The sequence below is a fragment of the Melopsittacus undulatus genome, chromosome 5, assembly GCF_012275295.1.
Source record: "Melopsittacus undulatus isolate bMelUnd1 chromosome 5, bMelUnd1.mat.Z, whole genome shotgun sequence".
NCBI lineage: Eukaryota > Metazoa > Chordata > Aves > Psittaciformes > Psittaculidae > Melopsittacus > Melopsittacus undulatus.
Window position 1 is genome coordinate 23,076,171 of NC_047531.1, and position 72,089 is coordinate 23,148,259.

Here is a 72,089-nt window from a genome sequence, read left to right on the forward strand (position 1 = left end):
AATCTTTCAATACAAATTAGTGCAAAATTAAGTATTTCAGTGCTTGTCACCTGAGCAGTCACACGGCTCACTGGGGGGACATTTTATTGGTAAAAAGTAACGAGGTACCTGACCACTGTCACTGTGAGCCTCAGGAGGAAGCCACTGCCTGGGAGTACCTGGGGGCAGGGAGTACTGTGATCACACATGACTGCATGCTTAGTTAAAGAGGAAAGAGAGGATTTTAGATATAAGCAGAGGAAGAGAAGGTCACACCAAGAGCAATCAGCAGCACTCTTGGCCACTTTCTGTCCTGTTTAATAGACATCCACCTTGCAAGTCCTGCAGCTCGGTGTAGATCCATGCAGAGCCTACTGCTGCAGACAAGGCAGGCCCTGCGGGATGCAGGAAGGCATGGCAGGGGAGCCAGCAGCACATCACGAGGCTCCTTGCTCTATTTCCTCTGGCAGATCTGGAAGAAATTCAGGCTGGGATGAGCATGGCTGAGCTATAAATAAGAGGAGTGTGTTTGTTTCTGCCTGGAAGGTTTTCTGTGTATGAGACAGTCCCACGTGAAGCACGGTGCTTCTTGAGGACCACCCTGTCTTGTTTTGCACAGCGTTTACAAAACCGGAGTGTGACGGTAGTAAACAAAGAGAAGGCTGTGGCTGTGTCAGGAAAGCCGGCTGCTCCCAGCCAGGAGAAGGTCTGGCTAGTTGGCCCCGTGCTTATTTTGTGTTCTTACATTGCCACCCTCTGACAACCCAGTGGATTAAAATACTGCTGTGTGATGGACAGCTAAAGGTTGAGCAAGGCATGTTGGTGGAGACTGAATAAAAGTTACATTGTTATTGCCACGGTTTGGCTTGAATATCGTTCAGGTTTTGTAAGTCTTCCTGGATATTTATTTTCTATTGCTGTACCAGAAAGATTTGTTTAAAAGCTGATTTGGGAATGTATAGCAGAGAGAGATAATTCAGCTCAGTGCAAAAACCTAAATCAATCTCTATGAGTGTTCCCTCAGCCCCCAGAGAAATTAGAGATAAGAAGTAGTTTTATCCAGGGTATGCTGATGAAACAAAATCATTGGCTATACAGAGTAAGAACAAGGAGTATTTATTGAGAATTCATGAAAGCAAGAATACCAAAACTTTAAGACCAAACACCCAAGTGCATTGTAAACAGACATTGTGAGTACTAATCTATGTACAAGAATAGCAGCCACTGCTGCATCATCATGTTGAAACTGGCTGTTTCTAACATAGTGGGGGATATATCCTGTCTTACTGGCTGTTGTGGTTTAAGCCCAGCTGGTAACTCAGCACCATGCAGACACTTGCTTACTTCCTCTTCTTTCTCCTCTCCTATCTGCCCCACCCCACTCCCGGCGGGGTGGGGAGGAGAATCTAAAGAATGTAACTCCCATGGGTTGAGATAAGAGCAGTCCAGTAACTAAGGTATAACACAAACCCAGTACTGCTACCATTTATACTGCATAATACTGCATGCTATTAAGGGAAATAACCATGGGAGAGAATATAAAACAAAAAAGGGTAGGGAAAAAAACCCAATAAACATAAGTGATGCACAATACAATTGCTCACCACCCACCGACGGATACCCAGTCCCAATCCGAGCAGAGATTGGGGTCTTCCAGGAAACTCTCCGCAGTTTCTATCCTCATCATGACGTGTTGTGGTATGGAATACCCCTTTGGCTAGTTTGGGTCAAGTGTCCTGTCTCTGCTTCGTCCTAGCTTTTTGTGTCCCTCCTCACTGGCAGAGTACGAGACTGAAAAGTTCTTGCTTGGGGCAAGCATTACTTAGCAACAACTAAAACATCAGCATGTTTTCAGTGTTGTTCTCAGACTAAAGCTGAAAACAGCCCTGCACCAGCTACTAAGAAGGAGAAAAATAACTGTTACAGCTGAACCCAGGATACTGGCCTACCTTCCCTTCAAGAGCTTGCCCATGAAAATAAAAAATTTGTATCTGTGTTAATGTCACATTATACACCTAAAGGGCAAAAAATGCAGGTGACAACACAAACACTTATGTCTTATATAAAATGTGAAGGGTAATAATGATTACCTGCAGCCTCTTGTATCTGAGAGAGTAGCTCGTGAAGAATAACTGAAAAGTAAAAAGCTACTTATATGTTTCTGGAATAGTGGAGATTATGTATGCTATGTGTGGCATTGTACTTGATACCTTCTTAACAGCATCTTATTAGCAGAAGAGATGTGCAAACTGAGAAAAGTACAGTAAAGGTTTACAAAGACAGTTATGGGAACAATTTTGATGTTAGCCCTTCTGTCTTTCAAAGTTAGACCAGACAACCTCCAGAGGTCCTTGCCAGAATATGTTTTTTCTGTGTCTATGACATACTTTCATGGGCACATGGACAGTGTTGGCCCACCTTATGCATGTCAGGTTTGCTCTGCTGCTTATATCCTTTCTCCTCTCAGACAAGGGTGGTGCTACCAGGTAGGTCCCTGTGTCAGCACCACAGACCAAGAGGAGCCAAAAACCTTTCCAAAAAGATCCGCTATGAAAATGGAGTATTGGTCATAGAATAGATGGGTCCTTGCTACTTTGTTTTGTCAGTTTGTACAAAATGAAAAGTTTAAAGTGTCAAATGTCCTTCAAAATAGAAATGACAAGTTATGCAGCCCAGTGGTCACAGGAAAAACCTGGAGAAAAAACTCTCTTCAAAAGTGACATTTTAAACAATTAAGATAGGGAGCTAGGACACACAAAATATTACATATTACAACTTTCACTTTCATCATTGATTGGGTAAATGTGGTTACCCATAGTGGGTACAACTCAGAAATAAACATTCTCCCAGATATCTGGTGGGGCACTGGGTTCTGTTGCTTGTTTAGATGATTTGTTTGTTGGTTTTATTATTGCTGTTCTGTGACTATATTATGCTTTTTGAAAGAACATCTGAAGCATCAAAAAAGCATTCCTGGACACAGTTTGAATGAATCCTGAATATGAATGAATGGAGACCCCTTAAAAAAAACAACAAAAAAAAACCCCATAGATTTTGATTGTGAAGCTCAAATTCTATGAAGTGGCACAGTCCACTAGGAAGTCCAGTAGTAAAAAATAAATGTGACTGCTAAAAATAGCTTGATTTTTTTACACTATGTTTATCACCATAGTATTCAAATTGAGCTGAGAAAATTTAAAATTCCATTTACATGCCTATATAACATTACACTTATTTCTGAAAAATTTTTGTATATCTGAAAGGTTTTTAAGTATATTGCCAGGAAAATAAAAAAAGAAAAAGGCAGATGTCGAGGAAACTGAAATTAAAATCAGTTCTTTAGTTAATAAGAAAGATTTTGATTGAAATGGGAAATACATTTTACAGCTTGAGATACCTAGAAAAAGAATAAAATGACCCTTCCAATTAAGAAAGATCAATGAATGGGAAAATTACAGTAATAAAATAAGGGTAAATATATGCAACATTTTACGAACAATTTTAAAGCAAAATGAAAAGTGCATTTATTGAAAATTATTTAGAATTAGAAAACACTAGTACTACTGTTCTTAGTGGCTGTCTCAAGCATTAGAATACAAAATATTTACTTATCTTCAGAGTTGGCTTTGTTTATAGCTAAAACTCAGCATTTGATTTTCTGTCATCTGTAACTGTAAGTTGACATCCTCTGCTGTTTCCAAATTTTTAAAAAATCCAGATTTATGAGATGGAACATATTCATTAAAAGAAAAGACTATGTATATATGGTACCTCTGATGTGGTAAATGTGGCTGATGCAAACAAATTAGAGGGCATTATAGCATCATAGAATTAACTAGATTGGAATAGACCTTTATCATCAAGTCCAACCATTACCTAAGATTGCCAAGAGCACCACTAAACTGTCACTGAGGACCTCATCTACACAATTTTTAACACTTCCAGGGACGGTGTTTCCACCACTTCCCTGGGTAGCCTGTTCCAATGCCTGAGCACCCTCTCTGTAAAGATAAATGCTAGATAAATAGTTGTAAAGTAAGACCTTTCTCTCCCTTGGATTGTCTACAGCTGACAAACACAAGACAATAGAAGACAGTAAGAGATCTGATTTTTTATTCTTTAAGAGAAATCAAGAACAAAGGAATGAAGATGAGCCTGGGAAAATGGGGGGAGTGGGAGGAAGGTGTTGGTTTACTCTTTGTTCCTGACTATTCAAGCTTATTTTAATTGGGAATAAATTAAATTAATTTTTCCCAGGCTGAGTTTGTTTTGCCCATGTTCGTAATTGCCAACTGATGTTCCATTCCCTACCATGAGCCATGAGCTTTTCAACTTACTTTCTCGTCTTTTTCTGTTACAGAGGGGGAGTAAGAGAGTGGCTGGGTAGGTGTCTGGCCACTAGCCAAGGTCAACCCACTGCAATCACAGAGGATGGTAACATCATACAAGAATATTAAGGAATAAAATATACTGGCCTAATCAGGACTAAGAAGCCTCTGACACGTGCCCCAAATATTGTTTTCTGAGATTAGTCTTCAGTGATAAAGGAATTACTTTTAAATATAATAAATATAATATTCTGGACACATGTAGAGAAAGCAAAAAGGTCTCCAGATAAACAGCAAAATGGTACTCATAACCAGAATAAGAAAAGAAAAAGGTGAATGTCCAACATGATAATTGAAATAACTGTTTTCTGGTATCCTGTGATTTCAAGTACATAGATTTAATCCACACCACTTTATCATGGAGAAAAAAAATATTTATTTGACTTTGCAAGTTGTCTAAGTTTGTTGCCTTTCCCAAGAAAAACTCTAGTCCTGAAAGGACTCATCATAGCAAAAATCGGTCCAAATTTCTCTTGCTTTGGAAAGCTCTGAGCACGAGAAAGCAGGAGGTCATAGTGGAAACTGTTTTGCAACTGCAATTATAGTGGCCTAAATGAATGCTTGTTCTTGTGTGCAAAGATGTCCCAGGTGAATATTTTTACTTCAGAAAGTAACATTGTGCTCAAATCCTAAGCAGCTGAACAAAATGCCCTTGGTGTTCTCGCAGCAGACAGTGCATAGTCACAGTATGTTGTTCTGAAATGGAAGAAAGTAGGTGTGCACCAGGATGTTCACATGATTTCCTGTTTGGGGGGTATTTGTCTGATCTTCAGTTTAATATTCTACTTTAGGGTAATTTTTCTTCTAAATTCTCCAAAGCACATACTCAAGGAAGAGGGTTAAATGGGTGATTTAATTAAGTTAAAAGCTCTATCAATCTAAAGCGTGTGCCAGCTACCAAAAAACATTTGGAAAAGCTTTATCCTTTACTTTCTGGAGTGGGCATTCTTCCAGCCATTGAATCAAGAGGCAGAAAAACTTGCTTAGAAAACCTTATCAAGTCAATACACATTCTTCTTTGCCCACATCAATGCCTCCCAGATGCCTTGAAGCACAAGCTTTAGCAGCATCCTACCTAGCCCCCAAAACTGGTAGTCTTTTGAAGATATTAGTAGGAGGAGCACTGTAACAATATCTATAGCATACTAGTTAGGGATAGTGGATCCCACCACATTATGCCCTACACAAACACAAGAAGAAGGTCTTGTTCGACAAGAACTATAATCTAAGAAGGACAAGAGCAATACACTTTATCTCAAAGGGCTTAACTGAAGCAGCAAATTTAAAGAATAGGAAGGACAGATACATATTTTCTATTTCTATGGTTTTTATCACCTTGGGAAACCGTACACAACTTTCTCCTCTAATGAAAAAGGCTCACAGCCTACAGCCTCTACCATGTGCCTGTGCCTTGTAGGTACATGTACATTTGGCTCCATCCTGTTTTTTCCCCCCATTACCAATTGTATAGCATCTCAACGAAGCCCTTGTCCCACCTGGGACAGTATGTATTCACAGCCAGGTGCAACTTGCAAATGGCACAACTAAATGAGGACATTCAGCATTCTGGGCAGGGCACTTCATGAGCAGGAATGGCAGTACTAACCTCACGTAACCTGAGCAGACCTTCACTTCTCTTGTGCTCTGCTTGGATGACTCAGTGTGGCACTGGCATCAGCCATCACTGTTAACCAATGGCACATGTGGGAGGAGAGGGAGGATTCAGAAGTAAACAAGTACATAGGCAACAGAGCTTTTTCAAGACGGTTTGCTCATACAGTGTCCCAGTGGGAAAGCAGGACTCAGCTGAGAAGTGAGATGTGAGGGAGATTGGACAGATAAAAGTTGAAATAGGAATAGGAAAAGTGTCAAATTCAAGCAAATAGGACTAAGCAACTGTTGGACAGAAATGGAGGACCAGCAATTAACAGCTTCAAAAAAGACAAATGGGTAGTCAAAAAACAAGAAACAAGAAAACAAGTATTCACACAGGTAGACCGAGTTCACCTCCCACTCCTTTCTCCAATTCTGGTGTCCTTATTAGTGGGATGATTACAAATTAAACCAGTGTTCTGAGGAACCCAGCGAGCAGTGTTGGGTCTCAGCTCCCTCAGGATGGAAACTTGCTTCATGTGGGTTGGATCACAAGGCTTATTCCAAGGCAGGGAGTGTGCAAACTGATTTCCCACGAAAATATGGAAACTCCACTCTGTGTGAAAATACTGGGAATCTATTTGAATACACAAGTCTCTCTCCTCCAACGTATTTTTCCATAAGAGAGAGTAATCCAGCTCTACATTTTTTAACAGTATACCCTGCAAGTTCTTCCTATGGATACGCAAACTTTGAGGATCAAAGATAGAATGTGAGAGAAAATACGTTTATTTCACTTACAACGGCAAATATAATTCCTCTGGCCTGTTCAAGTTTCAAACAGTAATTTGTGTGAGCTACATCTTACATCTGTTTTGGGCCCCAAACAGATATTTTTAACCTTGGAAACCTTTAGCTAAAAGATTTATGTTTCAGCACCAGCTGGAACAATAGCAAGTTCAAATACAACTTACAGTTCAGTCTGGAAATTAAATGACTGATACAGGTCACAAGATTGATGGAGAGTAATGAACATGTGCCCACTCATATTAGAATTTCCTATAACAGAAGAATTACAAAGCAATGATAATATTAATTTTCCTACTAGTTGTTCTATGTTGCAAAAAGTTCTAGAAAAAAGGTTTTTCTCCAGAATATTGTCTGAAAACCAACTTCTTTTTAGGTTGCATGCATATCCTCCTTAACACAATCTTTACTAGTGAAATTAGAATTATGGAGGAAATCTGTTATACTCCCTTCCAATATGGGGAGAAGAAGATAAGTTAGTGGAACAAGCAGCTTCCAGCCAGGCCTCTCCTAGCAGGCTGTAGAACCATTATTTTGCAGGACAAGTTTCACTGCTCTTCAGATGAGAAGTCAGACCTGACACAGTAGGCTTTGCTGGCATGACCAAAGGGAAGGTGCATATGGTACTTGCGCTGTTCGTAAAGTGGTTGCATAGCAATTCATTTTATAATTGGGGTGATGATGTTGCTTAGAAACAGCAGAATGAACTTTTTGCCAGGAAATCAGTATCCGATCCAAAATGCAGCTAATGGCTTATGGTACTTCCACCTCTAAGTGTACTTCTTTTTTTTCCACCTTTTACTTTTTTTTTTTTAGATACTTTTTGTCACCCCAAAACTTTTCTGGAGGGTCAGGGAGAAAAACACCATTCAAAGTGAGTGAGTTTCAGTCCTGAGTTGCCAAACTCTCCTGAATAAAAAAAAAAAAGGAAAGGGACTGAGTCAGTCATTCTTAATAGAAAAGCTGGCACAAACCTGCCATGGTGGTGCGTTCAATTTGTAAGGTTTCTACAAACATTTAAACAGTGCTCTTGTGAACTCCTAGTTAGAAACTTGAATAACTGCCTTATAGCAGCAATACAGCAATTGACATTTTCCTGTGTTTAAACAGTGGGACCACTGTGGTCTAAGCCAACCGAGTTTATTGGGAACAAAAGGAAAACACAATAACAGAGCAGTTCGGGGAAAGAACTAAACGATAGCATGCAGGATTACCATTTTCTGTCCTGATTTCCCAGTCCTCTCTGCACAGCTGAGGTAGCTCACAGCTATCTTCCCCTTGTCATTGCATTCACACTTAGTTCATTGCCTAGGGTGGCAGGATCCCCCGTGGTATGATTAATCTTGCTGGGCCCCACGTGTAATTTCAGCTGAAGTGATCCAAATTCAGTGACACGTGTCGGTACTGTGGCAGCCGCTGCAGCCCCTCTGCTCAGGACTTTTGGTGCTCTCGTCTGTAGGTAACTGCTCAGCCCCTGAGTTGGTCACATCTCCCACTCAATCCTCCAAGGTTTCAGGTGTTGTTCAGGGTGGAATTAGAGGCCATCAGTAAGCCCTCTGCCTACAAGAGAAGCAATACCCCAATAAAATGTAATTTTATTCCCCATTTTTATCTTTTCATTTCCTCCTTGCTTTTCCCAGAAGCCATCTGGAGTGGGCAGGGGGACTCCCCCAGCCCGCGCACGTTCGCCTGTTTGCTTTCAAACATGAATGCCAACATTATATTCACTTCAACAGTAAAACTTCACAGCTTATTTTTAAACAGAAAATTCATAAACTGTAACATAACTGACATGCAACAGAAGCCTGGCCCATACAATTAATTCCCCTTTCTCAAGTGCAGATGCAGGCAGAGCATTCACCACCTTGGCAGGAGCGTCCTGGGCTGCTTTTCTCTTACTTCAGTGTTGGATATTAAGAGTAAGCTCATCCTCTTTCATGGCTTCAGACCACCAGGTTTACAGCAGTTTTTAACATCTTTAGTATATCCAAGATAAGCAGATTATAGGTAGTAACATACACAAGTGATTCCATGCATTCCCATGTGCTCTATAAGTGACAGTGATAAAAGCTGCCCAGAAGCAGAAGAAATATATGGATGAAAGCCTCACTCCCACACAGCAACAAACCAGGCTGAAGCAATCTACCATGTCCCCATAAAGTAGTTCTTAATATGAGAAAAAAATCGCTCAGTTCCGGCAACGATTAGTAGTTCTTAACCTCCTTTACATGGTGAGGGCAAAAATTAAGAGGGCTTTGAAGTACTAAAGTAGTAAACAGTCCCATACCCCTCAGCCTGAAGCAGAGTGAATAAGGGGATTACAAAGGAAAAGCAGAAAGTCCAGGTCTCCCTGGGCAGCTTACTTAACAGTTGTCTACATGATTGTGGTTTCCAATACAGAATCAAAACAGTTTCTAGTAGCAACTGGTTGTAAACATTTGGGTTCTGAAGGTAATGAACTCACTCCCAAGCTAACAAACAATAGAGTCATCAAGTACCACAGTTTTGTTCCCATAAATAAAACACCCGTGAATATCGGTGAGCTGCTTCAATCCAAGCACCTCACACTGGGGTAATGCTTTTCTTCAGAAAACAAACAAACACAGATGGGATTTGTTGTCAGAATAGGATCCGGACTGTAAATGAATGAGGTCATTCACAATAATGCTGCTGCTGTAGGAGCAGGTCGTTGCTAGTTGCTGGGAAGAGCATGTTGTTTTTTATCAGGTAAACACATAATGTTAGTCTTCTTCTGTTTACAAGGAAACCAAGCCATTTAGTGAAAGAGTCATTTGGATTACTCTTAAAACCTGTAAGGGAAATGTCACTTTTTACTATGAATTTGCGTAACAAGGGTAATTCTATTGCCAGTGAGTGGTGAATATGAATCTGTTGTTACACTGGACTTGTACATCTATTCAACTCATAATAATCTTCTCAGCAAATTGAGCCTTGTTACACCTAGAAGTGTAGCACAGTGAAGCACATCAAGGCAAAGTGACCTCCCAAAGAAATGCATTTGGCAACATCAGTGGCAAAAGCAGACTCCCAGATCTCCAGAGTTCTGAGGCATTGCTCCATTCATCACATTACAGTGTGGAAATCTCTTGGTAAGTTACAGTTAAAGATGCTGGGAAGAAGCAAGAATACCCATTGCTGGAAGTCTTTTTCTTAGTTAATGGTATAAAAAAGAAAAAAAAAGTTTTTTTTTTCTTTTTTGATGGAAATATGAAGGCAGAAAAACGTGCTGTAGAAAAGACCCTAACTAGATCTACAACCAGCTTGAGAAGGTTCTGCAAGCCCTGCAGAGTATCTACTTCAGGCTTATATCTTCATCCTCCTCACTTTACCAGTTTTTCCTAGTTTCTTAAATATGTTCAAGAACCAAAAAAATCTTTTTTTCAAACAAAAGGATTAAACTGAAAGCCAAGCAAGTTTGGTATCTTTTGTAAAAAGAAAAAAAATACCTGTATGAATGTGGGATACAAAAGTCTCTGTCCTAGAGAGCATGATCAGCTCATGATTCTTGCTCAGATCTATATTCTGTATGATCAGCTACCTAGAGAGATGCCATATGACATACCTATCTGGCAGCTACCTGCTTTGAAAATTAGCCCAATTATATCTGGATTCACCTTACCAGGTGTAATGGATGAGTCAATGGATATCCAGGTGATATAAACAAACACTTCGCTTTGGAGCAGAGTGCCTCTCTTACCACCAGTTATTGAGGAGCCCAGGTGACCCTGCTTCTAACTTTGATGTCCCATATCGTACTTAGCTGTAGGTACAGCATGGGACATCAAAGTTGGGCCCATATGTCCAAATTACACAGGCCTGACTCTAACCAGGTAACTTTAACACAGTTAGTTTTGTGCAAACAAGTGTACGTCAAGATTTTAAGGGTGTTCAATGTGTTTAAGTTCACTGGGGACATGAGCTGTAGCTGAGATTTTGCATGAACAGGATCTTTCTGGATAATCAATTCCTTTCTCACAGTCTGCCTGGAGATTCAGCTATGATAAAAGGATTTATTGGCTAGTAGCATCATGCACATCAAATGGTCTAAGCTGGGAATGCCTGTTTGTGAAAGCTAGATTGTCTGAGCTCTCTGGTGGAAAGGGCTGTACAAAAACTAGTTTTTCCAGGAGGGGCAGTGATGAACTCTTCCCAGGCCTCTTGGAAATGCACATAACATACTTCATATGGGTGTAGCACATACTCATCCCACTCTGTATCTGGCTGGATCTGCTACAGCCTCTCTTCATTCTTCCCCATTTCCAAATATGTCCAAGAGTGAATGGGAAGTGAATGCAGCTATCAGCCCTCTTTAAAGAATGATGGAAAATTAAGGTTTCTGAAAAATCATTTTTCTTCCAGAACTATACAATGACACACTATAAATCTGGCCATGCTTAATGTTATGAATGTCAATGGAAAGCATAGGACTTAACTGCTGTCTTCATGGGGAGTAGCAGCTGACCTCAGACAGAAAGACAGAGGCAAAGCCAGAGAGATATGGAGACAAGAGCTTATTTTAGGAATGCTTAACAAACAGATTGAAGGGAAGCTGAGAGCAACAACTTCTGTCACATGATTCTTCCGTGAGATAGAGCCTTACCTGTCTGTAACTTGTAATGCTAACAGATTTACAGATCACATATAAATTCTCCCCAGGATAGGTGCAGAGCCAACTCCCATGCAGCACAGTTCATCTACTGTGTAGGTGACATCTCCTGCATTGATTCCCACATTCCAACAGCTGAAAACTGTAGGTGCACCTAGACAGCAGAGTTCAGAGATGTCTTTGTATATATAACCAAGCCACAGCTAGAATATATAGCTTTTATATATATTTTTTCTGCTGTAATAGAAAGAAGAAGGTGCACTGAAATAAGAAAAAAAAGGATTTAGATTTACCTAAAACATGACATGCATAAGGGCAATGATACTATAATTCATTAAATATAAATTCTACAGTGATCTGTAAGGTTATTACCTCAAGATATGTCTTACATATTATGTGTAACCTCCTAGTCAACCACTTCTGCAATCGCACTTTTTTTCCCATAAAATGCTTGGAAAATTGAGATCTAGAGGGTAGGTGCATGGGACAAGAGAAATTAAGTGCTGGAATTTTTCTGGTAAATATCATTCTGATATGCATAGTATTAAGAAACAGGTCCTATGTGTCTCATAGTTTTGTCTGAAATTTCCTATCTTCTCATTTGCTGCTGTATTTTTGAGGTGACAAAATACTTTTATTTGTAAGGTTTCAATGCCCTCATCTCTGTGTGCGTTTTGGTGTGTTTGTGTGTGTACTTCTTAATGTTAATGTGATGCAGGTTTGTAGGCAGAGTGGATTGGTCACACAGCTGTGAGTACCACAGAATTTCAAACTCACAGAAAATGTAGCATCCCCCTTACTACCATGTGGGATAAGCCACATTTACAGAGTGACAGCATCACTGTCTCATCACTTATTTTTTAACTTACAAGAAAAGGGTCGTACCCCTGTTATCCAGCCTGTCCACTGCATAAAGACTCTGCACTACAGTGCTTGGTAGGGTTTTTTTTGTATGAACCACACATTCAGAAGATACTTGGGTCATACCAGTTTTATGGCAGATTTGTTACTGGATGATCCTCTAATTCAGGACACTGGAAATAAATATAAACCCCACAGTAGTGTCAGGAATCCTGACAACTATATCAGTTTTAAATTATGGAAACATATGGAGGACAAAACATTTTAAATGGACAAAGCAAAGCATTCAGAAGTACTGAATTATGTGACAGGATTGTGGGGGGAAGGAATATGATCACCAGTTCATTTTGTTTCAGGTGTATATTGCCAGCCTCATCTTCTTGTAATACACTCAAGAGTTACTGTGGATGTATTTCAAATCTTGTTTCAAACCTGGGAAATTTCATTGTTCTTTTGCCTAAGAACACACTTAGAAGTGTCCTGCTGACCATTTAGTTAACATTGGAGCAATAGTTTTGTCACAAATGTTAGTTTACATAACCAAAATATTGGGGAAAAAAATACTAAGGTAATTTGATAAGTGTGGGTAACATAGTTTCAAATTAAGATTTTCCTATCATTTACTAGCTTTACTGTTACATTTTAACTTTTCTTAGTTTCTCTGTAAAAGTAATGCAATTCTGTGAGAAGCTGAGAAAGTTATAATTCTGAATAATTCTGATGAAGAAATTTCCCTCCCTCACCTTTCTCTTTTTCTTTCTTTTTCATTCTTCTTCTTTTTTATCTTTTTCTTTGTATTTTTCTTTTTCTCTTTTTTATTTTTTTTCATTTTCATCTTTCTTTTTTTTTTTCTTTTTCTTTTTTTTTCTTCTTTTTCTTTTTTTTTTTTTTTTTCGACAGCCAAGTTGTGAAAGATCAGCAATAGAGCTTTGGGCTCTATTAAGCCATCAGATAAGCAGTGTATCTCTAAGACTCTCTAGCTAATTTATACACAAGAAATGCTTAAATTTGTTCTCTTGTGTAACTTAACATGCACTGAAACTTCTGCCATTGGAAAGAATGTCAATCAAATCAAGATCTGCACAGAAAGCAAGCACAGATGGTAGGTGATGAATGCTGAGTTTGGAAAACAGAGAAAGTAATATAAGAGAGAGTTTTGCCCTACTAAGCAAACCACTTTTGTTCTGACTGCCACCATTTGATACATAAGCAATTTTTCCTATTTGACACCTCCTTTAAAAGTGAAGGGTTAAACAGTTCTTACAGTTTCTTAATCAGCCACTTAGAAGTACCTAGATTATAGATTAAAAAATTATTATCAAAATTGCACATGTAGGCAAGTGTGTGATGCTAAAATCTGCATGAACAGAAGTAGCTTTTCCATGTAATTCTTAGGGCAATGCTGGCAGTAATCCTCAAAATCAGGCATGTCAAGTATTATTTAAGCAAAATACAGAATAAATTAATTCAAAGTGAGAAGTACATTTTGTAAACAGTTTCTGCTTGTCTGAAACTTACACAGCTTTAAACTTTAGGGTTATAGATTTGTGGATTTTCTTCAAACACTGCATAAATTAATAAAAAACTCTAAAAATTTGGTGTAGATCACCATGTATGTGTGTGTATCATGCATACAAATATTTTGCTATGAATGAGATTAGAAAGAACTGCACTTTATAGTCCATCACAGGTTTTTTTCATTTTTTTCCTCTTCTCCAAATACTGTAGAAAGGGAGTCCTAGGGTCACAAAAATGCTGGAGTCACATTATCTGATCTCCATTCCTAACTGCTATGCAAGCCTTTTTTTATTATTTGTACATTTTTCTCTGTGTTCCAAGCTTTCTTTAAGTTAATACCTGCCATATTGCCTCTTGCTCTAAGTCCCTCTTTTAAAGAGGTACACTTATCCTTAACATGTACAAAAAGGAAAAGTGTCGTGGGTACTTCCTGAGAATTCACGTGACCAGTGGAGAAAAAAAAAAACCAATAAACTTTACTACTTAGGAAAACAAGAGAATAAATTTTCTAGGGGTCTTAAATTCTGCAGCAGGTAACACTGTAACATTGCATCTCATTTTACAGTGTGAAGGAGAGTTATTCATTAACTTCAGAAACCATGGCTGACCAAGCACAGGTGGTTATCATTTAATGACAGAAGTTCAATATTCTACTGAAAAATGCAGTCACTGATGTACATGGGACTTAAACAGCATCTATTTCCCAAGCTTAACACATAGCTGGAATTAGGGAGGGAACTACAAACCTAGACTGATTTGCATTAAAAAGACTATGAGTTGTTAAAGGAAAATTACCCATCCAAATTCTTGATTGTGCTACTGGGAATAAAGGTAGCATAGGCCAACAGACATCTTTCCTACACAGAGACATCGGAGTAACGTTAAACCAGCAAAAATTTATATGTAAGAATGGTAAAAAGGAAGAAGTAGATGGGAAGGGCTGCTACTTCTCACTTTGGAAACTTTATGAAGTCAGTAAGAATAAGAAGGTATTTTATAAATAAATTATAACAAAGAAAAACCTCAGGACAATAATTAAAGTAAATTGATAAGTATATATAGGGAAACTGAATTAAATACATAATAAAAAAAATAAAATAGAAGACTGTTTCCACCATGAACAGAAAACAACTCACACAAAAAAAAAAATCTCAGTGGAACAGAAAGCTCATTTTTTGAAAAAAATAGGATATGAAGATGAATCTGCTAAGATAAAGGAATTTTGGAACAGTGTAGTCATACTTTAACCAAAAATCTTTAACAAAGTGAGTGAGAAGCTACTTTAAACAGCTACTTTAAACAAATTCAGGAAGACTTCCCAGAAAACCGTAATGATCTTCTAATATTTAAAAATAATGGGGGACATTTATTACCTATGGATTGATTCTACATGGGATTATGAAATGGTAATTAGAGACTCAGCAAAGAATTTAAAGTTATAAATATAAGCAAGAACAGTATATTTATTTGCAGAATGTTTGATATAACAATCTTGTCATATTTTCTGGAAACATTATATATTAGCTAGAAAATGTAACTGTGTGGCTATTGCATCCTTGGATTTTTCTGGGTTAATTGAATTATTACCTGGATATTTGATTTAAAAAAAAAAAAAAAAGAGAAAAGTGCAATAAATGGCTCTAGCAGCAAGTATGTTCAAGAGACTAAAAACATCAGCTAACAGAAATCTTAAAACATGATCAACATGAACTCAGTGATGATTCGGACTTTTTTTTAGCAAAATCCCTCAAATAATGGGATCCTGTGCAGTTCTATCATTGATAATTTGCTTTTTCTGGCCTACTTATAAGACATGACTTTTGATGGGTTGAAGCAATTAGGGAGACAAATCACTATAAAAGAATAATCTGAATCATATGCCACAAACAAGCAAAATGTCTTTTAATTTAACCTGCAACCAGTTTGTTATGGGAAGTGGTGGTCTCACCAGATCTTTAAGTGGTCACTTTGAGGTTAACTGGGTTTATAGATCTCATGTAGTTTCTACAGGAAATCCTTAAGGACTGGAATTCAGCAGTTTGGGCAGGATGGTCGTGACAGCCTGGCTTGGAAATACCTGATTGTGGGAAAAAAATGGGTCCCTCTCTTTCAGGAGCTAAAAGAATGCAGAAACTGCCCTACCTTTCATATTCTCATCATTCCTGAAGCCCTACAGTATGAAAATGCCTGCATCTCATCTGATCCTAAAGATCCTGGAGAAACTGTGTTTCCTTAAACAGCTAGCTAGATGTACTGTGATTTTGCCACCCCATGGAGGCTCTGTGACTGGCCTTACAGAAGCCTAAGAAGGAAGGTGTAACAAGGGCTGTGAATCATATAGAATAAATTCACTCTCAGATGTCTGGGTCCACAGCCTCACTGAACTCTCCAGAACAAACTAATCACCATGTTTCAGGTCAAGAACAAATTTCCATAATTTAGATTTGAAAGGCTGTAAAAGAAAAGGCACATGGGAGCAGCAGAAACATGTCCCAAGATGTACCTGACACCCACCATTTCTCTCTGGAGCCTATACCAGCACTGGAAGCTTGGCCCAGCAGACTCACAGCTAAAAACCTTGCGCCTGCATGACAGCACTGCACTTCACAGGCCATTCCTCAGCTGAGTGCATGGAGGGGGGGCATCAGGCAAACAACTGTGACAGTTCTTCCTGAGCTCCAGCTCTGTTAAACTATTCCACTGTCTGACCTACCTATTCTGGATTTCAAGGTTTCCTTAGGTCTTTCCTGTTTTCCCCTCTAAAGACAACAGTTGATGAATTGTTCAAAGCACATCCAGCCAAAAATTAGGTAGAAATAACATTGAATTCAGAAACCCAGACAGTTGGTTTTTAAAAAAAAGGGGAAAAAAACAAAGTAAAGGTAACTGGAAAAATGTTTTCCTCCTGAAATCTCTTTCAGCTAATTTGCTTTACAGATAAAAATTCAGGCTGAAGTGTGGCTTTGAAGCTGGCAGCATCTCCCCCCTTTTTCCTAGAAGTATCAGAGACTTTGAATTGGAATGTACACAAGAAAGGCATAATCATTCAGATTAAAGAAAAACAAACCCACAATTCTTGTCATGTGAAGCCAGTAGATTGTCCAGGCTTGTGCTTTTGTATCATCTGGAGTTGGTCACCAGGGATACAAAATTATAAAACTCTAAATCCTACAACCAATCACTGTGTCTTTTAGGGGGGTGTTGGTTTCACGTGCTGAAGTGTGTGCCCCAGTTTATAGCAACTAAGAAAAGCTCTTTTCTGTTTGCCATAAACTAAGCTGAGTCAAGTAACTAAAGTAAGGTGGTTGTTTAAAGTGGGTTTCTCCATGTGTGGCATCTTGCTCAACATCTGTTTCTAGTTAACTTTTCTGAGGTTTTTGTGTACATTGCTCTGTTGCATCCGTATTTAATTTCAAAACAATACACTGAGTATAAAGCTAGAAGTTCACCTGATTAGTACAAAAAAAAAGGACCACCAAACAAATGTTATTGTCCAGCTTGTGCTTATCACATGGCAATTTTCATCCTAAATCTGCTGCTTGTGATTTTTGCTAGAAATGCTCATTTAAGTTACCGTGCCTAAGGGTCAATTGAGGTCAGCTTTCTTTCAGGTCTTTTATACCCTGTGTTGCACAAACTGAGTTTTCATGTACTATGACTGCATGCAGCTTTTGTGACTGATAGAATCAGAAACCAGTATTTTTATGGAATAAAATTAAAGTGTAATGGTTTATTTCAACTTTTTATGCTATTAACCGTAATATGTTTTTATTAAAAAATCACATTACATATAGTTTAACAGTTGGTGTAGACCTGTAAAAAGTTTGCATTAACATAAGGCACCTATTCAGCCATACTTCAGCTGGCTTAAGTCAGTTAGACAACCTAAATATAACCTTTTTAATGTACAATCACATCCCACTTCTGTATCAGCTGCCACATGATTTCTAGTGACCTCAGTATTACACTTTATCTCGTTCGGACTGCACATCACTTCTATCAAACAAAAGGCTTGACTGTAACCTAATGAAGCAACAACATACTCAACTGCAACTAAACCAAGCATTCCAGAGGACATCACGATATATTTCTCCCATAAGAATTTAAAGCATACTCTCACATATTTCACATCCATATACTTACAGAACCAACAATCTAGGCTTTGTTTTATTTAAATTTGGACCATTCTTTCCATTTTCTAATCTGTCCACTTTTAAACATTAATTTCCTGCCACTGCAGAGCATGTTTGCTGCTCTATCAGCAATGAAAGCACATGCAGAGTTTAGCAGCAGCAGCACCACACATAGATTAAGGACTTATAAGGTTGCCTTGCCTTGTATTTTACTTAAATGTATATGTCCAGTAGCTTCAATGAAGAATTACTTCCTATTTCTATGGTTCATCCTTCCTTCTGAGCAGAGTGATTTCGGTAGTTCTCTGAACTTTGTCTCAACTGAGGTCTCACCATGAGGTGGATTGAAAACTGTTCGAGCAGCCTAGCACAGAGGGTGGTGGAGCACCTTATATATGAGCAGTGTTTGAGGGAGCTAGGACTGTCTAGTCTGGAGAAGGTCTAGAAGGAATATCTCAATATCTACAAATCAGAGTGCAAAAAAAGACTGAGTCAGGGTCTGTGGTGTCCAGTGACAGGACCAAAGGCAGTGAGCAAAAATTGAAACACAAGAGGCTGTCTAAACATCAGGAGACACTTTTTTGCTCTGAGGGTGACCAAGCACTGGGACAGGTTGCCTAAGGAGGCTGTGGAATCTCTCCTTAGACAGTCGAAAACCTTATAGGCACAGTTCTGAGCAGCTGGCTGTAGGTGGCCCTGCTTCTTGCCTGAAGGAAATTGATGAGGATGTTCCTTATTGGACATTAAGACAAATACCAATCAGTAGATTTCTTAAGGCATATGGAAGCAGAAGTGGTCAAGACTATGAATGAGGGTGAAATTGTAGGTGAGTGTAAGTTGTCTGTGGGGTAAGGTGCACCACTTCAATTCTTTCACTGTGGCCCTTATCAACCATACCACACGGCTGAGGGAGAGACCAACCACCCATAGCCAGCAAATCTCAGTGGTCTGACTGACTGACATCTCAGAAATATCTTACTAAAACAAGGTCAAGCCTTATAAGACTGAGAGTTCCTGAAGACTACAGCCTTTCCTCCTGTGAACCTGTAATTTTATCTCCAAGAAGTGAAATGTCTGTATAATGTTAATGAAGAAAATATGGCTTTTTTCCTGCCAGCACAGTTTAGGGTTTCCCAAGACAGCTTGTCTTACCCCAGCACTCATGAAGGAGACTGCATTTCCTATACCTGTTCTTTCAGTGAATGCTGAACTTCCTAATATAATGGAACATGTGTGATTATTAACATGTAGTATCTAAAAATCATAAAGCCAACACCATTTTATATTTATAGTTCTGTCTCACTAGGAATTCAAGCTGTTTAAATGCCCTGTGAATACATTAATTATATCTTTTGATTTTTATCATGCCTAACCTATTAATAAAACTGATAATGTAATGGTATCTAATCCTTAATATCAGACATGTCTTTGAGTTGCAGGTAGAACATTTAGGTTTTTTTAAAAAGGGGCTGCAAGAACTGGTTTTGTAAAATACATGGCTGATCTGTTGGGTAGAAGTAGACAGCTACAGTAGACTGTACCTTAAAAAATATCTGTTTCTAAGTTTGTTTGATATAAGTTTACTTCCAGACCATTACTATTAGAAAGCAGCAGCTTGAGCTTAGTACAATTGCCCTGGTGATCTTTATAGAGCTCTTGCCATCACTGAAATTGGACTCACTATTTCCCCCAAGCATATGCCTGAATAGATAAAATATCTGTGCATCAGAATGGAATTAAAGAAGGGGAAGAGTCATATTTAAAATGGTGCACAGAGTAGGGGAAAACAATATTTTTTTTCCTTCTATAATAATGTAAGGTCAGTTAAAGAGAGAAGCATATTTTTTTCTCCTTACTAGAGGTGAAATCTCTAGTAGATGTGTAGATGTGATTTGGAATACATTGAACAACCCCATCAGAAAGATGAAATTTTTAGAATCTGTGGTTATCCATTTCTAGACTATCATTATAGAAAGTATGTTTCAATCAGATTCTCCAATGATACTAGCCCATGAGCCCCAGAATGTCTGCAAGTGCAAGAGATGTCAGGTCGTCTTGTTTGTCAGACTATAAGCAAAAATCAGTATGTCTGAGAGTAGCTTAAAAACAGGAAAAAAAACCCACCATAATTGCAGACTTCTACAACTGGAAAAATATTCTTCATTTTAATTAACCTCTCTTCTGCACTGCGTCCTGAAAATATTCCATCTGAGACCTTAGTCATCTGTCTAAAAAGAAGCAAAATATTGAACCTACAATTGCACATTATGGAGGTCGCCTTCTACAAAAACATACTGAACCACTGCATAACATTGCAAAATATTTTGCTGTCAAGGAGCACCTACTTGTACGCAATATTTTCATGTGCAATTGCCTGAACCTTGTGGTAAAAAAAATTATCTCAGATAAATACCCTAATTATCACTCTCATATGACTGAATAGAATATTACTCTGATCTGCAAAATGATCAAGGTCTTAACTTTGCTATATCACTTGCTAAAATACAAGTCATAATTCTCTACACTACTATTTGGATGGAGCATAAGAAGGGCAAGAGATAGTTTATGGTTCTCTCAGGAGGCCATGAGAAGGTTCAATAACCAGCCAGTACAGCTTCAATGAAACATTTGGTTTATATATTTGCATACTCTGATTTTTTAGTTGGTTGTTCAAAGGAAAAGCAAATCAGAAAATAGTAAAAAGCAGAAATATTTTGGGGTATCTTGTCTCAGTACTTTAAATCACAGCTGGAGAAAACTGTTAGAATATTCTATCCCTCTACATAAAAGCATGATATTTGTCTATTATACATTGAACAATTTTTTTAAAAGTAGTCTGTGTATGTCCGTCAGGGAGGCTTTCACCTTTTCTTTTGGGAAAATTCTCCAAAGACTTGTAGATCTTGCTATCATAGAGGTTATCCAGATGGTTAACATTTACCCCTACTTAACTTGATGCAGTTACTTGTGCTTCTGCTCACCTTCATTCTGCTGAACTGATTACTGCCCATTATTGAGAAAGCCTTTAGAAATTTGCAGAGAACTAAACATCTGCTCCTTCATCCTGTCAGTGAGTTCCAGGCCACTATATTGTTTTTCTGTGGTAGTGATGCTTCTGAAAGCAGTCTTTTCAAAATCTAATTTGCAATAGGTTTGTGATTAAATTATATACTGTAGTATCACCCAGTGACTCCAGACAGTCTTGCATCCTGTTGTGTTAGATGCTGTATGGATGTGATAATGGGCATGAAATCTGACCCAAGGACTTTTCAAAATCAGTGGAACTTCTCAGCTCCTACATTACTAACATGATCTGGTAAATACAGATATTTATTCCCTAGAACGTTACCCTCTTCATGAAGAGAAGGAGATCATAGAGGGCAAGTTCTACCTTCCATTTGGGTCCATGTTCAGGAAAATCTCATTACTCCTGGGAGAAAATTGAAAGGAGGGACAAGTGTGCTATCCATGCTCTAAACAGTCATTTTGAATTTGCCATCCTGTTTTATGCAGTTGTTCATCCCCCAATCAATGCTGCATCTATCAGTTCTTGTTCTAATCAGCAGTGCTGCAAGATTTCAAGCCAGCACAAAGTCTTTGAGAGGTTTGAGACCTCAATCAAATAACAAAACTGTATGCTCTGCTCTGTGAACCTTGGCTGGTCCTCTTGAAATTCTCACATCTACAGATCACCCAGTCAAAAAAGGACAGGAAAAGTGACATCAGCCCTGCCCACTGCACTTATGTGGCTAGTAAATCATATTTTATTTTCATTATTAATGATTATTCTTCATGAGACCCTGTGTGATTTAATTAATAAATAGGGGCATTTTGGTTTTTTATTGTTAACACTATGTCTCACTATTAATTAAAAAAAAACAACTGCAATCACACAATACAGAGCTGTTAAAAAAATCACATGCAAAGTTTTGTTGAAGAAAATGTGTTGAGGGGGAAGGCAATACTTTGACAGTAAATCATAAATTTATTTTTAAAAAGCTCTGATTCAGAAATTAATGAACCTGTATTCTTTTTTGGTTTATGTTAGTTGGGTTTTTTTTCCTATATTTTTGGGTATAACGTTAAAGGCATACTCTTGAAACCTAATATCAGTATTTGTCACTTTCTGTGGTTTTGGGTGGTTTTGTTTGTTTGTTGGGTTGGGTTTTTTTCTCTTTCCCCTTTCTTTTTCATTTTCTTATTATCTGAAACAGAACTATGACAAATTTCTCATCATTTCCTCGTAGGCAAACGGATGGGGTTTACCTCAGTGTAAATTGCCTACTCGCACCTATTTTAATCTGACAGGCTGTTCAAAATATTTTTAAAGCCAGCTGAGGGAATGGAATAGGTACATTTCTCTGCAGCAGTGAGTCAGTGCAAAGAGACCCAGTGACTCTAGGGAAAATTACATACACATTTAGTTGCCTTTTGAGCAGGTATTAGTTACCTGGTGAAGATTGCAAACTTGACACCACAACTCCATACTAACCAGGCATAGTAGCTCTTTTCAGAAGAGTACTGGTATTTTCTTCAGTGTGTTCTTTCTTTTTTTCTGTTAGCCTTATGGTCACTACTGTGTTTCACATGATTGAACAGAAATCTACAACTTTACACCACCTGAAAGATGACTATAATATGTTTTTTACAATTTATTTGCTTTGGATGGTTTGTTTTAAAATGAAATGCTTACAGTAAAAAACAAACAGTTTTAAGAACTTTCTGGTTTAAATGCAATTCTCCAGCTTTAGGATTCTAAAGAAGTGTGCTGAGGTGAATCCACAGCTTCCCCAGAGCACTGCAATACTGAATGAAAACATGCAGAAAAGCTTGAGGTATATTCTAAACATCCTGCATTCACTCCATGGAGGGTTACACTTCTACTCCCAGTCCAACATAAATGATTTGATTATCTGTGCATAGGCAAAATCGTACTGGGAGTTGATGCAAACATAAAATTCCCCATGTGTTTTCTAGCATGTGAAACCACGTTCAGATCCATGTGCAGCCAGAAAAAACTGTTGAGAAAGAGATAGTAATTTTAAATCTAAACCAGAAATTCATCCATCTGTTCCATATTTCTAATCTACCAAGTTGTGATTGTCCTTATTCTTGAGGAGAGGAACCTTTCAGTTCCATCATATTCCATGTCATGGACAAAACGTGGTTTTCTAGTATGGTGTTCACTGAAAACAGTAAAAGATGCTGTGTGGGAGGAAATAAATCTAGTATTATAAAAATCTTATTTTTTTTTATAAAAAAGGCATCTGTCATTAAAACTACATATATTCATATCTATATATGTTCAGTGCAGAAACTATGTTTTGCCAAGTATTTTTCATCAGATGGAAACAAATCTTATTTTGACTTTTTAGGTTAATGTTCCCATGTTTCCATTACTTACAGAAGGCCCTTGAAATTCTGAAAAAAAAAAAAAAAAACAACAGATTTTGGAAGATAAATATTTCTAGTGTCTCCCATGAAGTTCCATTTGTCTGTGTCCCAGGTACAAGTCTGGTGTCATTCCCATCTGTCAGCAAAGCCATGATACCATGCCAGAATAACAACTGAACTCAAACGCTTGGACACTACAACTAAATAACCAGCAATGCCTGCTGCAGCAGGAGCTCTGACCAGAAAAACTCCCTTAGAAGAGAGCTGGAAGGAAAACCTGAACCATCTTCTCTTCCATGCTGATTCTCTCTCTCAGATGTGTTGCATGGTTTCAGGGGCTCATCTTCAGCTCTGAAGGAACCATGTGAACAAAGTATAATCTCTGTATAAGCAGAGACACAGAGCAGGATTCTCCAACCATTATACAAAGGCAGTACAAGGCCCTAGTATACCTTCTCTCCCTCCTGCCATTTGCATCAGTTACTGGAAGTTCAGCCTAACTGTGGATGCTCAGGGCTTGATAACATCTAACAATAACATTGCCACATCTACTTGCAATAGAATTATTTTTAACCTATGAAAGAAATATAAGCAATGTACCTAACAACATTAAAACTATTACTCTGATTACAAAGTCAAAAATTTGTCAGTTGAAAAAGGACAAAATTAATATCATCTGACTTATCTAATGTCAGTCCTCTTGCACATATAACAAAGACATTCCTTCACGACATGGCATGGTGCTTTTTAGGAGCCTCTGTTCTTTAGCTGCACAGGTGGAACAGTGCAAAGGAAGATGGCTGAGGGCATGATGACCATAGCTGCTGACTGAAGGTTTCCCTGTCACATTTCTTTCAGAAGGGTAGAAGGATTCTTCAGAAGGAATAAACTCACTTTTGTGGCTCCTGTAGGTATTGCCATACAGAAGAGCTCTGGTCTATTCCTGCCTGGGTCACAGCTTTCTTACATGATTTTGTACAAGTTGTTTTAATATAAATCATTGGAAAATATTGTCACTCATGTTCCACTCCCTGTCTGAAGGTCTACCAGCAGGCATGTGGGAAATTAACCTGGCCAGGGTTTTATGAAGATCTCTCACTGCAAAAGAGATCAGTGGTAGTTGTGATTGTTAAGCAGCTGGGGACAAAATAATGCATTCTTATTAATAAATGACTGCAGGAGGAAGAAAATCTTAAGGAGGGTTGAGTGGGTATGTTGGATCATGCAGTTCATTTAAACAATTTTCTTCTGCAGATACATTTGGAGTCAATTAACATATACATAGGCATTTGGAACCGTGGCTGCAGTGAATTTCCCTTCAAGCAAAGTAACAGTTCTTTTATTTCTTTTCATTCACTGAGCTCCACTACATAAAAGAGCACAGAGTGTACCTGGAGCCTGTAAAGGGCCCCTACGTCCCAAAACAGCATAAACGCCAACTTCATTAGCACACATCATTAAATGTTTCATACAGAAAGGCACCATCTGCTCTTGAAAACTCTGGGACCTCTGCACATAAGATATTTGATTGCCCCCAGCCAAGAGGGACAGCCTTTTGACTTAACCTACTAAGCCTGGAGCTGGGGTTATTTTGCCAGAGTGTTTTTCTCTATTGCACTAACCATTTCTCTCCCATTCTGGCTATATATCAAGAGTTGTCTTCAGCTCATCTTACTGGTTTTTGTTGGGCTCTTGAGGATGGGGAATCATGGACTGGTTGGACAGCAACTTTTAAATTATCAGTCACATATCCATTTTACTTCCTGTAATCTCAGTGTCAGACAACTCCACCTTTACACCTGACCACATAAACAGCATGTTCAGAGCCCTACACCAAAGCAAACACTAGGGTTATTTTCAGCGTTTTTACCTTTCGCAGCTCCTGCTCACTACCCCAAGAGCAAGAAGGGTAGAACTAACATCACCCGTGGGGTCTACACTCCTTACCTCATTGTGGCCACGTTGGAATATGCTGCATCCTTCAGGGACGTCACAGTCCATGGACTGTATGAGCTCAAAATGCCCCAAGAGCTCATTAGAACAGACTGTCAGACCAAAACACTCCCAGCTGAGTGTTGTGGCTAATGCTGTAATTTTGTGCTGGGTGAGTGAAGTGGTACATGTCTCTTTTCTGTTTTGTCAGGAAAATGACCATGGAAAAAAAAAATTATGACACAGAGAAGAAAACTTTCATGAAAATTGTATGTTCCCTTATGGCCAATTTTCATTTAGGGACAAACCATAGTTTGTAAAAATGTTCATTAATTTATTTGGAAGAATTGTATAATATCTAAATGTCCAGAAGTTTATCCCAGATTCATAGAATGCACCAGTAGCGTACACAACAGAACTGGGTGTGGGGGGGTGCGGGGGGGTGTGGGGGGTGTGTCCTGTATTTCGGTAAAACTAACTGTCACTTTTCCAGGAAATCCCAGCCCCACCCTCCCCAAATGAAAGCTTCTGATAAAATAAAATACAATAAAATACAATAAATTACAATACATATAATTATGTTTAATAATGTACTTTACTACAATAGTGATCAGGAAAATAAAATCAGCTTTTGAAACTTGCCAATCTAAGATTCAAACAAAACAAAATAGTCCCTGAAAAGAGATTCTAAATTTACTGAACTCATCTTTCAATCTTTTGCGCAATCATGCTTGAGCTATTCATTTTTACATCAAACTACATTTTAAATAAAATTACTGATTATTTGAAAGCTAAGAAACATTGTGCTTGGTGTCATGCAAGCGACCACTGCTGTGTATAAAAACAAATGACAAAGTTGTCATCTAGGGGTGCATACCTGGAAATGTCATCTAACCCCATGGTCTTTCCTGTTTTCCAGCTGTGACTATTTTCATTTTTTCTTAGTTATCAGCCTAACAACTCCTGTGTTATGGTCTTTTCTTTAATGCAAGACAACAAAATATCTAAGTTACTCAGCAGCTGTTTTGTTCCACCCTTCATTCCCCCAGTTGCTTGTTATGAGCTTATGGAATTATCTGAAATGCAGAGAATGTTTTTTCCTGCATCATTAGTGTGCAACTGGTTTAAATCCCTCCAAAATGTTTCAGCTTTATTGCTCTTTTCAAACCATTACTGTAGACTGAATTATTTCCATTTGTAATTCTCAAAATATATATTGACCACCAAATCATTGACATCCTTTTCTTCTTGCTGAGTTCTTTGCATGCCTGCAATTTGACTGCAATGACTCCAACATTGCTAGGCATGTTCCAGTGTTTTATTCATAACAGGTCATTACAGAATTGTGGAGCCATGTTTCACAATGTAATATTCATTTTCCTTATGTGCCTTTACTTACCAAAGTGTATTAACACATCTGAAAAAAAAACAAACCAAAGATGATTCATAAACTTTCCTATAAAAATGCTACCAGGCTCTTCAAGACATTTAGTATGTAGCTGTGGTGCACAGTCATTCTTAATCATTCCTAGTAAAGAGAGAATTAGCATTCCTTCAGTTGCTTATCTTCATAAGAATTAAAATTCTTTCCAGGATATTTAGCTCTTAGGGCATTTTATCACAGCACGTTTCTGTTATAAACATGCTTTTTCTTGTTAGGAATGACACTAATTTTCCAGTTAGTTATCAAAGCAAATTGTTCCTAAATTTATAGCAGTCTGACATAGATTTACAGAATTAAATCATAAATCTTTACTGTTATGTTCAAAAACATAGGATGACATGTGCATTTGCCTAGTCACAGTGGATTGTGACTTTGTGGATTGCATTGCACATGCAGTCAGATGTCCTGGGTTTTTTAAGGAAATCTAAGTCATATGTGTCTATGATTTGATAAATATGTTCCTTTAATTGTGCTACCACCTTCCAGATAAAAACATTTTCTAATAAGGAAGACAAGATGTTGAAAATATTGATCTGTTGCTCCCCAAATTTGTATTATATACTTGAAGTGACAGTGAATTAAATGCTACAATAACACTACCACTTCCTCAAAAATACGGAACTAAGGAAGCTATTCCACAGCAGGGATAAAGAGAATACTATAGTGGAAGTTTGGTGAAGGAATAAGGCTATTTATTGTTTAAGTATTAAGTTGCTTGTCTCTTGGTTTCCCAACTCTCTCATGTGGTCGATTTAGTTTATGCTGATGAATCATTGTGATGATGATTGTGCTCAAAACAGGAAAGCGCTGTCACTCCAGAACAAAGTAAAATATTTCCTCAGCATGTCTGAGGCTCAGTTGCTCTTCTCACTGTACTTCATCCCTGGCACTATTCTCACAGTCATGGCTCTGCTCTGGTACTAATTTTAGCCTTTGGATACTTCAGCTGTGAGCCGTAGCCTGTTTTAACCACAAATTACTTTATGGGTTCCTATGGGTCTGTTCATGTTCATGTTTTTCTCTTCTGACTCTCCCTTCTCCCAAAGGGGAGTGAACCTCTACTATCCTTCCATACAGTGGCCTTTCTTAGTTTATAATTGTGTTCTTAATTCTTTTTCCATTTCCATTTCAGCCTATTTTCTCTCCTGGCTCCTGAAATGTCTCTTATTTCTGTTCTTTCTTAAAAAAAAATAAAAATAATACAACAGACTACAATTTTTGACTGACAACTTTCCCTATTAAAATTTGCTTCATAAGCTCAGTACAAAAATTAGAGAAACAGAGAGAAGAGAGAGGAGAGGAAAATATAAAACACATTATTTGACATTTTTATTTCTTATGCTAACCTAAGTAATGTCATTTGGAGAAGCTTTATGTATGATATGAGGAAAGGGTAAGATAGTCATATTGACCAACCCTCTACAGTGGGAAGAACAGCTATTTCACATACTGTAATCATAATCATGGCATTAAATGGACAATATTGATGAACAACTGGTCATCTCATACCTGAAGCCTAACCCCCTAAACTCTTAGGTAACCTTCTATTTTCTATTTTCCTATGTTTTTTCAGGGAACTATCTGGCGCACCTCTGACTATTATTATAATAAAACATATTATTGTGACTGAAAATGTAAATATGCATATAAGAGAGTATGGTTTAAGAAATTATTCTGAAACCCTAACTCCAGCATTTGTAGAAAGAGTGTATTGAAAAATTAAAAGAGGTCAATAATTTTGTAAGAATTTAATTGACTGAAATCTCTATGGAAAGATTTGCAGTTCTTTTATATGGAACTGAAACCACAAAAGCGCACACACATACATGTGCAAATAGGTATCTATATACCATATGAATATCTAGCATATTTAATTCAGAACAAAACATAAAAACTTCTTGATCTGTCACCTCAGAAGCTGTGAGCTTAATGAGTGAAACATCAGGTGCAATTCCAAAATAACTACTCAGAAGAACAACACAGGCATCTTGTCCCTTCTTGATATAACCAAACATAAACTGACAAATGTCACAAAATGTTACTACAACATTACCTTTATGATAATTTGCTGCTCTTGAATCATCGCTATGCTAGTGAGACAAGGGGTATTCTAGAATTAAAATACATAATTTAACGTAAAACCTAAGCTTTATGGAGTCAGCTTCTATCCTGTTGTGGCAGTGCCAGGTTAATGGTAGGAACTCAATGATCTTAAAGGTCTTTCGCAACCTAAACAATTCTATGATTCTATCAGAGGTAAATATCTAAAATGGAATATCTAACATACTTGTAGGAGACTTGAGGGGTGACCTAGCATGCAATTTTTCATCAAGGTTATTTTCATTAAAGCAGAAAATTGAATTTTCTAGTGGCTATTTTCATTTTTCTATTCTGTTACTTGAGACAAGAGCTACAGCTACCTGTGTTATAGCCGCCCGTATTTCAGGCTAAAGGGAAAGCCACAAAGCTGAAAAAACTCCTTGAATGGGCAACAGCAAAGAGGAGCAGAAGGGCAAAAAGACTTCACATTTAGCTGCTAGTAACCCTAACTGAAGACTAATAATTTCACTTATGGAAAGGAAGAGGAGGCTGAGCAGTACTTTCTGGGCAGGTAGACAAGTAGCAAAACAAAATTTTCTCTAAACACTTTTTTTTGAGAAATCTCTGTTGAAGTAAATAAAAAAGATTGCATGTAACGTTGGGAGCAGGAGGAGGGAGGGAGAATTGTTCATTTTGCTTTTTACCCCAACTCAGAAGTCAAATATTTTCCAAATGATTTTATTTTGTGGTTTAATAGAGTTCTGAAATTAATAGGTATATATGATTCTTCTAACTGACATTTCTTCATATGCTGGTGCCATTTAAGTGTTTCATACAATGCTGGATTTTTATTCTGTTGAAAACTTCTATGTAATTTTTTATATTCACATTTTTCCTTTTTTTTATTAAAATGTATACAAACTTAGTTTCTTGCACAGGGTTTAGCTGTCAGAATTTTTGGTTTGGAAAATCTATTTTTTTAAAGAATCTTTTTAGATGAGAGAACACTGAGCAGAACTGGTGCAACAGCTTAGGCTCAAAATAAATAGGGGGAGTTGCTATGTTTTTTCACAAATGACATGTTGTGTAGTATCAACTGGAGCATGAGCTCTGAGGATGCTTTCCCTCAGCACAGCGGAGTTTTCCTATCACTGAAAGGAACAATGATCACAAGTTACCAGAATCAAGCTATTACATAGGTAGCAAGTAATTGTAACAACACAAAGATGTTGATTATTTAGTTATTGATACTTGCTTACTGTAACAGCAGAGAATTAATTAAAAAAAATCTGGGAGAGAAACAGTATTTCTTCAATTGGCAGACAAGAAGTTAGCCAAAGAGCTTTACTTTAATATGTTTTTCCTCAAAGCTGGGGCAGACATAGGGTCAGTTAGGTTGACTCAATGGATAGGTGACAACTTGTTAGGTTACAGCAACTCAATTGTATTCAGCTGTGTGCCCTGGCCTTCAGCTTATTAACACAGTGTTTCCAGTTGTCTCTCTGTAGGATTAATTCTTCAGTTATGCTATCGATATTTCACATTTGCACTGTGCAGACTTTCTACCTCAATATTATCTGCTGTACCTGGAATAGTCACTCCAGTCCAATGCTGGAGAGCTACCATATTTTGTAAGCTCAAAAAAAAGTGGGAAAATATAAATTTATAATATACATACAAACCCACTAACTCAGAAAAACAAGTTATTGTGCATTACACCGTGTTTACCACCATGGGCCCCAACACATACAGATAACGGCATCAGTGTGCAAAAATAAACATTATGTCTTGAATTTTTTATGGAAATACAAAACTTTCCTTCAATGTGTTTTATGTCATAATAAGATCTTCAGGGGATCTGTGTTTCTTGCAGATTTTATTCATTCAGCTGAAGCTTAGAGAGCCTCACAAAAGGTTGTAAACTAATGAATATACTCTGAAATAACTCAAAACCAAACATTGGCTTTTGCAGGGGGTGTGAATATATTCAGGAGATAATTATGCTTGACACTGTCAGTGTTTGACCTATTGGAGCCCCCAAAGCAATCATGTACATGACTGAACATGGGAATTCTGACTTAATCTCCTGAATATAATAGTTTAATAAATTGTAACTTGTGCAGTGAGCCATAGCACATGGGATTTAGCTATCCTTGGTTATCTATTTAGAGCAACTCAGGTTAAAAACTACAGCTCCGTTATGTAAAGATTCTTTATGTTTTACTCTCATGGAGAAAAAAATATAAAAAAAATTTTTAAAAATATTATTTTCTCAGGGAAAAAGAAAGAACAGATTACCAGATTGGTTTACCTATCCTGAACAAAGCATCTTCTAATCCATCTCAGCTGACACTATAATCATATGAACTGCACAACCACATTCCAAGGACAAGACATCTTCGAGCACAGATCTGTATTTAAAGCAACTTCCCCATTAGCATAGTGAGGAAAAAAGAGATACCAAAGCAACTTTTGTGAAGTCTTTGCTTTGTGCCCTACAGTTGTAACGTCAAGGCAGTCTATAATTAAAGCATGCAGGGACCAGTGACTAACGCATGCGAAGGTGCAGTGAATTAGCTGAAGTGTTTTCTTTAGTTTTGCTTGTAGACAGGAATACTGGATGCTCTAATGCTGTTATTCAGACTGCAAATATTGGCACACCCTGCTCAAATACAACCACAGAAAGAAAACATAAAAGAAAAACACCTACTGTAGATGCCATATCTTCTCCTACAGTATTTACAATGTATGTGTTCACACCCAGTGTGATCATACTTCCAGTATAAGAACCCTATGCCTTCTCTGCAGTGACATGTTTATGTGACCACTAATAAAAAGACACCACTATTTAGCTTGCTCTTCTATTGGCTCTGCTGCCCTGTCCCTTGCCTTCCATATTTTCCCCATCTGCAAGACCTGTTTGGTGTCTTAGAGCATTGGTTGAATGCCAGCTGGCTAAATTCTAGTAGGAAACATTAGATAGCTGTCATTATTACTCACTACGATCTGAAAGAATGGCTTTTATGGTGCCTTCACTCTTGCTTTGCCCTCTAAACCAAGCAGTATCTGCAGTACTAAACAGTCACTGGACTGTCAGCTTTTTCTCAGTGAACACAGAGCTTGAGTAAATATTGTGTAGTTGAAAAAAGCATTGATGTTTTGACTGATTATAAGGGAAGGAGGGACAGCTGACTAGGAAGAATCATCCAAAAAATGTGAATACAAGACAAAAACAATGTATTGTCCCAGCAAAACCAAGATAGCTATTGTGGACTTCTAAGTGTGTCTGTATCTGAACGCACTCTATTATTCCTTACATAGATGTATAAAATAAATTGGTTTTGAGCAGGTTTGGACTTTGGTGAAATCCAGCTCAGTGCCAGGAACCAGTTGTAGGATCAATGCACCTTTGAAGTAGTGCCTAGGTTTGTGTTGACCTTTGATAAGAGGATAAATTTCACCCTGTGCCATTAGTGCTGCCCACAAACATAAAAGGGATATGTTTGCCTTGCCATAACATCTTTGATATTTACCCACTGCTTTGCTTGAGATATCAGGTATAAAGATGACCCTGTCTTTCCTGACTATGCTGAAAAGGAGAGATATTTGTGTTTAAAACAAGGTTCAAACCTAAGCTGGAGAGATTGTTTCAGCTCTTACTGAACTTTTTCCTAGCATAGTGCAAGAAGCTGGTATGGGTGAGCTGATGTAACTTTACTGTAATAAAACAGAGTTCAAAAAACAGTCTTGATTTGTCAACCCAGAGACCAAAACTTGCCCTAAGATAGAAGGTCACGATACCAGAGAGATCAGACATTACCCAGTGACCATGACACCCCCTCAGAGGAGAAGAAAAATCTACCCCATAACAAGGTTGTGCAGTGCACTGGATGAGGATTAGCCCTGTCCACGTGGTGCAAACCTCACTGTCCTGCAGTAGCTGCCTCACTGTAGAGAGTGGTTGAATTTAGCTATGACCACTCTGGGGTAACACTGCTTCTCCTGCCACTCATAGCATGTCCCTGGAGCCCTCCCCTTGCTGTGATTTAACTTGAGGAGTGGGTTATAGAACCAAACGCAGTTTAGATGCAAGTATCACTGCTTTCTAAAGGACAGCTGGTAGTACTTTTAGGCGACTTTTTTCCTCCCCAAAACATGTAGGTCCCATCTCTTAATCTTCTCAACCTTGTTGCTTACCTTCTCTACACTTGCTCATGAATTAAAGGACAATGCGGGCTGCCAGCAGAAGATGAGTGACCTAGGCCATCTCTGCTTGTCAATAAACCAGACCTTTACCCATTTTTCAGGCTGGTGCATGTGGGGCTTTTGCATGTGACTAGGAGACAGGTACACAGAGAGAGTGAAAAATTAAACTGTTTTGGGAAACTGGTTCAGATGGTGCCTGTATGTTTAGGATCCTTCAGAAGGAGGTTAGCAGGTGATCAGGCCAAGGTCCAAATTCCTAATGTGACACACACACAGAGATCATGATATTCTTAAACTTGGAGTCCTTTTGATGAAAAGTCAAATATAGGAACATGAATGTACAACTGTACATATTTTGTAATAGGATTCTTTGAGAATAGTTTCTGATAAAACAGGATTTCTGCTATGAAGAAAAAATCAGACCTGTAGTCAGTCCTCTGTTAATTCAGCAGTCCTAAATTTCAATAAATAGGGGCTATGTCCCCAGGAGTTCCTCTGGCAAAGGGGTCCTTCAGAATATGGAAGAGTACCCAACTACAGTTTGAAGTAATTTATGGCAAGGATGACTAACTAAAGACAAAAGTCTCTGACAGCATCAGGAAACGGGAAACAAAGACTGAGAGTGAGAGACCACTTTCTCATATGAGAGAAGTGAGGAGAAGGATTATTCTTGGTGTTAAGTTTTGCTGTGAGTGAAGTCAAGCTCCTGCTTGCTTTTCTTTTTGTCATCTTTTCTCTCTGTTTTGATAAGTGACATTGTATTTACATTAAAAATTACACTGATTCTTATACTATTTTTAAATTTACATGTGGTAACTAACAGGCCCCTTAACTTAAAAGCTATTTTGGACAGGACAAAGAGGAAGTACAAGAGTGCTGTTAGTCCTGGGTGAGGCAGAAGATGGTAGATGGCTGCTTCTCCTGGGAACTAAAAGGAGATGCCAAGGAGTTCTTGTCTTGGAAATCCCACCCAGGGCAGGATAATCAAAGAATTGTTTAGGTTGGAAAAGACCTTTAAGATCAGCAAGTCCAACCACACACCTAAAACTGCCAAGTCCATCACTAAACTACATCCCTACATCCCACATCTACATGTCCTTTAAATATCTTCAGGGATGGTGACTCAAATACGGCCCTGGGCAGCCTGTTTCAGTGCTTGACAACCCTTTCATTGAAGAAATTCTGCCTAATATCCAATCTAAACCTCCCCTCTGGTGAAAATTGAGGCTGTTACCTCTTGTCCTATTGCTTGTTATTTGGGAGAAGAGACCAACACCCACCTGGCTACAACATCCTTCCAGGCAGCTGTAGAGAGTGACAAGGTCATCTCTCAGCTTCTCTTTCTCCAGATTAAAAACTCCAGTTTCCTCAGCCACTTCCAATAAGACTTGTGCTCCAGATCCTTCACCAGCTTTGTTGCCCTTCCCTTTATCCACTCCACTACCTCAATATCTTTCTTAGAATTGTAGAATTGCAGAGGAATCATAGGATTATTTAGGTTGGAAAAAACCTTTAAGATTATCGAGTTCACCTGTATGTCAATTATATCTCATTATATAATCTTGCACTGAGGAGCCCAAAACTTAATACAGTATACAAAGTGAGGTCTCACCAGTGCAAAGTACAGGGGGATGATTACTGCCCTAGTCCTGATGGTCACACTATTTCTGATACAGGCCAGGATGCCATTGGCCACCTGGGCACAAGCTGGCTCATGTTCAGCCACCTGTTGACCAACACTCCCAGGTCCTTTTCCACCAAGCAGCTTTCCAGCCACTCTTCCCTAAGCCTGTATCATTGCATGGTGATGTTGTGATTCAGGACCTGGCACTTTGCCTTGTTGAACCTCATACAATTGGCCTCATCCCATCTATCCAGCCTGTCCAGATCCCTCTGCAGAGCTTTCTTACCCTCCAGCATATCATCACTCCCACCCAATTTGGTATTGTCTGCAAATATATCGAGTGTGCACTCAATCCCCTCATCCAGATCACTGATAAAGATATTAAACAGAAGTGGCCCCAGTACTGAGTCCTGAGGAACATCACCTGTGACTGGCTACCAAATGGATTTAACTCTATTCACTACAAGTCTCTGAGCCTGCACATCCAGGCAGTATTTACGCAGTAAAGATTGTATCCATTCAAGCCATGAGCAACCAGTTTCTCCAGAAGACTGCTATCAGAAATGGTGTTAAAGGCTTTACTAAACTCCAGGTAGACAACATCCACAGCCTTATCCACTAAGCAGGTCACCTCATCATAAAAGATCAGGAGATCAGATCAATAGCTTCTAGGACTTTCAGGATCTAAGGACTCTTCCTAGCTCTCTAGCTACGAGGAGCTGTCCATAGAAGGAGACTCTATTATAGTGCCTGGAACAAGGACTGCTTGCTCATGCAATCTCATCCCGTACCCAATTGCAGCCTCTGAGCTGGCAGAGAAGTGCGCCCAACTGATTGAAACATCTAAGATAGGCTGTGATCAAGTCCATTTGCTCTTCCTTATTTTTGATAATTTTGATTCATTCTCAGGCATGGTTGAGCAAACCTTACTGTTTAACCCTTGCAACTTCTAATCTGACCGTCTGCTTCAGCAGCATGGTTGTGAGTCAGTGCACTGCCTAGGCATGCACTGGGAGCTCTGCACTGGCAGGCTATGAGCAAATAGAGCAGTTCAGCTCATGGCATACAGGTAGGATCCCCTGCTTCCTGACTAAACTGTGTGGCCTCACAAATGCAAAGGATGATCTCTACCCATTATATCCTATGGCTCCTCGGTTGTGCAAGTGAATGAAAAATTTGCATAGAGCTTATTTACTTCTATTATTAGACTGCTATGAGGTCTCCATGCAGCTTTCTCTCCTGCAGGCTGAACAAACCCAACTTTCTCAGCCTGACTTCCTACAGGAGGTGTTCCAGTCCCCTGATCATCCTCATGGCCCTTCTCTGCACTTGTTCCAACAGTTTCATGTCCTTTATATGTTGAGGACACCAGAACTGCACACAATACTCCAAGTGAGGTCTCATGAGAGCAGAGTAGAGGGGCAGGATCACCTCCTTCGACCTGCTGGTCACGCTCCTTTAGATGCAGCCCAGGATACGGTTGGCTTTCTGGGCTGCAAGCACACACTGAAGCCAACTCATGTTCAGTTTCTCATCAATCAACATGCCCAAGTCCTTCTCTGCTCTGAATCTCTTCTCAATTCCACCTTCTATAAGCTACCTTTCTCCTTCTGAGTTTTCTCAGCAGTTCCTTATCCATACATGGAGGCCTTCTGGCCTTCTTGCCCCATTTCCTTCTAGTCAGGATGCAACACTTCTGAGCTTGTAGCAGGTGTTCACTGAATATCAACCAGCTGTCTTGGACCTCCCTGCCCTCCAGGGCTATATCCCATGGAACCTTACTGAGCAGGTTCCTGAACAGGCCAAAGTCTGCTCTCTTGAAGTCCAGGGCAGTGAGCTTGCTGCACACTCTTCTCATTGTCTGGAGGATCTCAAACTCCACCATCTCCCTGCCACTCAAAGATTAAGGGGGAAATTAGGTAAAGCAATGAAAAGACCAACCAGTAGATAAATGGATAAATAAATATGTTGATGTTCTTTTCAAATAATGAGTAATGTAACAAAGCACAGTACCTCATTAGAAACATCCGGGCTCTCTACATTTTGAATTAAAATAGGTCTTTCATTCATCTTTAATAATAATATAATTAGTACTTATCAACAACTAAAATGTTCTAAGTCATAAAAATATGCACTAAAATTATCTGTAGAAAGGGGCTCTACATTTTATGTAGAGAATTCTGTAGAATTTTCTCTCTGCTCTTACATTATCAATTATTTACTCCCTAATTCTACTCTTCACCAGGTTCAAGAACCTGCCAGCATTGTGTATGTGTTTCAGTAACTGCTAGTTTGAATTGTATCTCTGCACAGAGAATCATAGAATCATAGAATAGTTAGGGTTGGAAAGGACCTTAAGATCATCTAGTTCCAACCCCCCTGCCATGGGCAGGGACACCTCACACTAAACCATATGACCCAAGGCTTCATCCAGCCTGGCTTTGATTCATTAGCATCAAATCAAAATAATTTCAGATTAGTGTCAATTCCCAAGTGATGCTGTGATGGTCTGGAACCTCACTACCGGGTAGAAAACATAAGAAGCAGTTGATTTCAGGTCTAGCTATTGGTGGGATGGTGTCTTCCATTTTCCCTGTCTTACCTCTCCACTTCTGAGTCTATTCTACCCAGACTTCCTCTCTTTTAGGGCAATGAGTTGTATATAAATGAAAGAGATCATCTTATGCTTAGATAAGGACGACAAAATATTTCTGTTATACTTCATACACATACTTGCTAAGCCACCAAACATACTGGGTTTATGATATTGGCAAAATACAGAATTAGAAGGATGCATGTCTATGTTTGATTGATTGATACTAATTTCCTTTATAAACACAGCATTAAGAAAATTATTTTATGGAGAAGCTGGATGAAGTGTGCCATAATATTTAATGATGTTACTTGTTCTGGTGCCTGAATTAATGACACACCACCTTGTTGAAAGACAGATTTGTGAGTGATTTAACTTCAGCTCAGTTATACTGTTTATCATCTTTCTCAGTGGTGGGAAATGTAGTGTTCAAACAATGCCACAATAACAAAAATAAATTAAATTGATTATGATGGTTTCCCAATATATTCGTCCTGAATGTTTTACTATTTTGACATCTGCATTATTAAACCAAATTGCTTCATTTTCATCCAGTAACTGCCACTGGAGTTGCAAGTCTCGCAAATGTCAGTGAGCAGCATGCACATGAAACTTCTGTTTCTTTGTGATGCACATCTTTGTGAAGTCATCTTCTTGGGCAGATTAACTGTACAATGGGCACTGGCTGACTCAGCACTATAAAAACACAGCTGTGCTGCTTCCTCAACTGTCTTGGGTCTGTTATTAGTGTTATGGTTTTTATATGACAACTTGTCTGAACTAATAATCTGTCCAGGACTTCACTTGGCTTCATGAAAAACAGGCGTCCTTGAAATCCTTTACCAGAATTTGGATGCATAAGAAAGCATCCCCAAGGGGAATGGGGAGGAGAATCAAAAGAATGTAGCTCCCACGAGTTGAGATAAGAACAGTCCGGTAACTAAGGTATAACACAAATCATTACTGCTACCACCAATAATAATAATGCTAAGGGAAATAACAAGGGAAGAGAATACGATACCACCCGCTGAAACAAGACAGACCCAGAAGAGAGTGAGCCCTTCCAGGGAACTCCCAGTTACCTCCCCAGGCATGACATGCTGTGGTATGGAATACCTTTTTGGGTAGCTTGGGTCAGGTGTCCTGTCTCTGCTTCCTCCCAGCCTCTCCTCCTCCCTGGCAGATCATGAGACTCACAAAGTCCTTGACCAGAGTAAACATTACTTAGCAACAACTAAAAACATCGGTGTTATCACCTCTGTTCCCAGGCTGAAAGTCAAAACACAGCGCTGCACCAGCTACTAAGAAGGAGAAAAATTGACTGCTACTGCTAAACCCAGGACAATACTATGTTGCTCAGGGCACATTAACTCAGCTGTAGAACGTGACAAGTGCATAGCCTCACCTGGAAACTGGTGCTTCACATAGTTCTGGAATTGAAAACACTGTGAAATATGGGCACGTAGAAAGCCCTGGGCCTGGCTCTGTAGAATTCTAGCTTTACAGGGAGCAAGGAGAAGGAACACAAAGTCACCAGGCTACACAGTTTGGAAGGGACATCTGGAAGCCATTTAGTCCAAACCCCTTTTCAAAACAGGGCCTATTCTGAAGACAGATCAGGTTGCTCAAAGTAAGATATTGCACAGCACTAGTCAATGGTGGTGTTGTCTGGAATTTTCCTCTTTCTGAATGTCCAAGATCCTTTGTATTGACTAAACTAGGAAACCCACAAGACAAGTTCTAGAAGTCCTAAACTCTGCCCTTCAGCCTTATCACTGACAACTGCTTCATATCAAGTTATAATAAACCTAATTTTTTATTTCTGAGGAAGTCAGTAATAAATCCAGTAAATCAGGAGTAGTTTCATAATGTGAAATGGGTACAAGTAAAAGGAAAATAAAAGCTAGATATTCCTTACAGCAGCTATTTTGCAGGAGGGAGACTTCTGTTCCATGGGTTTTTTTCCTATCAGCTTTGTTTCCCAAGACTCTGCCCAAAGTTTCCATTCTGTGTGATTCTCCAAGCCAAGAGTGGCGGAAAGGGGTTCACCGAAGTATGTATTGTCTCCTTCCTGAATAAACAAACTTCCCAATAACTTAATTCTTCTTGCTTCGTTTTATACCATCCCTCACCTGGCAAAGCCTGGCAAATGTTTTATGTCTGTGTTAGCTCACAATGTATTCAGGAATAAGGTGAGCTAGTTCTATCAGGATGCAGGTTACCATATTACAGAGGTCCCAATACCCTGATTTCCTCATTAGTGTGTTATATTTGTGTGGAATAAACTACCTTTGTATACAAAGGTATAACTGCATTGTACTAGGTTTATGCAAAGTAGATGGTAGGGAATAATTACATTTGTAGTGTAGAAAAACTTAATTCATTTCAAAACAAATAGAGCAGTTACTAAATGACAGTTATGTGCAAGTATAGCACACTTGTATAATTCTTAGCAAGACTGCTGGGAGCTGGAAGCAGTCTTACATCAGCAGCACGGAGTACTGCATAATGCAGCTTACCAGATACTAAATCCTTTCAGTAGCACAGAAGAGCTGGCTGTTCTTTTCCTTACAAAATAGACTGTAGACAAACCAGTCAGTTGTGTTGTACTTCAGTGCTTAAACTAAGATGGATTTATGATGTATGTAGATTCAATGCTGAGGGAAAGCCATCATGACAATGCAATCCAGCCCTCATAAAATGAAAGTTACATATGAAAGAAGCCCATATAAAACTCAGGTTAATTATGAAGGGGAGATCTCTGGAAAAAAGTCACAAAATTCTAATAACTTTAGCAATGGAAACAACAACATAACTAAAGTTCACTTGGAAGAGCTTTTAGTATATCTAAATAGGCACAATTAACAAGAGAAAATCTATTAAATCTGAACCTCTATGCAATGCATCCCAACTAGAAGGAAGTGGAGCAGGAGGGCCAGGAGACCTCTTTGGATGCATAAGGAGCTGCTGAGAAAAATTCAAAGGAAACAAGAGGCTGATAAAAGCTGGAAGCAAGGACAGGTGGCCTGGGAAGAATACAGCGATGTTGTCAGGGAATCTAGGGACCAGGTTAGGAAAGCTAAGGCCCAGTTAGAATTAAACTTGGCTAGGGATGTTAAGGATAACAGGAAGGGATTCTATAGGTAAGTAGTGAATAAAAAACAGATTAGGGACAACGTAGGTCCCCTCTGGAAGCTATCGGGAGAACTGGCAGTGTTCAAGGCCAGGTTGGACGAAGCCTTGCATGGCATGCTTTAGTGTGATGTGTCCCTGCCCATGGCAGGGGGGTTGGAACTAGATCATCTTAAGGTCCTTTCCAATCCTAACTATTCTATGATTCTATGATTATACATTATATTTTTAAAGAAGTTTTGAGATACTTCAGGATCTGTTTTCTGCTCTCTTCTCATTGCCTTGCAAGCTAAATCAGCCAGTGAACACGCAAGCAGAACTCCAGCTTTCTTCTGGTCAAGGGTTTTTCCAGATATTTGTTGAGGTTAAGAATCATTTTTGCATAGATCTGGCCTAGAGAAGAGTGTTCAAGAGAACAGAATTTAAATAAGACAGAATTCCCAAAGCAAAGATAATCAGAGGCTAAGAAAGTCTTATAGTTTAAACTCTGAGTTTGCAAAATCCAGTGAGAGACATCAGGCACATGACAATGTCTTTCTTTTTCCATTCTCCAGCTGCAAAATAGAGATAATTTTTCTCCTCTAATTCTCCAGGAGGTTATAGCATAAATTCATTAACATTTGCAAGGCATTCAGATGTTGCATGAATATCTGAGAGCAAAATAGGACACTGCTGCTGGTAAATTAAGGCTTTATAAATTGTTATATAGATAAATCTTGATCTCTTCTGTATTGGAAATTTTAACTTAATTGTAGAAAAGAATGCAGGATAGAAAATGGGTTATTTGAGTCCTAAAGCTGGGGGTCATTAATATCTCTAAGGGTGGGACAAATACTATAATCTTGTTAAAAAAAAAAAACCAGCAAAACCAATCAATTTAATATTTGCAATCTCCTATCCCTGTTCATTGTTCTATTACTTCCGCCTTTTCTGTTGCCCTTCTATTGCATTTATTTCATGTGGTAGGAGAACCTTTCTATGTGATATAACATCAGGTTATTTTAATCAGACATGTCTGAAATTTACTCCTGTTAATAATTAGTAAAGATAAGCAATGAAATCTTTCCTCACTGAGATCAGTGGGATTTTTCTGTTGACCTTAGTAGAACCAGAACTTCACGCAGGATTCAATACTAATGCCTTAGATACATATCTTTGAATAAGAGTGCACTGGCTTGGCTGCAGATCCTAACATGAAAAGATGCTTTCAAAACCACTTTTTTAAGGGTTAATTTTCTACCCACCAGAAATAACTGGTGCTCAGGACAACAAGTGCATCCAGCAGAAAAGTAGTCCCACATACACCCACAGTCTGATTCCCTTAGTACTCAGGTCATAAATAAAGCTAATTTTGAGATTACTTCTGACCTCTTTCCTTTTATGGTTGGATGTCTTTTCATAGGCAAATAGTAGAATATATGAAGCACAAGGAACATTGTCTGACTGGAAGAAAATGTCTCAGTGTAGCTATGGAAGTTCTGCCTGCCACTTCTTGAATAATATTTTTAAAGGTTTTTATCTTGTCTAAAGTGCTGGGCCATAAAAGAATGTGATAGTAAAATCCACTATGAAGAATAAGTATTTGCATCTGATATTTACAAGGTCAACAAGCAAAAATATACAGTACAATATGAAGATAGTTAAAAAGTTTGACACAGTCAATAAAAGGTATTAGGAGATTCCCTTTCATATTCTTCTCTCCTTTTTGTTTGTGTATCCAATAGTACACTTCAAGCAGCAACTTATAAACAAGTAAATTGAAGTATGTAATTTTTTATGAAAGACTGTACAACACAGGACTGAGAATAGGATTTTTTTTATAATTTAAAAATACTGATTACATTCTTGGGAAAGAGATTGGGTTATAGTACATTTACTGTTACAAATATGCTGTTTATTTTAATCTTTTCATCACTTTAGATACATTGACTCTTTAGAAATACTATAACTGAGGAATGCACTTGTCACGTTACTGAATTCTTCTCATTGTTATGCAGGCTTTCTGCCTGATTTCAGTATAAAACTATTTTTTCAATATGAATACATTACAACCTAGGCCACTTTTATTACATGAAGTTTTGTAAGCATTTTGATATAATATGATCATCTCTATACAAATAAGTATGCCAACTTTACCTTTATTTGTTGACCAGACCTCCAATGAAAATATTGGTTTGCTTTCTTTGTGGGCTTTTATGGGTAGGATACCCCTGTGCTTTCCTATTATTTAGACTAGTTTAAGAAAGTAGAATTTCCTAGCTTTATTTTGAACATAAGTTTTTAAGGTTCTAGCAGTTTCAGGTCCTGATTTAACTGACCTTGATGATTATGAAATGAACTAGATCCTATAAATGAAAACATAAGAGGAAAACTTAAGGGGAACCAAAGAAGGTTGTTAACTTACCAGTTAGAAAGAGGTAGGTGTATGTTTTGGGTCCGAGATCCCAGCTCCAGTTTGACAGAATGACAATGACTAAGTTTTGTAAAACTTACAAGTACCAGAAAACCCCAGGAAAACCTAAAAGCAATTATGACATTCAAATCAGAACACAAAGTACCTATGGACCTATTCCCAGAAGCTGTTCCTGTGAATGCCCAGAAATGTTCTGGTCTGGGGACCAAACGGTTGCCCCAGTTCTATAATAACACCATGCTATTATACTATAAAACACAGTGACTGTTTTTGTGTACCAAAAGTCTGTTGCTACCTTATCCACCATTTTGGAGTTTTAGCTGTAAAGCATTTAGTGTTTACTAACCAATTTGCACTGCTAACTGTTGCCATTATCCCACTTCTCTGTCCTTTACCTTTCATTCTTTCAATAGGCCTTGATGAGAAGGTCATAGAATCATAGAATAGTTAGGGTTGGAAAGGACCTTAAGATCATCTAGTTCCAACCCCCCTGCCATGGGCAGGGACACCTCACACTAAACCACATCACCAAAGGGTTCATCCAACCTGGCCTTGAACACTGCCAGAGATGGAGCTGTACCCCATGATGTTAATACGTGACAACCAGGGAAAAGTGGATTAAAATATGATCAAAGGCATACAGACTCCTAAATCTCTGTACAGGTGACTTTAAGTTTAAGCTCAAATTTCTTCATGTGTTTTATCTACACTTATTTCAAGCACCATATTTAAAGACAATGAAACATTGCTTAACTGAGATTCTGAATCAATATGGTTATCCAGTTATACTGTAACACAATATACTAAAGAGTTATCTACTTGCCTTTCAAAAAGAAATTCTATCTTTGTTTAAAATTGAAAATATTTTGTAACTGTTAGCTTTTCACATTATATATTATAGAATCATAGAATGGGTTGGATTGGAAAGGACCTTAAAGATATATAGTTCCAACACCCCTGACAAAGGCAAGGATCTCTTCCACTAGACCAGGTTGCTCCAAGCTCTGTCCAACCTGGCCTTGAACATTTCCAGGGATGGGGCAGCCACAGCTTCTCTGGGAAACCTGTGCCAGTGCCTCACCACCCTCATTGTGAAGAATTTTTTCCTAATATCTAATCTAAATCTATCCTTTATCAGCTTGAAGCCATTTTTCCTTGTCTTAGTAAGAAGTCCCTCTCCAAATTTCTAGTACACCCCCTTTAGGTACTGGAAGGCTGCTATACATAAACATATAAGATGTTTACATTGTGCTTGAAGTTTGCTTTTTTTCACTTGAGGATTTTATGTATAAAACTTCAACTATGAATTGCATAAACCTTCAGTACATATCTATAACTATTTGTGATGATACAGTACCAATATTGTATCAATAGTCTAGATATCACAGGATGAAAATATAACAGCTCATAAAGCGGCACCAAGAACACATGAACTAGAAGATTTGTGTCAAGCGTCCAATCTTTTTGAATTGAGGAGGATTTCCAGAATGTTGCCAGCTGCAAGAAGGACTGGAAGGTACAACAGGGCACCACGTTTCAGTCTTACCTTATAAAGTGAGGTACCAATCAAAATCACAGACCAGTACACAGGTCATGTCTTGAGCTGTATTTTAAAATGCAAATCAGTGTTTTAATCAGCACTGTCAGCTGCCAGAAACTCAGTTGCTGAGAAGTCAGCTCCTCTTCCAGCTGATTAATCACCCTAAGGATCTCACCTCTGTCTCTCTATCCTCCCCATAGCATACACTGCCTTTGTGTATTTAACTTGTGTAGCTTCCATGACTTGCTAACTGTTATACCCTTCAGGAGTATATCCTCCACAGATAGCAGGGAGTGCCTGCAGTACCAGTAAGCACATTTCAGAAACCTCTCTGCTAAAGTGTTCCAACTGTTCTTCTTGCTACAGCTAAGTTACTTACCACCTGAGAAAGGGGAAAACCTGAGAACTCTTCTGGCCCCATTTTACAGGTGAGAGTCACCAGGAAATACATATTGTCAGTAATTAAAACAGGAACCAGAATCAAATTCCTCTCCCTTTCTCCCTCCTGTCCCTACTGATAGACTTTTTCTTTGGTAGACATACAAGCCAACGAGGAGCTCTGGTGTGTTGCAGCCAGGCCCATGATCTAGGTGAGTGAGAGACTGTAGAATCTGTTCATGTCTAGAGCATGTGCCAAGCAGGAGAGGAGGGCAATGGGAAGTACAGAAAGGTATTGACAGCAGTCTTATAATTTTTATTTTTAATGGAGAACACTCCAAATGGCAGAAACACCAGAAGGAAAGGATTAGCAAGGGTATAAAGTCTGTCAACACAAACTAAAATTAATCCTGGCAAGGAAGTGTTTCTGCTTCCATCCTCAGATTCAGTGACATTTCAGCTCACTCTGCAGACATTGTCCCAGAGACTCTAGGACACCTTAGCGTCTTTTACAGCAGAGAGCTTAAAGCCAGTGAAGGATTAATTTGTTTCAGCTGGTATTTGCAAAGGTCTATGAAGAGATAACTGAAATAGTTGTCATTGAGGGAGCACTTAGAGCTGTGGTTCAGTGGCAAAGGGCAGTCCCTTGCCATTTGTAAAAATCATTTAGCTGAAATCAGAGGGTCTTCAGAGCTAGTAAACAGGTATGTCTGACTGTACTACAAGAAAGTAGAATAGATATCTGTGAGGTAGGGTCAAAGCAGACTGAGAGCACATAGATGTCCTGTTCTGGTTCTGCTTTGCTTCCTTCTACATCAGCTAAACCAGGACCCACCCTTAGAGAATTCAGCAATAGTATCTTGTGACATTGGGCCACCAACTTGCCCTATTTAACATTACAAAATAGATGTAAACTGTACCTTTAGGAAATCGTGCCATGTGCTATTGACAAAGATCAAAGCGTGACTTCTGGGTCACATGTAAAAATCTCTAAACAAAACCTTAAACTAGTTAAGAAGAGCATGAGCAAACTGCTATTGCAGAGAGTAAACAAGAGCAACTTTTTGTTGTTATTTCATAATGTTTTTAATAAGCAACCATTTGAAACATAGGATTTTACACTGAAAAAGCAGGAGAACTACATTTCATTAAGAGCATTACCTTATGTAATTAGAAACAGCACTGACTAGATCAAAGTTATGGCTGTTTATTGATTAGTCCTCGGTGTGTGTTTAATCAGCAACTGGCCTATTCCACGTGGACTGAGGATAGTAAATTAACACAGACACTCATCTGTTCTTGGAAATATCATGTTGCTGGACATTATGAGGTTCTTTAACTGAAGTGCAGTGTTCCTAAAGTGAATTCACATGACCGTGGTCTAAACTGTCAGCAAACAGAGGATTACAGATGTTCTAGTTAACAACTAATGAACAAGCAAACAAAAACTTTTTGTATTATATGATTATACTTTTAGCCTTGATGGCAACCGTAGTCCTTTCTTTTCTTACAATTATTCTCTGCAGCTAATGAAACCAAAGCATAGCTTTATTTGAATTTCTTAGGCTTTCTACACTGTTTCAGTTGTAAGATTTTTGTTCCTTAGGAAGATCCAGAAGGGACTATAACAGTTCAAACAGCAAAAAAATAAAGTGAAAAAAAATCAGTCTTGGTCCCTTTTAAACAGCTTTATTCTGAACAAGGTGTTCTACATGTTCATGTGCTTTGTAGATAGGTCCAATCTCTATTTTAAAAGGCAACATAGTTGATCCATAGAAAACGTTCACCCAGGTTTTATCAATCTGTGTTACAACTCTCATACCAGAAAGCCACTTTAACTACTCTGCCAATCAGCAAGGCAGTGCACTCAGCAGTTTGCATGTCTGTAAAATACCTATGGCTCACACTGCAGATAGGAACTTTCACACAAGGACCAGAAAAGCTCATTAGAAGCTTGGTAGAAGACCTAGGACTCTTGTTCCAGGAATCAAGTTTCCATCATTACATTGCATCAGCACAACAGCAGGTGGGCAATACCATAAAGGCCAGCCTGGCACAGTACCCTGACCTATGTACACTGCAGGTCTGTAGATGCTTGGCTCTCACATTTGCCAAGCTTATGCTCACCATCCTGCACATGAGATAAGTCTGGACTTGATGAGGTTCACACCTGTATTTATATAGGATGCTCGTAAGACAGAACCTATCATTAATCAAGCTGGAATAGGGTGCTCTCATGATGGTAAGGGAGATCATGAATGATGCAATCTCTTTTTCTCCCACAGATGTAGAATATGCAATTTTCTGTGAGTTCAAGGGCAGAGACCCTTCACCCCCAAGGCCCTCTTACTCCTAGCCATCCTGCATGTTCTCAGCTGGTGCAGTCTCACAAGCTAACTGGATTCATATATGTGCTAGTGCTCTGTTCTGTTTATATTGCAAATAAAGTGTGTGCAATTCATTTACAACCGGGCTTTTTTTTCCTAATCTTTGCAGAGTTGTTACTCTGGAGGGTATGGTAACAATTGCTTAAACAAGAAATGCCACTCAAACTATCCAACACCTCCTGGATCTTCACACAGCTTAGTGAAAATACAGTTGGGGCTACTTTTCCTACTGTGATAGGGATATCGACACAAGCTCCCAACACAAGAACTGATATCACTCCTACCCTTGTCACAGTTACACAAGGGAAGGGTATTTGAGCATTTCATAGCCAGAATATGGGCTACAAAAGTGTGGAGTATTATCACTGTTTTGCAGTTCAGGAGCTAAGATAGAGACCATGCGGACTTACCTGCATGACAGAAAATCTGAAGCTCAGCAGGGGTTCAACATGTCATTCTAGGCCTATGTTTGTATTTTGGAGAGGATTTTCTTCCTCCTTGGCTGTGTGGAATACCATACTTCAGGCATAAAAAAACCCAGCAAAGTGATGATAAAAACTCATCACAGAACAAGATCCTTATAACCTTACTGACAAAATCCTTTCTCAGGAAAAGAGTACTACCTGGCTATTACCCAGAGAAGAAAATCAAAGGGACAATTTTATTGACCCTGCTCTATTGAGAGATTTTCAGCAAATACCAAATATAATGTAATCACATCTAGGGCACTGCTTTGGATCAGGGCAAAGGAAGATGAGAACAGGAAACTCTGAAATTGAAAAGCCAATGTTTCCACAGACATGAAACAGCTGAGTGAACTTGCACCAGGGAGGTGACAGCAGTATTAATAATATAGGCAGCACTTCATTTGGAAATCAAAGGAACTGTGGATGTATGATTAGCAAAATACCTGTAAATCCTGTCTGAATAGAGGAGGGAGCTATGTTTTGTCTTATAAATCAGGAACTTAGTTGCTGTGGTAATGTTCCTTGTATAACTTGTCTACGTAAATGAAACTCAATCCCTGTTGTCTCAAGCTACAGAGGATTATAGAATAATGAAAAACAAAACTAAACCAAAGGAACCCAGTTAACTGAAGCCTTATGATAAAAACTGTTAATTAATAGGTTTGAAAATATTTGGGTACCAATGTATGGGAACACAAACAGATTTGTTGTTTTCATTTCAGTAAGGAAAACAAACTATGGAAATGCTTTACAACTGGAAAACATGGCATTGATGTTCAATCACGAGCAGCTGTGCATGTCTCCTGCACCTGCCCCTGGCAGCTTGGGTAGATGCCTTAGAGAAAAAACATAGAGGTGCTGACTAACAGCTGATGGAGAAGGACAAGGATGGCAACGAACAAAGGCTGGGGTGGAGTACTGTAAGATTACAAGACAGATTTGAGGCCTGATAACAGACCAATCTCACCATAATCAATCACACATAGTAATTTTCTTTCTTATAAAACTATAAAGCAGTTAAAATCCATCTATGCTCAGTACTCCAGAAAAAGCAAAACAGAGACATTCGTAGTTTAGTAAATAACACTACACTACGGCCAATATTTTACTGACTTTATCACCACATGCAAAGTGTTGCACAAACAGATTGAATCAGTGCATAATAAAGCAACAAGTTTGTACTGAGTGTAGCTGCCACCCTACAGTAAACAATCCTGCTCTAATCATCAAATATTATGAAGCCCTCGGAACAGTTTTTGGAAGACACAACATAGCACATTTTCCAAGTGGCTGGAGTTGTTGGATGTGGCAGGGCACTAGTTCAAGTCCCTCAGGGATAACTGTCTGCTCCCTGACGCTCATGTCTTTCTTAGCTAAAGAAGGGCCAAAAAAAGCAACACATGGACAAATGTCAAGATTGTGTAATTGACCACCTATTATTTGTTCTTTTTTTACCTCTTCAGCAAAGAATTAGAGAAGTTACTATAAAGTGTGCAAGTCATGAAGGAACATCTTCTTTCTCTTGGACATGGATTTAACTTTGTCTTACTGTTGTAGGTTTTCTAACCACAGAGCTATGCTAATATGTAACTGAACCTTTAAAAGAAATAGAAAATCCCTCTACTACACCCCTCTGTAAAAGGCAAAATTTCCTGTCTTTACACAGTATAACCAGGATGTCTCTATTGCACTGATCAGTGTTTGTTATTAATTATTGAATTATCTCCCCACTTAATTGCCTACCTCTCTGAATAATTGCATCTAGGAGGCCAGTAAATACAAGCTTGTATGTATTTATCTCATATTTGCACCTGACTAGTAGTTTAAGCATGGACTCCTCCCATGGTTGAGCTGACATGGCATAACATGCTTTGCCATAGTAATGGAAACAAGAAGGCCGAAGGAGTTGGGGTTGTTCAGTCTGGAGAAGAATCCAGGAAAACTTTGTTGTGGCCTCTCAGTACTTAAAAGCGGCCTATAAGAAAGATGGGAAAAGACTTTTTTAGCAGGGCCTGTTGCAGTAGGACAAGGGGTAGTGGTTCTAAACTAAGTGGAGATTCAGGCTGGATGTGAAGTAAACATTCTTTCAAGTGAGAGTGGTGAAAATACTGGAGCAGGTTGCCCAGAGAGGTGACAGATGCACCATCCCTGGAGACATTCAAGGCCAGGCTGGATGTGGTTCTGATCAGCCCTTCTCATTGCACAGCAGTTGGACTAAATGACCTTTGAGGTCACTTCCAACTTAAACTATCCTATGGCTCTATGAAAAAGTTGGCTTCCTTCAGACTGTTATTGGTGCCATCCATGCCTTTCTCACCTTGAGATGCAAAATTTCCTAGCTGTCCCTAGATGATCACTAGTGTCTCCATCTGACAGCCCACACAGACTTCCTGTACACACAGAGCTGTACACACAGACAGTGCTCTAAGTCTAAGTGTCTGGCAACCACTTCCAGCTGACTTCAGTGTTGATTTTGGGTCTGCAAGTTAGAGCCAACTTGAGGTTATGTCTCTGCTGCCCCATGCAGAATAAAGAAGTGGAGGCAGAAAAGTATAGGCTTCCTTTCCCTCCTCCCCCCTCACTTGAATTGGAATACATAGCATGAAAGAGCCCCCTGGAGCTGTACATAACCCAAATTCTGACTGAATGGAGCAAATGAGTATGCTGTGACACCTTACAGCTGAGAACAGCAGAGACACCAGCAGTAGAGCAGACAAGGACAAGAGAAGCTATCTAGAAGTGCCTCTACCTTTGATTATAAAACCTGCCCCTACCCCCAGGTCCAACACAGATTAGCTTGTTTGGCTGCTTGTGAGGGGGGAGGTGGGTGGCATTTCTGAGCATGCTATATGCAGTACAGCTTTTTTTCTTCTATTTTTTGAAGCAGTCAGAGGAAGTATGAGCTAAAGAAAAAAGACCGTGGGGGGAAATATTTGTAGAAAACATTTTGTATAAGCTTACAGCATTATTTAAAATGTATGAGACAAGCAAGCAGAGACCTAGATAAATGCTAAAGCTGCGTTATCAAAATGTTAATAGGTAAACTTATGAACAAAAATGCTGTGAAATGAAGAATTGGTTTGGTTTTTTAAGATAGAAGAGATTTAATAATGATCCCTGCCTCAATCCAGTGCTAACACATTTCAGGGCTCAAAGCTGCACATAACTCTGAGCTCCATAACTCATCCCATTTGTCCTTGCTTCCAGACAGAGTGCAGGTCAGTTCATGGTCAACAGTACTGGAGGCAGCTAACACATCCAAAAGAATCAGAAAAGACACCTGATCTTCATCCATCATTGACAAAAACTATCAGCCAACACAAATATGTGCTGTGACTTCTGTATCAAGTGGTTTGTAAATAAGTGTGCATTATGGACAAGATTTCAAGTGAGCTCAGTGCTGCTTTATCCAAAAAGAAAAGCAGACTAAAGCTAAAGTGGAGCACTAATGTGTGCTGACATGAATTTACGCAAATTCAGTGCTTGTAGCATATGAAGAGTAGGATTATCTGGCCATCCACTGAAGGACCTGGGATCTGACAGAAGGATTTCAGACCATTTGCCTGCAGAGCAGAGATATTTAAGGAAACAGACAAGATGAAAGTCATGTATGCCATTGTATGGAAGAGTGCCTTATTTTAAGCTTGGATTTATTAGGTGCACTTGCTGTATGAAACAAGTTCAGAAACACTGAATTTCAGTCTCTCAAATTAACAATTGCATAGAGAATTTTCATGTGGCCCAATAATTCCCCACATCATTCAGAATTCATGTAATTTGTGAACTAAGGGGTATTCTCTGCATTAGTCCAAAGAAGGCTATTGTAATTGCTACAAACTGAGCATAATGGACAGAAAGACAGGGAGGAAATTCTCTGTGTACTCTAACACCACGACCCAGATAAAAATATTCTGCAGGCCCCAGATAAGAATACAACCCAGACTGGTAACCCTGACCTTCTCCTCACACCTACTGTATTCAATCCCTTCTGTCCCAAGTCTCAAATCTGCCAGTCCTTCCTGCCTAAAACACCTCAAACACCTTTTTCATTAAGGGTTCCCTCTGAGGCTTTTTTTTCCAAAGGTTGGTTGTTCCAAAAACACCTTCCTCCCATACCAAAGACATTCATCTTCCTCCCCAGCTCTCCTTGCTTAGATTTACTTCACCTCTGACAATTATTTTCCCATAACTTTCACTAACCCAATCTCCCTGTTCCTCCAGAGCGAGTCCTTGCAACCCCTAAACTTCCAAATTAGAGAGGTAAGGCCTTCCTAATCCTTTTTCAACCCCAAACCTCATTTCCCATTTGCCACCATTCTTCTCCAAATCATTCATCATGTATTTTCATAGACCTTATACTCCCTCTCTATTCCCATTGCCTCTCCTACAGCCCCTGAGCTCCACACCCTCAGCTCAGTATTCCCACTCTGGTTCCCATCTCCAGAACGGTGCTGTTCATTTACAACCTATTTGTTACCTGCCTGTTAACTGCCACTAGTCTGTTTTCTCATCAATCTCTGCCTCCAACTGAGCCCTCTTTCTCCTCAGGTCATCCTCAGAGAAACTATCTAGAGATCCTGTACACAGAATTCATTCATCATAAATGAACCCAACCAGGACTCTAAGAGTAGAGGAAGATATGTATAGTATAGTTGAACTAGATTTTTGATATACAACTACAGCACTGTATATAAAAGCTTAATTTTTATTTGTTATTTTCTTGCTATTATTTTTAAACAATAATCTGGAAGTTCATACAATTCACTCTTTTTCCATAACAAAAAAAAAAAAATCCTAAAGTTGTCATAAAGAATAAATAAAAAGACAGGGAAAACATAAGGATGAAAATAAATACGTTTCAAAGTAGAGAATGACACTAGTTATTCCTCAAGGAACACAGAATGTTATTAACAAATACTGTATAATTTTGTTATTATATAGTTTTTGAGCCTCTACGCTTGTCCATATACTGTGTGATTACATCTCTGTTTCTATTTAGGTCTGAAATATTCAGAATTAGTGTTTAAGTATGTATCTCGCTCAGCACCAACAAATTCATTTTAAACTCACAACTTGCAATTAAAATAAATATATTTCTGATTTACACAACAGTAATTATATTGTAATTGTAATTACAAACAAAATCATATAATACAATAAAGATTTTTGTTGTTATGTCAGAATAATTACAGGGCAGTTAAAATTATGTGTTTGGTTACATCTTCATTAAATTCTACTAACCAAGGAAAGAAAAATAAAATTGGAAAGAAATGTATGGCAATTCCAAAACTTCTGCCTTATCGATAACAAACAAAACTGAATCTAAGAAGTTTTCAGTCATGCTATAACTCTAGAACCAATGATGTCTAGCTGGAAACTGGAAATAGCTCAGAAACAGATGTTCATAGGCATGTATACTTTGGTCCAAGAATGAAGTGTACATTAATGTCTGATACAGCTTAATTTTTTTTAACCTAGTTTCCACTGACAGCAGAAACTGTAGTTTTTGTGCATCCCTAGAGCTGACATTGACTGAGCAATTCAAAGTCAATCTAATTTATAAGCATGATCAATTTGCCTAAAGGGCATATGCTCTGTTCCTCTTTGTTTAGAAGCCAAATCCAGTGGGTGTGAGCACACCATAGAAAATGAATGCTACAAGATTACACTTACTACTTTGCACTAAAGCATGAAACCAATTGAAGAGTCTTTTCCAGGACTGACAAAAGGAGTAGGCTTCTCCTTTTGTGGTCTACTGTACAGCACTAACCTCCGGGTAAGCTGGGAGCACCAGAAGAAGCACTTCCCTCTCTCCAGCACACGGGGGATGATCACTACTAGCAGGAAAGCAGAAGCTGTTTCATCCTTCTTTTCAGCAAGTGGGAACCCAATTCTCCTGTTTTGATATTAAGTATTTGCTGGATAAAGTGAATAAATGTTCCTGGGAATGGTTACCCAAACCACTCAATCTTTTTCCTCCCTGTGATGTCTATTTTATAGCCCCAAATTTTCAGGATTGAGCCCCTTATTTTGCCCTCTTTTTGATTTCATTGGTCCTTTTTTCCTGTGAAGTCTTCCATCTTCAACTCAAGAAGATGCAGTAACAACCTCTACCTGAAGAGTTCCGATGCTTAGTCAAAAAAATTAAAGACCTGATTTTGAACTTTCTCCGTCTAGTCAAGGAAGGCCTAAAGGCCAAATTTCACCATTTTTGCAAGTACTAGAAATGCTATCTTATCATATTACGAAGAAATGGAAAAATTCCCTTCTGGTTCCTTTAAAAAAATATACCTAACTGTTTTTCCAGTAGGAGACTGTTCATGTTTGCTAGGAATGTTCTGAGAATATTTTACAAGTTAAAGAGAGACTTAGGGGAAAATTCCTGTTTCTGAAACCTGATCAAGTGTTGAACCAGCTGCTGAGCTTCTCATATTGGGGCAATCTGAGATGGGCTGCACAGAACTGAATACTCATAATAGTAATGTTTAACATCAAACAAAAAGGCCCCTGGGGAGTTTAAGGTATCTATATTGGGTTTGCTGCAGCTGAGCAGAGAATCTGGGGATTTTAATGACACTCAACTACACCCATATTTCTCCAGCACTTCCTTAGCTCATTATTGGGTCAACCCCAAGTCCTTTTGCAGATCTGCCCTTGTTTCAATTTTTAATTTTACTTTTAATATTTTTTGCACTCAATGTTCCAAAATCTCTTCCAGATCACTCTCGAAAACCCACAATGTTGAAGTGGTTTTCTCCTTTTTTTTTCCATACTTGGAGAGGAGACAGTGGTTCAATAACATAAGAAGGCTTTGTAAGAGGGATTAGGAGATGCTGTCACAGCAATTTACCAGTTCTGGATGAATATTCACGCTGTATCCTCCCAGAAGCCAGAAACTCATGATGAGGCAAGAAAAAGCTCTGCAACTGAGTAGGGAAGAGTGAAAGGAAAGCCCTCTGCCAGAACATTTTTCCACAGTGAGGAAACGATCACAAGTCACTGACTCCAACTATTACCTTCTGTCAGGGGAGCACATGAGGATAACAAGACTTTCTCTCCTTGTGCCCAAGGTGCTGGGATTCCCTCTTGTCCTCAGGCTGAGACCTGTAGTCTCTATGCAAAACTATTCCAGTTGGGATGTGGTTTCTGACAGCTGGATTGACAACTGTCCACTGGGAAGTGACTGAAATGTCAAAGCTGTTACACAAGGGGTGACGAAGATCTGTCAGATAACAATTATCACTAAGTTCTTTATCTACCTTTCTTCCAGTCTGTACAATATTTGAACTGTGAAATATCATGTAATTGCATACTTCCTAAGTGGGAAAAACTTCATTTTTCTCACTTTTATTCCATGTGCTAACGTCTCCTTCCTGTATTCTTTTTTGCACCCCTAAGCCTTGCAATAGTAATTTAAAAGTCGAATAACTAGCACTAAACATGGACCAAATTCTTTCCAACTATCGCATTCACATTAAGGGACCTAAATCTGGGGCAGAGTTGGCCCTCCTATTCAAAATCTTACATTGGCAGTTACAAACAGTGCTTTTACAGCAGCCCCCACACTGCCTATAGCAAACTTCTGAAATAAAGCTGAAAGCCTTTTAAAAATCTGTTTTGCTTAAACAGCACCTTCAAATGAGGTAGTTGTTGTTGAGACTAAAAGCAACAGTGTGAGTAAAGAGTATTACACTACAATATATCACCAGAGTCCCCATTTCTTAATCTGCTTAAAACCTAAAGAAAACTGTTAAAAGGTACCACCCTGAAACAGAAACTAAATCATCTCTGCAACAATTATCACTCATGTCTGTAATGCTTTCCAAAATAAATAAATAAGGAAATATCTGTGAGGGCCGTGATGAGCTGCAAAGTAATTTTCCATTTGTTACCTCACCAAAAAAGATTCTGGAACTGTTCCAATAAAAGTTAAATTAAATGTTCTATAAATCTTGGTGAATGGTTTGATTTCATTTCAATACAAGACTGAATTCTTCTAGTATTAGTCATGAGAATAGGCATACTTTGGAGTGCCCACTTCAGATAACACTCAGATGCCTCACTTTCTTGCTTTTCATTCAGGTAATCCTGACCCAGTGGAGCCCTGAGCACCTTACTGCCTAGCTCATTCTCATGAAGTTATGATCTGGTTTAAAGAGCTTATTGCAAAGATGTTCCATGGGTCATCAATAGCTTCTACCCAAATTGCAGCCCTATCCTTTCCAGGAAGACCTGTCCCCTTTCTGCTATTCAGCCCTGTTGAGCAGAGCTCTGGAGCTGGAGGAACTAGCAGATGATTCACACCAACTCTTCAGCAGGTGAGCAAATTTGGTCACTTAAAATTATGCCTGTGCATAGGCAGAAGATTCAATTGCACCAACAGAACTTGATGATTAAAGCTGGTTTATCCAGCAGCCACATTTTTTACTACCTAACATCTGAATACCTGCCCTGATCTGTTGGCTATTTACACTGATACATGTACTGTGAGACTTATGTGATGAAAAGAGCTCTGCTCTTAATTAAATTTTTCCTTGTATCGATCCTGAAACATGGTCTCCTATTTTTGTTAGGGTCAGCAGCATGCTAAAATGGGAGGCAGGAATGGGAATGTCCTAGACAGAGTATCATCGTGAATCGAGAGTGTTGCTATGTGCAAAGCATGACCACACATGCAAAGTGCTGATTCTATCCAAACCCATAAAGCCTGATTTTAAGCTGATTTAGCTCCCTGTTTTCTGCTCCTTGCTGAGTCATCACAAGGCTTTCTTGTCCAGGATTAGACCTAATCCTTCTGTGACATCACCCTTTACACTGAGTAATGTATAAAGTGGGGGCTGGACACCGATCACAATAGTTTCCACAGATTTGTAAGTCATAGCATACACAAGACTGTTTTTTCGTGCATGTGTCATTAAGCATCAGGCTTCTGTTCTCTTTTTCTAATTTCTACACAACAGCTGGATGTAGTTTCTTCTACTTTGGCATTTTTTGCAAAGCAACATGTAGCATAGCTCAACATGTAAAAATTATGTCATTTTGCTTTTTCTACACAATACTTATATTTATGCTATAATGAGGTTCATCTACCTTAATTCTGACATATGGAAGTCCATCACTTGGTGTAGAGGCCTTTCTCCATGATACCTTCATTCTTCCTCTCTTGATGTTTCCATTACTTATTTTTCTCATTTACACTCCTACTTTTCCCACAATTGCCTCTTTTTGTCCATAAATCCTCTCGATTCAAGATTCTCTCATTCCTCTCTTCTGGCTCTAGCATGCATTTCTTCTTTCTTTCCCTTTGATCACCTTTCTCCTCCATTTTTCTATTCTCCTTTGCTGTCCCAGCTCCCTTACTACCCCTCTCTGTTCTTTTCCATCTCCTACTTCTGGCCTTTTCCTTTGTCCTTGCCATTTCCTCCCTCCTCCACTCTTGCCTGCTCTTCTGTGCATCATTTTTCCTCCCTGATATCTTTTCACAGAATTGTTAAGGCTGAAAGGGAACTCTGGACATCATCTAGTGCAACCTCCCTGCCAAGGCAGGGCCACCTAGAGCAGGTTTAGACAGGGACACATGCAGGAGGGTTTTTAATGTCTCCAGAGAGGGAGACACTCTCACTGCTCTCATTTCTTCATTCCAATTTACTTCTTCTAAGTCCCTATATCTCTTACCATTTCTAGTTCTTCTTGCTCTGCCATTTAGTTTTTCTTGGTGGTATAGGTGGCTTCCTTTCTTCTTTCCTTCCCATTCTATAAGTGATTGGCCAGTGTTACAGGTTTTACAAATTCTGTGTGAACCCAAAGAAGAAAAATACCTGTCTTTCAAGTTGCAGATACTGGAGATTTGTCAACTGAAAGAGCTCAATACCCCCTCAACACAATATCTTTACTTTGAAGTACAAAAACTCTCAAAACTTACCAGGCAAATGGCATCTCTGGACATGTAGACAAGTCTGAAAAGGCAGACAAATTCTCAACAGCAACCAGCAAACCCAGGAGAAAAGCAGCCAGGAAAGCTAGGAATCAGAAAGCTGGTAGTCTCATTCCCAAGTATCTTTGGCAGAGGGTTGTGCTGCACCTTTCAGTCACAGCTCAGGCTCTCCTCCAGATAGATGGACTCATCTCTTTGAATAACAGATTGAGCACATCTCTTTTGCTCCTGCCTCTCCACTTGAAAAGCTGGCAATCATCTCTAGACCTGCTGGCACTACTCTGTCTAATGCAGGCTGGGTCCAACTCTGCTTCAAGGACACTCATGATCATGGCTCATGATCAGCTGGGTATCTATAAAGACACCCAACTTTCCAGTTGGTCAGCCCTGATCTGTGCTGATACTTAAGTTTTTTCCTTCCACATGCAGGATGTGGCATTTCCCTATTCTTGAAGTTCTTTAGGTTGCCCCTGGCCTGCTTCTCTAGACTGGCAAGGTCCCTCCAGATGGCAGAACACTCGCCTGGTTTATTAACTACTCCTCCTAGTTCTGTATCATCTGCAAACTTCATGAGGGTGCATCCAGATTCTTAATGAATGGAATAAAAGGTATTGGCCAGAGAGCTGGCCAATAGTTGGCCTGACGTATGTTTCATCCTTTGAAGCATTCTGTATGACTTCTGTTAAAATTTATGAAAATCACATGGATAAAAATCTATAACACTTACTCTTCAGCCACTGTCCTTTGGTTCTCAAAGAATCATACAGAAATTTGTTTGGAAACTTTTGGCTTTTATGAATCTCATTTTCTTAAACCACGTGAGAACAAGCTTAAACTTCTCTTAAACTACATGAAAGCTACCTTAAACTAGTCTGAAAACAGAGCTGTCAGTGCAAATTTTAACCATCTGTATTGATTTTATTATTAAAATATTACTGGATTTTGACTTTTTATTGTAAATACATATAACAGTACTAAGCAAATTTCTTCTTGCAGTGCTTCAAAATGAGCTCTGATCTGTGACTAGGCTTCCCAATTATGGTGATAATACAACTGATTAAGTAATAACAATACTGAAGCAAATATATTTGGAGATACATTGCTTAAAATCACTTTATAGTCTACTGCTATTCCTCAGCATGCCTTTCCTAAAGAGTTATTTGGACTTTCACTCAATTAACTCAGCATCCCCCAAAGTGAGTAAGCCTCCAGATGGTCTCTTCTTTGAGATGGCAAAGATATTTTTACTGGAAGAGGGATGCAATTTCTTTCAGAATGCATCTGTGAGACATTTAGGAAGTTATATTGGTGCTCACAGAATAACGATGCCTGTCCTGAAAAATCATCCTGCTCTTTTATGAAAGGCTGTTTTAATTGGCTGCCTACCTAGTGTAGCTGTCTTCTCAGCCCACACTTTTGCCTGAGCTGGGATGAGATGTCAAAAATGGAAGAAAATGAATTATTTAAACCTTCATGTAAAAAACGCCACCCAATTCTCTTGCCATTACACTGATTTTACATTAGCTTATTCAGTTTACCTTTCATATTAGTGCATTTTATGAAGTTACTCTCTGTTGACAGCACTGTGAAATGCCAACCAGACCTCAGGAACTTTCTCAGATTTAAAGATCGGTCTTCATTCTGATATTCAGATTTAGCACTAAACTTTCTTGGACCTTGGTGTACTCAAATTTATGGCAAAGCATAACTGCAAACTGCATTACAAAGTTTGTATCTGAATCAGAACCTTGGTACCTAATGAAACTGCAGACTCTGTAACCACTTGAAAAGCGTTGCTCGCACTGTTCTGCATAGTATTCTGAACCAAACTGACAACATTTTTTGTAGTTGAAAACAGCCTCCAATCTGGTTCCATTCTTTATTTTGACAGAATTGATAAAAAAATCCTAAAATCCACTCCAACAGCCTTTGGCATATTTTAAAATATTACATGAATACAATGTTATGCAATTTCCTACAAAAGAGTTAAATTTCCATTGATACTTATAAATGTAAGATAAGACTCTTGAAAATGTGTGTGTAAAAATTGAGTAATTTTTTCTGGGTTTCTGACAAAAAAAAATCAAAATCGATTTTTATTTACACTTACTCAAATGGCAAAATTAGTGTTTTATAATTTTTTTTAAAAATGATTCATATCTTTTAAAAGTGGACTGTTTCAGTGTGATTGATAGCACACAACTAAAAAGCAGAAATAGTTTTTACAAGTTTGCAGTTAAATAATATTCATTTTAAAATTATCTAAATTTACTAGCCAAACCAACTTCCATTTCAGAACAATATCACTTTAGTATTATAAAATCACAGAATCACAGAATAGTTAGGGTTGGAAAGGACCTTAAGATCATCTAGTTCCAACCCCCTGCCATGGGCAGGGACACCTAACACTAAGCCATACTATCCAAAGCTCTGTCCAGCCTGGCCTTGAGCACTGCCAGGGATGGAGCATTCACAGCTTCCCTGGGCAACCCATTCAAGTGCCTCACCACCCTCACAGTAAAGAACTTCTTCCTTATATCCAATCTGGTGCTCAGTTCTGAGTAGCAGTGCACTCAGCATATTAGTGGGCTTGGACATCTATCCACAGCAGTTAAATACCTAACAGTGTCCTTTCAAGAGGCTAAGTACTTAACTGTTAGGTGCTTTAGTTCCTTTTATTTATCTCGCCTAATGAATTGGCAGGTGCACTTTAGGGAGACGGAGAGCTAGGATGACCACAGGGATCATTGGGAACTCAGCATTCACACTGGCTAGGCCAGTTACCAGAGGAAATATCTCTCCTCAGTAATATAGAATTACTATTTGTGTTCCAAATAAACATACTCTCCTGCTCTTCCACATACTTTGCATTATTCTATCCTATTTTATGCTGCTTCTCCACAAGGCATGTTATCCACTCTTCCAGCCATGCAACTGGAAGGCAGAGCTGTAACTCCAAATATAGATGACAAACCAGCAGGCTGATAATTTCATACCTTTTCCTTTCCTTTCCTTTCCTTTCCTTTCCTTTCCTTTCCTTTCCTTTCCTTTCCTTTCCTTTCCTTTCCTTTCCTTTCCTTTCCCTTTCCCTTTCCCTTTCCCTTTCCCTTTCCCTTTCCCTTTCCCTTTCCCTTTCCCTTTCCCTTTCCCTTTCCCTTTCCCTTTCCCTTTCCCTTTCCCTTTCCCTTTCCCTTTCCCTTTCCCTTTCCCCTTCCATTTCCATTTCCATTTCCATTTCCATTTCCTTCTCTCTTTTTTCTCTTCTCTCCAGTCAGGAGTTCTGCAGTGGCAATACATCTGCTTCTGGCCAGAAGTGATTTGGCACTGCTCTCTGGCCAGATTCCCAAGCCTCTGTAGCCCAGCAATTATTCATGAGCAAGTCTGTTGTGATTCGTCTCCTCATGGAAATTTGCAAAATCATAAACTAACTAGTCCCTGCTTCACAGCTGATCTTTGGATGCGATAACATGCATCATGGCTGTGTACTGGAGAGAGAACATGGCCCACTGCAACAAAATATCAGTGACTATCATCTCATGGTGACAGAGCCTCAATTCTGGGTTTGTGTACTTATGACTATGAAACTGTAGGACTCTAAACATGTCTGTCATTCCCTTCCACGCCAATGACAGGTGATACTGATGTGTTTGTCAGGAAGGTGCTACATTAAAAATGAAATAGCCATGTGTTCTTGGGAATTTTTGAAGAACCACATCACGCTATGGGTTCAGACTTCACAAAGCAACTTTCTGAGCTATGCATAGGAAGATGGAGTGCTCTGAGGTTTGCATGGCAGTATAAATACAACAGAGGGTAATCCACTCTGCCTGGGAGAAACCATGGCTAGTGCAGGTCTCTGCAGGTAGGATCGTAGGGTATATCAGCTGATGTGCACCAAGGCAGCAGAAAGTACACCAGACATTACCTGCTGTAGAGACATTGTGTTAAAGGATTTGTGCCTAGTGCACGTCTGGAAATATTGTGATAGGATAGAGCAAATAAAGGTTTCTTGGTCAACAAGCAAACAATTCCTGGATTACTGTATGAAGAGAATTTACTTTGCATATGTCTCCCATCTCGTGAATGGGAAATGAGGCCTGTCCTGCAAAATTTTCCTGTGCTGACTTCAACAGCTAGACTAAGTAATAAGTGGATCACTTGGTGGAGAGTATGATATTTCTTCTGTCCTTTTCAGATCTCATAAATCTAAAATAGCGAGCCTAGTGCTTTGTTTTCTCCTTGCTCAAACATGCCTAGAAGGTGGGGAAAACCATGTGTTGGGGAGATACCAGGAAACAACCAGGGAAAAAAATCTTGCACCACTTACTACATGGAAATACTTGATAAAAGCAACGATACTCTTCTTTTGTGCAAACACCGAGCAAAATTCATGTCCTTTACCTTGTCTTCCAAAACTAATCAAAGAAATTCAGAATGAAAACATGTCCATTGTTTCAAAACAAAAACATCATCATTATACCTTTGTAAAGCTATAGTCTTCCTGGAGGCTCACCTGGCAGTTCCAAGGTTCTCAAAATCACACTGTAACAAAAGAATTTATGAAAACAAAGACAACTTCCTCATTCAAGGGCTTGTTTCATACTGATCCTATCCTCAGTGTGATCTGGACATGTCTTGGGGCTGCCTAATCCATGTTGAATGGCCAGTGTTCCCCACCATGTCCCCTATAAGAAAATGCACAGAATATATAGGCAAATATTCCTCTCTGTGCAAAAAGATGTAGCCAAATGTCAATGTGCAGCCAGAAAAAATCCCATTAGCTGCTGATGGCGGAACACATAGGGTTCTGAGTGGGGCTGAAATTGCTGCCTGCAGATTTTATAGCAATAGCTGTGGAAAGCAAAGTTCCAAAACTAACTTCATATAACTAAAGGTCTCTCTCTCATGTATTTAACAAATCTCCTGTAACGTGGCACCACCCAAGTATTAGGCATGCATTGCTATCAAGCTGAGAGCTTGAGTAAACATGAAAAAATCACAGATAAGCTCAATCTGACTTGTGAAAGCCAAAAGTGTGCTGGGATGTAACAAGGGCTAAGTGTGGCACGTCCTGTGATAAGAAATAGCTTATTCTGGGAAGGGCCCTTGGTTTCAATTTGTTAATTTCCTTTCTCTTCAGCATTGGCAATAACAAGGGTGTGAAAGGCCTTTTCCAGTTTGTACTGCATGTTTGGAAAATGTCTTATGTCTTCACTGATTCAGGCGCTCGCAGGGTGTGGATGGCACTTTTACCATCAGCTCTCGCCAACACTCTCCCACTGTTTCACTGTTTTCTGCCACTCTACATTCTGCATTGCTGGGTAAGATAGCCCATCATCTCAACCCATATTATATTCATATCCCTGCCAAGTGATATGAAAAAAAACACCTAAAAGGAAATTAAGTTGGAAGAGAATTGACAGGATTTCTAAATACAGTGAGATCATTAATGCCAGCCATGCTAAACCAATTCCTAAATCAGCTGCATTTTTAGTGGCCACATTCTGGTCTGTTTTATACTTATGTAGATCCAGATAAAATCCTTGGAACAGAAGGGAATTCCTGTGGAGTTACATCACAGTAAGGCAGAAACAGAATATACCTCTTTGTTTAAATTCCTCTTGGTCTCAAGAGCACAAATGGGTTGGGAAGACCCTTTTTTAGGCTTATGAAGTCAATGGAAAATATAATCCAGAAAGACAAAGGTTTCTTAGAACTCTTGCATAGCCACCAAAACCACAAATAGGGTACTAACAGATTATAACTTTTTGAGTTATATTTGCTTGGGAAAAGAAATCAAACTCTAACAGAGCAAAAGGGAAAATCAGAATCATCTAGTTTTCACTATGCTTAATAGGCTTTCTTTGTATTTATTTTCACTTGGAAACAAGTTGTGCTTTTGACTTTATAACACGTAAAATATATTGTAAACTCATCTTGTGAGAGCCAGCATTTCTCCACATTCTGCATAGCAACAAGCATGATGAACTGAGAGCTACCCACTGGAGGTGGTGCTTTGCATCATAGAATTAATAAAGTATCACTCTTTCTCTGTATACAATACAGTACCAGCTTTCACTGTTTGTTTAATGATAGTTTTAGTGAGACAGAAGCCTAATTAATAGAATGCAAAGGCACCTGCCATAATGTTTTTAAGGATAGAAGAATGGGAGGAATGGAGGTCATTGCTGCTGGAATGGGACAACCTATTTCACAATGGCAAGGTAGAAGAGAGAGAACTGGAAACCAACAGCTTCTTCTCTGGCTCCCACACTGCACACAACAATGCTACCTATGAATTGTCAGTAACTAGAAGTCCCCAGTGATGTCAGATTGGGAAGAGAGAGGTGTCACCATTTTTCCAAAGGCATAAAATAAACAAGCTTAATCTAAACTAACAGAAAGGTTCACCACAACAGGAGGAGGAAAGCATCTGCAGGGTTTCAGAGGCATCCTTTATTGTGGTGAATGCGAGGTGTGAGAGCACAGTGATCAGAGGGTTCTCCATCTCCGTGGCCTGCTTCGTACTGAAGAGGATCCTGACTATTATGCAGAGCTGTCAGATCACAGTTTTCCTGCACAAATGAGCCAGGTTGCTGTAGTTTCTAGTATGGCTAGCTATGCTAGGGAGAGCAAGGTATGTAATCCATGCGACAGGAAAAAATTTGCTGTGCCACTTGTCTTGATTGCCCAGGACTGAAGTATCTTATCATGAATGGAACCAAATACAATCCTAAGCCATGGGACTCAACCACAAAGATTCAGTATTCACAGCTTGGTTTCATCTCCACTCCTCTTACTGTTCCCAGAATACAGACACAATAAGCTCTGGAGTGGTTATGTCTGCTCAGCTTAGCTCTCTGTCCCTCCACATCAGAGTGATCCATCCTTGCTACCTCAGAGGGATAACAGTCCCAGTCTCACAATACACCCAGAAACAAGCCCAGGTACCATCTGGGAGGGTGCTGGGTGGCTCAGTCAAACACATGCCATGGGCTGGGCTAACAGACACTCTGGGCAGTCACAGGAGGGCACCCTCATGGTGGCTGTGATCATTTCATTGGCATACACATGGCCTTTCAGAAGGCACTGAATGCAGGAGGGATTACAGGACTCTACAGTAACTGCACTGACTTGAGCTCACCTTCTGCTAGCTGTAATGGGCAGCTCCTCCTTTGTCTTAGCACCTCAGTGCACACCAGACTGCACCAACAAAAGTCCTGCACAACCATGCTCTGAGGAGCCTTGGCTACCATGAGTATTGCTTTTCCCCAGAACAGTCTTGGTCACAATATTTAAGATGATGTAGGTGAAAGACAAAACATTTCTGTTCCAGAGAATCCAGCAAGGGAGTAACCTTCCAGAGGAGACAGGGCAGATTTCCTAAAGACAACCTCCACAACATCCTGTCTGAAAAACAAGGATGCAGTCACAACACAACCCCTACCCAGTCCCCACAGAACAGCCAAGTGACCCTGTCAAGTCTGCTTCTGGACACAGAAGCTGCTCAGGTTTGAAGCATTTTACACACTTTGGATAGACTGATAAACAGAGAGTTTTGAAAATAAACAGTTTAAATAAATTCAACTAAGGAAAAGACACACAGCATATATTTCTTGAGCCCTTTTACCAGTTTTCTTGTTTTATTCATTCAGGGCTCAGCAGGGATGCTAACCAATTCCCTTAATATTGCCAGCAGCCTCAGGAGTTCAGCATTGCTAGCAAATGCCAACACGCTTCCAGTGTTTCTGTGATATTTGAAACAAAGCTTTGGTTATGGATGTTTATTTATAGAGCACTTTCACTCCAAACTCCTAAAACATGGCCACAACCCTTGTTCTGGTACTAACAGGAATACTGGTCCCTGGATTGAAACCTCTGGCAGCAGCAGTTCTTAATACAGAAGTTCTGTACTACAGTGTGAGACAAGCAAGGAATAATAATGTATCCAACTAAATTACATGCAAATGTCAGTTAGGCAAAATATAGCTACCCAAATGGAATTTGGACAGAGCCCTCATGTTAACACCTCAGCTCTTGGCCAAAGTGCCAAAGCACTTCTGAAGGTTAAGAGTGGCCAAGAACTTGGTTTTACAGCTCATCCAAAAGCCCATAATGTTTGCATTAACTAATGGATTATATAATAATTACCATTTTAGCGATGTGTTGCAGCTCTGCATATTACGAGGTTTCCTTTTTATTGGTAATGGTGCCTGCCTTAAAATGGTCTGTCACTCACTGCTGTTGATTTTCCCAATTCTGGTCAGGTTTCGCCCGTTTCAAGTCTTTCAGGCACCCTACTTTCTGTGTCTCTCTCTGATAAGAAGCATTTCTGGAAGAACTGGTCATTCTGACAATGAAATCAAGACAGACAGATCAGGCAATTTCTCAGAGCAGAGCTATTAGACGTAAGGAAATGCAGATTCTGCACTCTGGTCTGCAGAAGTTCACTGCAATTCAAGGGCAGGCTGCGTGACCTGCTCGAAGCAGATTTTGGCGAGTCATTCCTTTTTCCGATAGGCAAGTACAGGTGAAGGGAAGAAATGTGAGCTGAAGAATTTATGCTATTCCCTTGAGCCGCAGGGCGGGTAATGACAAAGCCTCGGTACAAGACTGACACCATCTGGCTGCTACCGAGTTTGCAGGCTGGTTAAAAACTGCTTTTATATTCAAAACCGCTGCATTTCGACCTCCAGTTCCAAGTGGGGGGATCCCCTGTAAGCAACCAGCATCACCTGTGTGCACCCTTTGGAAGCTGACAGAGCTGAGGGCTCCATAGTGGAGGGAACGCTCCTTGCATCTCTGCTCTCAGGGCCAGTGCAGTTATTCTATCACTACAGATCTATGATCCCAACTAAGAGCTGTTACCCAGCGTGAGCAGTTTATAGTAAATACCGATCTGGGTTCTTTTATATCAGCAGGGTGAACCTCTAGCTTTTGTATTATCTTCTCAGGAACATGAAAGTAAATAAGGTGAGGGGCAAAAATTTCTCTGAGAAAACGACATAAATCAGCCAAGACTTAAGCCAATGTATTGAACACTACACTGAAGTAAAATTTCTTGCATTCTTAAACTGAAATGCCTGGATAAGCACCTCCAAACAATAGTATGCAATAGAGATTTAACTGAATGTGGCCTATTTACCCAGATGGTGTACTGAGTTTGGATTAACAACTTACGAACTTCATTTTATTTTGATCAGGAAAGAAAAATAAGGTAACCAAAATTACAGTTCTGCTGAATACTGGATGACACGAAATAATTTCTCACTTCTCTAACTACTTTTCCCCAGATGCTTGCAGCTTACTTATTTGCATTTTCTTGGAGCAGGATTGCTCCTTCTTTGCAGTTTCCCAGAAGGAGTAAAGCTGACTGCTTTCTCAAACTCAGTGAGTCAGAATGAGTCAGACCACAAGGATGGGAGCGGGGCCTCCGCACAAAACTCTGCAGAGGGTTTGAGGAAGAAGAGAGTTTCAAGCCCCACACTCCGTTTGTGGAGCTTTTTCCAAGATGCCACAATCATATCCCTTCCCTCCACTCAGATCAGCAAAGAAATTGAATTTGATCCTTGATGACTGATAAGGTGAATATCTGCATTTTTGGAGGAGTAGAATTATGTAATAAACAATATACAATACGACCCAAAGAAATCAACATGACAATTACATAGAGACACACTTGAAAGATATTACAAGCAGATGGAGAAATAGGATTTTCAAAAGTATGAGGTTTCCTTAATAAGAACTCCATCTGGGATTTAAAGTTTGCAGCTTTTTCTAGTTTCCATAGAAAACTATTTGCATATCTTAACATAATTCAGATTATTACTGTGTGTCTACAAGATTTACTAAAGGAGTGTTCAACCTCTACCCAGAAAAGGATTTTCATTCTTTACATTGTGTATTAGGTTCAAATTTGCGTGTTCCAATCAAAAAGATATTATTTTTTTCCTTCCTTGTAATCCTGAAAACTGAGTACAAGAGTAAAGAATTATGAAATCCCAAATACACTTCCCTTCCTAGTAAATGAACTTGTTTCCCAAATACATCTTGGAAAAGAGCCATCACCAGAACTACAGACCAGAGCTATGTGAATATCTTTTTGTATGGTTTGTTGCCAAAAAAAAAATGATCAAATAATGAAATGAAAAGCACTTTGACCTGAAATGAACTTTTTTTTCTCATTTCTTTGGAAAAACAGACAAATGAGTGCAAATCACTTGGGAAAAGAATTAAATGTCTTTTTTTTTTCTTTTTTAGGCTTTATGGCTTTTTTATTGTATTTAACCTACTAAAAATGTTTGCATTTATTAGCATGCAATATTTTTGCTGAAAATAAAGTAACTAGTTTTAATCAGGTTACTAGATTAAATACAAATGCTTCTCCCGGTGTTCTTTGTTCTGTGTTCTGTCCTGAAGGAGCTTAGTGTCTGGGACCATGCTCCATTATTAACATTGCAGCAGCTCTGTGAAGTCAAATGCTGCTATGGGGAGTTGTTACTCTGTACACCTTGCTGAAGAGCACTGGACTAGGCTGGGCTGGCTCTGCTAGGGAAGCACCTCTTTCCTGTATGGTAGTTTCTTGCTGTATTATTGTGCAGTTTTTTATCTTCTATCATAATGGGCTAGTGAGAATTTATTAAAAATTCACACAAGCATTTCCATGGCTTCACACTCTGTTCTTATCACAGATGGACCCAAACTGCAAAATCTGGATCCTGAATTAAATGTTCTTTTGCATCGGTATGTGAGATGCAAGGTCTTGCCTTTACTAACTGAGGGGGGGAAATAATTAAAAAAAATAGAAAAGGGTGTGTTCTTATTTTGAGTTTGTTAACTAAAGGTAAAATCCTAGCAAATGCATAGAAAAAAAATAGAATTCCTTTACTTTTTCTGTGATCTTCAGCTCAATGGTTAATTTAGTTGAAGGCTATAAACTGCCCTGTTTTCGATGGAGTATTATTATGCATTAGTTGCTCTGAGTTACATGTGACTTTTTTCTTTAGTGAGGAAAATACCCAAGTGTCTGAGCAAAGCCTAGTTCCAACCTCAAAAAATCCCCAGAAATATTAAAGGACTGGCTACTAAAACACTTCTCATTTGGTTGTGCTGCCAGCACACTGCACATTGCCAGAGACAATACCAAGACAGGATTCCAGGATCACAGATATCTCTCAGCTCTCTTGTACTGGGGGGAGAAAGAAGGAAATCTGCAGAAGATGGTAGTATTTTGGTGCTCTGCATGCAATAGTACGAGAGCACCTCATTTTGCATATGCTGATTTGTGACCAGGGTCACTACCAACATCATTTTGTCACATTTATTTTTGGCTGGTTGGTGTGTTATCACATAAGAATGATAAAATAAAGACAAGTCAAAATGTAGCATAAATGAGATAATAATGGTGAAAACACTTAAAGTTTCACATGTACCTAAGAGTTTTTCTGTGCCCAATGCGTGGAATAAGATGAATATGTTTTGCAGTGCTGCCAGATCCCGTAACATCTCCCAGGGACAGTACTAAGAAAGGATGTTCCCTCCCAGGATTCCTACAATTGCAACAACATTCTTCCATAGAAGCTTTCATGTTTGGTATTCTGTTAGGAAGAAATGTAGTTTAAAACAGAGTTGGAAGTAAAAAGGATGATTATGACACAATTGTTCAGAAAGAGAATGACACAGCAGACTTCACTTTCTGTGTTACACTCAGCATCTTAACAGATTCCTCAATGGAACTGCTACAGCTGGCTGCTCTGTTTCAGTTTACCTTCAACTATATTAAGATATCCTTCTGTCTCATTCTGAACCATGCAAAAGGTTAAATACATATGACATGAACAGTTAAAATTCAGTGGATCACAAAAATTGCAACGAAGGCCAAAACCTTCGGATTGCAATGTCAGCCTTACGATAGTACTTCGTGGCACAAAAGGTATCTATTTCCATTTCATAAGCATTTATTATTTGTTATGCTTTTCGTATTTCTTTTGAAGTCCAGAAAACCTTTCAGCACAGCATGCTGTATCACCAGGCAATTTTTCCTTTAGAATTTTCTTTGGATATTCCCTGAAGATTGTCATCATGAAATTTGTACTGTTCCATGATATATGCTTTTCCCCTGTGCCAAACAGATACATACTAATATACTAGGACATATGCTCTCAGTATCATGTCTAAACCAAGCACAAACACACAAGCTATTAAATGCCTACAAAGTTTACCATATTAGATCATTTACATGTTCAAGTGACTCTTCTCCAAATTCATTTAAAACCTAAAGAGATGGCATAAATGCAGAAGCAATCAGAAGGAAAACAAGACCAAGAGATCAATAGGAAAATTTAAATTTAGAGCATTTGAATTCGAATTGCTGACAAAGATTGCAGGGTCAAAAAGAAAATAGTAAGCTAGTTAATGGCTTTCCTAAGCAAACATCCAAGATACTTTTTATCATGCAATGAAGCTTTTTTATATATGTCATTTTCACCCTTTTCCAACTCTTATCTGTCAGTGGAAATATAATCTTTTCTATACCAACTGATTAAAGTTCTCAAAAGAAAGAAAAATGCAAAGGAATGCACTATAGCTATCACTTTTTAAAAGCACAGTTGACTAAATATTGACCATTTGGCAGTGAGCACTGTGAGGATAAACTTCACGTCAGAACATCTTCTTTTCCTTGTTTTTATTTTTAAGCAGTGACTAACTACAGAAGCGGCACCACATTTCTGCTACCATAATTAATGTGGTGACAGCTTTTCCATTATAAATTTCTGTTTTCAGGGATTTATAACTCATCTGTGGAAGACTGTTTCAAGCAAAAACTTTTTGAAGTGTAAAGATGAAAGATCACATTAAGCTTCATGTTTAAAAGAAAACTGTACCTTTTTTCTTCAGCACAGCAAGCCAGAAGTTCAAAACACCAGTGAAAGGATAAATGGATCTGGCCTGCTTTATTTTGGCTTCACACTGGAGGAAGTGATAGACTTTATACTTTTCATAGTAGACATTAATACCAGAAGAACATTAAACTGCTTTTGAGGCAGCATGGATGCTGGCATTCATTATCTCTATTTAAATTATTTCAGTTCCTTGCAAGACAAGATTGTCTCCTAAGAGTTTCAGAAATAACATTTTTCATTTAAATTTTGGGTAAACACTGATTTCAGGAGAATTATGATTTTGACCTTAACAACTTTTACTCAGCAAAATTTTGGTTTCATCAAGGGAATGTTTGGGTAACAGAGATAAATAAAGTGATTGTTTATTTAAATGTTGAATAGAATAAAAAATACTATATCAAGAAGATTCAAAAATTTTAACATGGCCGAAATTATGTTACCTAAATCTTGCTGTACTAAACAACACAACCCTTCTAAAGCACTCATGTGTGTCTTTCTTTGTATTGAGGTCTGCTTTTTGCAAGGCTGGAGCTGAAATACAGGGTTGTCTATAAAAAACAAGAACGGTCAGGGGTGAAACCCAGAGACACAAACCATCGAAAAGAAATCTAAATGATCTGGCACCAAAGCAACACTGTGTCTATGCCATTTAATAATCAATATTTTTGTAATTTTTTTCTTCTTTTGTTTTTAAGTATGTGCAGTAGTTTTAATGTTACAGGATACATATAAAATAATAGGTTATAAATCATTAAACCTGATGACATTGTTCCACTTAGCATTTAATTTTTATTTGTGTGATGGAAGTTTTTGCAGTCTGTCTCTAATTATAGGAAGCATATTTTTTTCCTGTAGTTCACTTGACTTAATTCACCACTTCTCAACATATGCCATACTTAGGATGTGATATAACTAATAATGTGTATACAGCCACACAAGTGCTTCCATTTTAGGGCCAGCTAATGAATGTACCTCCTGTAAGCCTGAGTTTAAATCTTCTCCAGCTAAGTATCAGCCTCAACACACAGTTACAGGCCATCCTGAGCAAGGACCTGGTGCATTTTCATCAATGACTTTGTGGAATGACACTCAACACATTTTTGTCTTTTTAGTTTTAAATCAGACAACTTGGCATTACACAAGTTAACTTCAGATGGCTTTAATCTTCTGAGGAAAAAATGCCAGTAGAATGCAAGGTGAGACAGAGTTCATGCTCAGCCCTGTGCATCGTGGGTGAATGGTGCCCAGGATACACAGACACCCACATCCAGCCCTCCAGCCCAGCACTGCACCACTGGGACCTGTGCCATAGGAGCAGGTCATGCCCAGGAGTGGCTTTGGGTGACAGGGAATGATAGCTAGTAAGCCAGGAACTTAACCTTTCTCTTCAGGGTATCTGCTCAGGCACTTCTAAGTCATGTTGCTGGACATACTGCAGGGATGCTCTAACAGATGCGTATCAAATTAATTCAGTTCTCGGTAGGTCTACCTGTCCTGGTCCAGGGCTCACCATGTAAGAGTTAGCCGGTTTGTGCAAGAGAGCAGGAACTGCCAGACAGGCTGGCATTTCACTGCCTTGCTTCTGCAGGGCTGTCTCTGACTAAGTTGTATTCACACCAGCCTTGTCTGCTGTGCACAACACGTGAGGTATGTATCTCCTTCACCACTGAGGTGGAAGAACAAGCCCCAAGAAGACCACCTGCACAGAGGTTAAAGTGTTGCTGCTTGTAGGATACAGCTTCAGTAGGTTTCAGGAGACAGCCCCAGTGACAGAGGACAGAGTTCCTCCAAAGCATT